Genomic DNA, 72089 nt, shown 5'->3' with positions numbered 1-72089 from the left:
TAAGCTGCTGATTTAAGGGTTGATTTGTTATTTTCCATAATGTCCTGTACAATTCTTTTTGATTTCAATGCAAAGTTTAAGTTGGGGAAAAGCCTGGGATAATTCTGACAGTGGCAGGTTTGGATAAGATTAAATTTATCTATCGCTTTGAATTGCTCTATATGGTTTTAGGCATTTTAAAAGATTTAAATAAGTGTTTTATGGTAAGTGGTCCTTTTCTCTTTCGAGACTATTATGCGCTAAGTGAACAAAACAAATGACCTCAGATATCTTTAGCACAAGTTAAAGGAAATCTTTCTTATCACTGAAAATTGGTGACTCAAACATGTCTATAATGAGAAGGAAAAGCATTTATTCACCATATCCTGAAATAGTTATGGTCCCATTATGTCTAACAAGGCCTCCTGAAGGCAAATTCGTTATAATTTGTATCTTTTCTTATTATTTTTCACAGTGGACAGTGATGACTCTGACTTAAAACCTAATCACCAGTGCCTATTAAATTTGGGTTTATACGTTGCTGAAGGTAGAACTGATTATCATAGCGAATGAAATACTTGTTTGGCCTATTCCCAGAGGGCAAAAAGTCATTCTTCAAGGTGATGCGTCTCATTTGAGGAATACATTAACAATTGAAGGCAGTTAAAAATACATGTGAACTCCCAGTGAGGCAAATCTGAGGTTGACCACATATATTTACTGGCTGACTCTTGCCTCATTCAGGGAGGAAAACTGTGATATGGAAGGCTGATTTCTGCAACACACCATGCTTTACTTTACAACTCTCATACAGCACGTGGATCATGTATGCTAAGAAAATATTTAGATTCTTAGCATTCTGCATAGGTTTGGTATGCTTGGGCATGTCATTCAAGTGATAGAAACAATGATGAAAAGAGAGAAGTCCCGACAGCATTAGAAGTCAAAAATTTTAATTAAAACAAACCTCTCATTTCAAAAACGTACTGTGACTCAAATGATGTCAAAGCAAATGTATAGGCAGGGATCCAAAAGCTTACCAGAAGTTGCACGAGGTCTAAATTATTTAAAGGACAGAAATTATTGGTAACATAGAACAGGTTAGATAATGATTTTCAAAATTAGATTGGCATCGCAGTCAAACAGATAAGACACGGTATGATTAAAAGCTACCAACGTCAGTTAACATGCTTCTGCATTTTTCAATGCGCTATTTTTTTTTTTTTTGGTACAAAAAATACGAGAATTTAAAAGTGAAATTATAACTCATTGAAAATGAAGAGGTAAAGCAGCCCTAACCATATACTTTTCAGTCTTTATCACTCCTAAAATATAAGAAGTCTAAAGAGATCTAAGAGTCTTCAACACATGTATTGCTTTATATGGCAACAAACCACACAGAAATACCAGCAGTGAACTAATTTACCAGTAAGTAAATTTATGAAAAGCTAAAATTTGCATTAAAAAATGTAAAACTATACATTTATTTGTAGAGTTTTGAGCCTCCCCTTGCAAACACAAAAATCTTTTATGTACAGCAATGTATTAGAATGCTTTCTCATGAATTAGCTCAATTAGTTCCCACAAGGACTCTGGGGTGTGGACAGACATGTCCCATTGGTGTGCAAACTGAATATCAGAGAGGATATGCAACTCACCCAACATCCGGAGTCCGGAAAGTGGCCGGGCTGGGACTCAAGATCTAATCTTTGGACTTCTGGTTCAGTGCTCATTCTTCTAAACCACACTGCTTCTTTTTTCGTCAAGTAAAGAGACTGCGAACATATTTCACTCTGTGTGATGTATAGGTTTATTGGGAGAGTGACACAACAGAGCAGTGAAGTGCAAACCATAGAAATGAAGTCATGCATAAAGCTGTATAAGAAATATGTGTATTGAAGTCCCATTTCATGAAGGTACTAGGGCCATGTGGTTTTCTATGTTATTTATGAGCATATTGCTATTCCTGTATTGTTATTATTATTGTTATTACCATTATTATTATTAGCCTTATCTGATATGCCATATTGTTTTAAATAAATTGTGCCTCAGGCAGTATGTATGGAACACAAATGGTGCACTTTGATTAAAAAAATGAGAAAAGAACGTTACCCAGGTCCAAGTGCTAAGCTCCTCCCTTGCCACAACCTGAGGGCATTCCAAGTTCATCATGGCCGGAATGCATTTCTGTCTCTAAGGAGGGCATCCTTTTCAGCTGTGCTGTAAAAGCTCAGACCAGAAATGGCAGTGATTGAGGATATGAAGAAGTGAGGGAGATAGAGGAAACAACCAAAGGAGCCCCCATTGCCCTAAATGAAACCTACTGGTTTGACATTCTGTTTGGATTGATTTTGAAAAGCCTGACATTTCCTAATTCATTTCCATGTCATTAAAAAGGAATATAAAAATTTTTAAATGAAAGGAAAACTAGAAAGGATATGTAAAATACCTTCAAAAAATATGATAGTATTGGCCATTTCTACTTTTCAGTGTGCATTCAAATCTGATTCTTACAATATTTCAGTTTCCTTTTAATAACCAGATGCTTGATGTCTGACCACTTTGCCTCTGTTAATTTATAAGATTAAAGTATTTTATTTAATCATTAATTTTTAGTTTAAAATGCTATTAGGAGATTGAGCATACCATTTTACTTCCTAAATTAGCTTAAAATGCAATATTATATTAAAGACATGACTCTTATTTTTAAAAATAAAATCAGAAGTACTCAAGAAGGATTATGTATGAAACAAGGCAGCCAAAGATAATCTTTAAAGATAAAGAAAGGCAGGGGCACCTGGGTGGCTCAGTCAGTTAAGCGTCCGACTTCCGCTCAGGCCATGATCTCATGGTCCGTGAGTTTGAGCCCCGCATCCGGCTCTGTGCTGACAGCTCTAAGCCTGGGGCCTGTTTTAGATTCTGCCTCCCTCTCGCTGCCCCTCCCCCACTCGTGCTTTCTCTCTCTCTCTCTCTCTCTCTCTCTCTCTCTCTCTCTCTCTCAAAAATAAATAAACATTTTAAAAAAAGATAAAGAAAGGCAGCTTAGCACATTTGTAAAGAAAATGGCCTCTGGAGTCAAATGCCTAGATTCCAATCCTCGCATCAGACGACGCTCCCTTTGCGTCAGTTTTCTGATCTGTAAAATAGAGGAAAGTACAAAATCCCATGTCGTAGTGTTGTTGTGAATACTTAAGACCGTGCCTGGAAAATTTCAAATACTCGGTAGGTGTTAACTGTTTTTTCAAAACAGACAGAGGCACACCTCATTTTATTGCGCTTCTCTTCGTTGTACTTCCCAGGTACTGTGGTTTTTACAGATTGAAGGTTTGTGGCAAGCCTGTATCTCACAGGTCGATTGGTGCCATTTTTCCAACAGTGTCTGCTCACTTTCGTGTCTCTGTGTCACATTTTGGTAATTCTCACAATCTTCCAGAATTTTTCACTACTATTATTTTTTTTGGTGGTGATCTGCGATCAGTGATCTTGGATGTTGCTATTCTAATTGTTTCGGGGGCACGATGTACTGCACCCATGTAAGATGAGGAACTTAACTGATAAATGTTGCTCCATCAACCAGCCATCTCCCATCTCTGTCCCTCTCTTCGGCCTGTGTCTGTCTATTCCCTGAGACATGACGTATTGAAACTAGGCCAGTTAACAATCCCATGATGGCCTCTAAGAGTTCAAGTGAAAGAAAGAGTTGTATGTCTTTCACCTTAAATCAAAAGCTAGAAATGGCTATGCTTAGCGAGGAAGGCATGTCAAAAGTGGAGATAGGCCCAAAGGTAGCCAAGTTGTGAATGCAAAGGAAATGTTCTTGAAGGAAATTGAGTGTGTTACTCTGTTGAACACACAAATGAGAAGAAAGTGAGACAGCCTCATTGCTGATATGGAGAAAGTTTGAATGGTCTGGATAGAAGGTCAAACCAGCCCCAACCTTCCCTGAAGCCAAGTCCAGAGGAAGGCCCTCACTCTCTTCAATTATATGAGGGCTAAGAGAAGTGAGGAAGCTGCAGAAGAAAAGTTTGAAGCCAGGAGAAGCTGATTCATGAGGTTTAAGGAAAGCAGCCGTCTCCATAACATCAAAGTGCCAGGTGAAGCAGCAAGCGCTGATGTAGAGGCTGCAGCAAGTTATCCAGAAGATCCAGCTAAGCTAATGAATGAAAGTGACTACCCTAAGCAATAGACTTGCAGTGGAGCTGGAACAGCCTTCTGTTGGAAGAAGATGCCATCTAGGACTGTCACAGCTAGTGAGGAGCAGTCAGCACCCGGCTTCAGAGCTTCAACCGGCAGGCTGATTCTCTTGTCAGGGGTTAATGCAGCTAGCTACTTTCAGTTGAAACCAGTGCTCGCATACCATTTCAAAAGCCCTAGGGCCCTTCAGAATTATGCTAAGTCTACTCTGCCTGTGCTCCAAAAAGTAGAACGACAAGGACTGTAGGTTAGTACCTCTGTTTACAACATGGTTTATTGAATATTTTAAGCCCACCTTTGAGATCTACTGCTCATAAAAAAGATTTCTTTCAAAATATGACTGTTCATTGACAATGCACCTGGTTACCCAAGAGCTCTGAAGGGGACGTACAACAAGGTTAATGCTATTTTCATGCCTGCTAATACAACATCTATTCTGCAACCCATGGACCAAAGAGTAAGTCTGGCTTTCAAGACTTATTATTTGAGAAATACATTTTGTAAGGCTATAGCTTCTATATATCTATATCTATCTATCTATCTCTGTATAGTTACATGTATATAGATATGTATATCTATACAGAGATAGATACATAGATAGATAGATAGATTTCCTCTGATGGATCTGGGCAAGGTGAACTGAAAATCTTCTAGAAAGGATTCACCATTCTAGATGACATTAAAAGCATCTGTGGTTCAAGGGAAGTGGCCAAAATAACAACATTAACAGGAGTGTGGAAGAAGTTGATTCTAGCCCTCATGGATAACTTTGATTGGGTTTGAGACTTCATTGGAGGAAGTCACTGTAGATGTGGTGGAAACAGCAAAAACTTAGAAGTGGAGCTTGAAAATGTGACTGAATTATGGCAATCTTATGATAAAACTTGAACAGATGAGGAGTTGCTTCTTATAGATGAGCAGACAAAGTGGTTTCTTGAGATGGAAGATGCTATGAAGATACTGTGATGATTGTTGAAATGCCAACAAAAGATTTAGAACATTACATAGACTCAGTTGATGAAGCAGTAACAGGGTTGGTGACATTTGACTTCAATTTTGAAAAAAAATAAATCGTACATGCAAAGAAAAGTCAATTGATGCAGCAAACTTGACTGTTGTCCTATTTTCAGAAATTGTCACAGCCACCCCAAACTTCAGCAACCACGGCCCTAATCAGTCAGTGACCATCAACAGTGAGGCAAGACCCTCCACCAGCCAAGTTTATAATGCACTGAAACCTCAGATGATGGGTAGCATTTTGGCCATAAAGTATTTTAGTTTTATATATATATATATATATATATATATATATATATATATATATATGAGCTAATGAGATCTATCTATCTATCTATCTATATTAGATCTAATGAGATCTATCTATATATATATATTAGATCTAATGAGATCTATATGTATATATATATGTATGTATGTATACATCTCATTAGATCTAATGCTATTTTACACTTAATAGACTATGGTATACTGCAAACATAACTTTTATATGCACTGGGAAACCAAAAATTTATTTGATTCACTTTATTGTAATATTTGCTTTATTGTGTGGTGTGGAAGGAGACCTGCAATATCTATGAGGTACGCCTGCACATTTAAATGGTATTATAATACAATTGAGCCCAAGGAAGTCTTGTCCCAAAAAAGGCTAGGAGTTTCAAAGATTCCAGAAAGAAGTGCTGTTCAAGCAGTTTATAGTGAAAGAAGTAGGAAATTGGTTATAGCTTTGAAGTCAGGCAAACATACTGTGAAGCCTTGCCTCTTATTAGACATGTAACTTTGAGTTTATGTATTCTTAAGCCTGCTGCTTCATCTGTAAAATGAATACTACTATATAGGGCTTTTCTCTTACTTTCTCTTTTTTTTTTTCTTGCCGATAAGGAGAAAGACATCAATATCAATAATTAGCAAGTACCTGGAGACAGTAGACTTTTGAGACATGATTGTTGTCATATTGGTGGTGGTGGTGGTGCTCAGAGAGAGATGTGGTACAAATGAGGCAGGAGGAAGAGCAATACTAGAGATACAGAGCACAGAACACAGCACAGTCACTTGCAGAACTGAAGCTAGGGGGTTGGTCAGATCCAGCCACGTGAACAGTTGAGACTCAATCTATCTCTACTCATTAGGGAAGTTTTCCTGGGGCCAAACAGCCCAAAGTCAGTGTTAGAGAGATTGATTCTGGGGCAGCACCAGGGATAGCTCCCAGTAGTCCTCTAAAAGGCCACTTGTGTTTCTTCTCCCAGTTTCTGCTTGGACTTTCAAAGGTTCGTTTCCTTTTAAGACCATTTCCAACTTCTTGATAAAAACCAAGTAAGCTTCTGTCTGTCATGATGAGAGTTGTTGCATAAGCCTTTTCGTAATTCTTTTGGTTGTCTTATTCCTTTAGGATGGTGGATTCTTAAGGCCAACGTCATACATCACACAGGACATAGTTTTGTTAGGATCTGTTTTGAGGTTATTTTGCAAGTATTATGTGACCAATAATAAAGTCAGCCAATGCTGTAGTTTGCCAATGATCTACATTTTGAAATAAACAAATAAAATATTTTTGAATTAGAATTTTGAAATCAGGAAGAAAATCATAGAAAACCATTTATATTATGATTGAATTTCATAAGAGATTCCAAAAAAGAAAAGAAAATAACATGTTGCTTAGGAACATTTACCTATGTGGTGTTGAGGGGAAAAAAATAGGCAAGAGAATGATAAGCACAAAATTCAAGATTGAGACATCTCTGTCTGATGGCCAGGTGGGTCAAATCAGGGAGGAATTTACTGGTAGCTTTCTTTGTGCTGGTAATATTTTACTTTTTAGGCTAGATTATAAATTTATTAGATGGGGAAATTTCTAGAATTACTGAAATTATTTCATGTAACTTGCCTTTTTCTCTGCCTAATCCTAAATTCAGACTTTTTCTTATCCCTATTACTCTATATAAGACAATAAAGAGCCATTGTGACTGTGCACCAGTTATGACAGTAGACATCTACCCATCTAAATTCCATCAGGCTGGTTCCAGATGCATCACTTTGCTCCCATATCATTTATTGTTCCAAAAATACTTATGAAAAATTGTGCTAATGATAAAAAGACTTATAACGCTTAGCATTATTTACTGTATAAAGAATTCATTGGCACATATGCCTGGGGCTAAAGCTTTGGATAAATGGACTTCGAACTCACTGCCTTAAAAGCAGGATTAATTTCTATTGTTGTCATTGCACAACTCTGGTGACATGTAACATTTAAGGATGACTTAACCATGTCCAATTATGATTCTTTCTAGAGTTGATTATGGTACAGAAGGGTTCTCTGTTTTTCTTTTTTCTATTTTGTTTTCCTCTCAATTTTGAATGCTGGGTGGCTTGTGACCTTGCATTTCCTTGCTTTGATGTTCCTGCCAAATTGATTGGGCTCATTGCCCAGAGAGATTAGAATTGAGAGGTGAGTAGATAAATTAACACCTAGTTGTGATCCAAGGGCCTTCTCAGGGACTAGTTTCTCAGAAAAGGGCAGATTGGTGGGTTTTCAATAGAAAGTATCCTGAACTTGAAAAAAAGAATTCTTGAGTTCAAGTACAAACTCCAAAATTACCAGTTGCTTAAGACCCTAGTTAAGTCACTTAGCCTCTCAGTCTGTTTACTCTTCTTTAAAATTGAGAGTGATCACAATTGTCATTTCTTCTATAGTGTCAGAATTGAGTGAAATAAACATAACGAGTTTTGTGTGCAGCAAATAATCATGCTATTGTAGGATATTATTATTATCTTCCACTCGTCCTTATTTCTGTTCTCCTGTCTAATCTCTCACAAAGTCCTACTGGTTTTATTTTCTAGGTATCTCTAGTATGTGCCCACTTCTCTGCTTTCACTGCAGTCTGACTGAAGGTACCCTTTTGTCCCTACTAGGTTATGGTTGTAGCTTCTTTTCTGTCCTTCCTCTCCTTATTGTCAAGCAATTCATTTTCCTAACTGGAGCCAGAGAGATCTTTTAAGAAATGCAAATCCGATTATAACACTCTTCTGCTTAAAACCCTTCACTGGCATCCCATCATTACCAGGATAATGATACCAAATCTTAAGTTGGTCTAATAACTCTGCATGGTCTGCTCCAAATAACTACTCCTGCTCTATCTCACTCCATATTCCTCAAGTTTTTAGTCACAATGGTATGACTATGTAGACGAGTTTCTTTCTTTTTATTTTTCTTTTTCCTTTTCCCCCTACTTGCTTGGGTATTACATAGTTCGATGCATTAATCACAGCCTATTCATCACACACCCTAATTCAGGAAGGCAAGATTTAAAAATGAAACAAAAGATGCAGGAAGAGAGAAATGAGATTATATGTGCTGGGAACATTGATGGGTCTCTGAATGTTGTTATTTTACCATTGCCTTATTCTTGAATTTGGAGCATTCTGAAGATAATTCACAAGGTAATATATTTTGGGGAAGTATTTGATAGTGAGGTAGAAGGCACCTTGATGGATAGGGCTGGGAAACCTTCATAAGCTCACGGATATTGACAGAATGACATTTTACTCTTCCGAGTAGTACTTACTTCCAGGTAATAGGTAGGGAAATTTAGTATGTTGCCTGTCTTTTCTAAAACATTTTTTTATGCTTTGACATGTTGAGTTGGATTGATTCACCTGTGTAATTGAAAAGTATAATTTGGTCTTAGTGTAATTGGTCTTCTCTTGGAATGCTTATCTGACAGGACAGATCAATTATTAGGTTAGTTCTCTGCCTTCTGCCTACACACAGATCAGAACATATGTAAATTTCTCCTGGAAATTAACTTATTAATGATATCTATATATAAACACACCTGTGAAGCTTCCATTATATCTACCTACTAGTCACTCTTCTCTTTCTGTCTCTGCTTCTCTCTTTACACACATATGCGGACATGTACAAGTATATACACATAAATTAAGTTTTCATTCATATTGATGACTTCTGTTAACAATAATTTCACCATATTTCCTAGGGTTCCACTAATATTTTTAATATGTAAATGCAGAAAAAGCAAGAAGGGTGGTTAATATTGATTACCTTATAAGTTCTGAATAATTAATAGGCTAATGTGAAAAATGCATATGTCTTCTTATTCAAGTTACCGACTATCCATGAAGTTGAAATTAGTCTTGCTTTTATATGTCTTCCTGTTCCAACCCATCTACCTTTAAAATTGCCATCAGAGTTAACTTCCTAAGAAACAAATCTGATGGTGTCACTCTCCTGTCTATTATGAATCTTGCAGACTCCCCATGACCTAAAGGAAAAAGGCCAAACTTATTTGCCTTCAAAATCGCACCCTGCCTAACTAACATACGTTGCCATTCTTCCTTATACACCTAAAATGTCAGTCACAATGAACTTTTCAGTATTTTCAATGCAATACGTATCTTGTCACGACTTGGGAATTTTTACATTCTAGGAATATCCTTATGTTCTTTTATATCTAGAAAAAATATTATTTATCCTTGAAGACCCAGCCAAATGTCTCTCTCTCTCTCTCTTTTTTTTTTTTTCTTTGAACATTTCTTTGATTTCCTTAAGCAGAGTCAGCTGATACTTTTTTCCTGGAATACTCCTTGTAGACCATTTTTTAAAGTGCTTGCTAATTAATGTTGCAATCATTTGCTAGCATGTTTCTTTCTTTTCCCATCGTGACTTCCTCTGTTGCAAGAACCTGACACTAGCTACAAGACAACAACGGAGTTGCTGTAACTAAAAAAACAAATAAACAAAAATAAAGTGGCTTAAAAAAAGATAGTTTTTTTCTGTATCCATCTGATCATAAACCGTTCAGTTGACATGGCAACTCCATAATGTCAAGACAAATGTTCCTTTTGTCTTTACCTCTTTTATCTTCCAAGTATTGCTCCATCCTGTCATCTAAGGTGGTTGCTCTAACTTCTGCCATTACATCTACATTTCAGTCTGTGAAGAAAAGAGGAAAGGTAAGGGGAGGTACAAGACCCGGAATTTGACCATCTACATCGCTTCCAGTAACACTGGTTTGGAAGTGGAGAGGTAGAGTCAGATTGGCTAGCAATCTTTGCCTACTCAGGGGCACCTGGGTGGCTCAGTCGTTAAGTGTCCGACTTGGCTCAGGTCATGATTTCACGGTTTGTGGGTCAAGCCCCGCTTCGGGCTCTGTGCTAACAGCTCAGAGCCTACTTTGGATTCTGTCTCCCTCTCTCTGCCCCTCCCCTGCTCATATTCTGTATCTCTCTCTCTCTCAAAAATAAACACTAAAAAAACCCCCCAAAACTGTAATAAAAAAATCTTTGCCTAATAAAAATACTACAACTGTTCAAAAAGTGGAGACAAAATAGTGGTCAAATATATACCACTCTGTGACATAGAACACATCTTTGATTTCCCAGTGCCTAGTGTAGCGTTGGTTCAAATTAGGAATCAACAAATACTTGATGAATGAAAGGATGAATTGCAAAAATCGTAGCAATTTAGAACCACAATGGGCATGTAAATCATCTAGCTCTATCCTCCCATTTCACAGGTGAGACAGCTGAAGACCTTGTGATTTTACTCATTTTATTATACAATTGGTGTGTTCAAAACTTATTGGTAAAAAATAGTTTGCAAAGCACTAAAATTACTCTGATAACTTCAAGGGATCTTTAATAGAAAAGTACTCTTTTTTTTATAAAGAATTTCTTTTTTTTAAATGTTTATTTTTGAGACAGAAAGAGAGCACGAGCGAGGGAGGGACAGAGGGTGAGGGAGACACAGAATCTGAAATAGACTCCTGGCTCCGAACCATTAGCACAGAACCTGACTTGGGGCTCAAACTCACAGACTGTGAGATCATGACCTGAGCGAAAGTCGGCCGCTTAACGGACTGAGCCCCCCAGGCCCCCCAAGAATTTCGTTTTTTTTAAGTTTATTTATTTTTGAGAGAGAGAGCAAAAGAGAGAGAGACAGAGACAGAGAGAGAAAGAGACAGAGAGAGAGAGAGAGAGAGAGAGAGAGAGAGAGAGAGAGAGAAGGTGAGTGGGGGAGGGGCTGAGCGCGTGGGCAGAGAGAGGGAGACAGAGGATCAGAAGAGGGCTCCGGGTTGACCACAGGGAGCTGGATGCCGGGGCTGGAACTCCCAAACCATGAGTGAGATCATGACCTGAGCTGAAGTCGGTCACTCAACTGACTGAGCCACCCAGGTGGCTCAGAATACATTTTTTAAAGGGGAGATTATATCTCTATTGTATTTCATCGAAAGCCTCTGTTATATAGTCTTTATTTTCAGAGACAAATGGGAACTCAGAACCAAATTAGGCACGTTTGGACCGAATCTCCATAATGAAACATTGAGAAACAGTTAATATTTCGAACTTAAAAATGATTAATTTTTTTCTTCAGTGTAACACAAGCACATAACAAAATTGACAAGGTGAGAGTGTGAACAGTAGACGAGCTTCCATTCCTCCCACAGCCACCCGACTTCCCTCCTCAGGGCAATCACTGTTATCAGTTTCTCATATATCATTCCAGGATATTCTATGCATATAAAGACAGATGATGGCATGCAGTTTTGCGTCTTGCTTTTTTTCACTTCATTTGTTTTGGAGATCTGATAAGGCATATTTTAAATCAAGAAAGGCACAACTATGGAAATGTGGGCTTACTTTTTGTAATGAACCCTTTGTTATATTCAAAAGGTAATCTTGAAAATATACTTTATATTCTCCAAACAGCCCTGAGCTTTGTCCTTCCACCTGTAGTGATCACCTCATTTTTTTCAGTTTGTGATCTTGAGACACTAGCTTTCTGCCAGTTTCAGGAACAGGCTGGACCCTTCCCAGCATTTGATGCGGTTTTCGGGTTGCAGCTTGAATATGCATTTTTCAGAAAGATTTCCCAAGCTATTCCCCCTTTGGTTCGAAGCTCCCCTCAGCCCTTACCACTATTTCTGAGAGCATGCCTTGAATTTACTTCATAGTGCTCACCAAATCTATACTTGTGCTGCTTATTTATTTGTTTACTTGTTTACTGCCTTAGTGCGCCACTGAAGTATGATCTCTGCTGAGGCAGGCGAAGCGTGTGTCTCGTCCATCTTATATATCCAGCATCGTGCTTGGTACACAGACAGGATTCATGTGTATTTGGTAAATGGAAACAAACAAACACCAAAAAAAAAAACAACGCACGAGTAATAAACAAATTCCTCTTTGAAACCTGTTCCTTAACTAATCTACACCCCCATGTTCATTTAGCTGACCTGTTTTTTAATCCCTTACACCCAAAGATATATAGAATATAAAACATGTCAAAAAAAAGTTGTGAGGAAAGATATAATGGCCCTTCCCTTTGGTCTCAATAAATAACTTTACAGACACATTTGATCTGCTGAATCCCTTCATACAGGTTTTCACATAGCATCAGAAATTTTTAAAAAGGCAATATTTTCTCAATGATCTCTTCTCATCCCATATTTACATGTGCTGTTTTTGAACTTCTCTGACACTAAATAGGTTAACTACTACCTAGGAAACCTTGACAAATATGGGTAGCAAAGCATTACCAAGATTCTTTTTTTTTTCTTTTTGAGTTTATTTATTTTGAGGGAGAGAGAGAGTGTGAGAGAGAGAGGAGGCAGGGGAGGGAGAGAGAGAGAGAGAGAGAGAGAGAGAGAGAATCCCAAGAAGGCTTGTGCTGTCTGCGCAGAGCCTAATGCGAGGCTTGGCTGGATCTCACAAACCATGAGATCATGACCTGAACAAAAATCAAGAGTCAGATGCCAAACCAAATGAGCCACCCAGGTGCATCAAGATTCTTTTAAAATAAAGCTAGATAATCATTTCAATGATCAACAAAATTAATCCTAGTTCAGGATGAAGTAAAGTTAATAATAGCGAGGCAGCAGTTGAATGATAATAGAATTTGATGTGTGCCTATTAATTATTCTTACATCAGTATTCTTCACAATGTCATAACACAAGAGCCTAGGTGCTTATGATCAAAATGCATAAGCAAATACTAAGCCATATGTGACTGTATAGGAGTCAGTACCACACAAATGTTAAAATAGGAATATCTATAGTTACCATTTTTTTTAACCAATGTCTTTGTTTTGTATGTAAGTATATTAGCCTTTTATTCCCTATTACAAATATTTCCCCTAGTTCATTGCTTTAACATTTTTTGGCTATGCTTTATCTAAAGTTTGATTATATTTTATTCATGATTGCTCTTTCTTTCTTTTCATTCTCCAACAAACATTAATTAGACACTTGTACTGTATGAGGCACTGCGAGGACACAGGGATGTGGGATGTGCTAAGAATACCTGAGAGTAAAATCTCTTTTTTTCTACTGCTAAGATCTATGAATAGATTTTCAAATCTTTATTTTTCTGCCAAATTGAATCAAAGACATTCCTTGCCACAAAGTGACTTGTAAAAGGTGTGTGTTTGAATTATCATTTTAAAGTTAGATATAGTATTATAGGTTCATGGTAGAAAAATTAAAAGTGCATACAGAAAAAAAAAGAAACATACACAAAATGTGACTAATTAGAAATCTATGTCTCTATCCTTTTAATCATTTTTCTCAGTATAGGTCCATGGATATATGTGACTATACTACTTATTTACGAAATGATTTTATATCATACATGCAACTATTTTAGGCAACTTTTTCTTTTACATAACCATCTACTGTGAACATATTTGAAAAATAAATGAACATATTTATTAGGAACATATATGATCACCCCATTTATTTCCATCATTTGTTTAACCAACCCTTATTGTGCATTATTATTCTGTTTTCCAATCTATTATATAAATCACCATGGTGAATATGTGTATGTATACATATTTCTTTAATTATTTCTTAAGCTAAGTTTTCTGAAGGTATAATTGTGGAATGATAATAATAAAGTCTTACTAAATGCTTTAAAAATATTTGCCCAGTTCTTGCTTCATATATTTTCACTCATCTAATCCTCAGAATGACCCTATAAGCTAGTTTCTAAGATACTGATACATAAAGAAGACCACATTGATAGAATGAAAAGGTCATCAATCGTAAGCAATGCATGACATGTGTTTTAAAAAGAAAGCAAATACTGCCTGTTAATTTCAGACTGAATTCACAGACTCAGACATTATGGATACCTACTCAGGTAATCATACTCGAGGGATAGGGGAAATATTCATTTTTTTTCAAGGGTTGTTAGATTCTGGGTCCAAATTGTCTCAAGTACCTAGGTACTCAAAGTGCCAGTGTAGATCCTTATTAGAGTAGGTCCACATGTGAATAAGATAACAAAGGGAGTTCTTATTCAGGTAAAACCCACAGTGGGAAATTTGTCAGTCATTTCCAATTTTCCAAATATATGTTGCAATAGACATGCTGAACAGTTGGCAAAATTCTCACACTGGATCCTTGACTTAGCAAGAAGAGACATTATAAAAAAATAAAAGCTATTATGGTAGAAAAGGCCATGTGAAAGCTCTAACCCTCCCAGCCAAAATGGTGAGTCAAAGACAGTATTATACCCTGGGGGAGATGACAGTTGAATGCTACTCTCAAAAATGAAGGCTTGGTGTTCCCCCATCATATCCTATTTAATTTACCAGTTTGGCTCCTGCAAAAGTAAGATAGGCCATTCCAATTGACAATGTACTACTATAAACTTTATGAGTGATAGTCCCAGTTTCAGCTACTGCGCTGTATGTGGTATCTCTACTAGAGTAGATTAACACAGTAATCTAATTAACCATGGTATATTGTATGTGAGTAGCCACCAAGTGAGTGAGTGGTTTTATTATTTTTTTTAAATACCCATCAAAAATTTATCAGAAACAGTACATATTCAGAGAATTTATTCATGGTCGTATCCAAAGGGACTCAAACAATATTTCAACATTTTACGGAACACATTGGTGCCACATATTAACTGGAGCAGATTAGCAAGAAGTGGCAGGCATTCTAGATGTCATCCCACTTGAGTGGCTGGGGGAGAAATGGCTGGGAGAGAGGTGGCTGGGATAGAAGTGGTGAGTAGAAATCTTGTCAAAGCATCTGGGGTGCCTGGGTGGCTCAGTAGGTTAAGCATCCCTTTCTTGAGTTCAGCTCAAGTCATGATCTCATGATGTGCAGGATCCTCTGTCAATGCACAGCCTGCTTGGGATTCTCTCTCTCCCTCTCCCTCTGCCCCTCCCCGCCCCCTGGAACATATGCAGTAGTGCTCTCTCGCTCTCTCTCTCTCTCTCGCTCGCTCTTTAAAATAAATAAAATGAAAAAAAAATCTTGTCAATGCATCAAGCTGCAGACAGGGCAGCTGGTCATCTATTCTGTAGAAAGAGAAAACTGGACTGAGATAAAGACATTTATAGATTCATGGGTAATGGTGAAGAGCATAGTTAGTTAGTTGGGGGCTTGAATGAAGATGAGGCAAGGAAATCCGGAAAAGTGGCATCTAAGTAGACTTTTGGGGAGGAACAAAATGTCTTTATTTCCTTTTTTTTTTTTTTTTTTAAATCACACCAGAGAGAATCCACCATGGAAAAGACACCAAACAGCCAAGTGATCAGGATGAAATGAACAGTTGATGTCAATCTACCAGCTATCCACATACATCAACAGAAGTTCTTGCTGAAGGGAAGGGAGCCTTTAAGTGCTGGGTTAAGAAAGACCAAATGACTATCAGTTTGGCCTCAAGACCAACCAACTACAGCAATGGTGCTTGGAGTTCACCCAAGTAACCCACCTCTCACAAATTCCCCTCAACTTTTGCCTAAGCAGAAATTATCATCACATATTTTAAATGCTATAAATGTATAAAATGTGTCAGAAAAATACTGCGGTATACTCTGAAACATTATTACATGTTCTTTCAGGTCATATGTGAAATACAATAAACATTACATGATTAATCAATCATTTTGTTTACCTTCTTGAATTTCGCAAACACTTGGGGGGATAATTTACATGACTATTTTTTTTTTAAATCACATTTCCCCAAATTTCAAATACAATAAGAGAAGGCGTTATATAATAAGCAACATACATTGAAGAAAATATTTAAAATAAAGATAAGAGAGGTCTTGGAAATAATAAGGAATAATAGAACTAGTTGTGTCAGGAATTTGAAACATTTATTGCATGGGCCACTGTATTTCTTTCCAAAAGGGGAATTTCTGACAACTAGGGTGTAAAGGGAAATAAAATGATGAGAAAAGTTTTATGTGATACCAGCTATCATGTAGTCACATAAAATTTTTTAAATATATTTTTAAACATATTCTTTAGGAAGAGATCTTTATGATAATTACATAGTGAACTTTGAGCAAACATCATAGACACTGTCTTAAGTTGCAGATTTAGGGGGAAGGAAATAGAATTAGGTTTTATTGAATGATTTATATTTGTTAGGCATGTTTTATAAGTGATTTTGGCGTGCTTGGGTGGCTCAGTCGGTAAGCGTCTGACTTTGGCTCAGGTCGTGATCTCACGGTTGGTGAGTTCGAGCCCCGCCTTGGGTTCTGTGCTGACAGCTCAGAGCCTGGATGTCACTTCAAATTCTGTGCCTCCCTCTCTCTCTGTTCCTCCCCCACTCACACTCTGTCTCACTGTCTCTCTCTCTCTCTCTCAAAAATAAATAAAGAATAAAAAAAAATTATAAGTGATCTTAGGGAGATTTAGAGGTATTGTACAATTTATCCAAGGTTATATAAGTAATATGTTGTGATCTGAGCTTGAACTCAGTCTTCCAAAGCCTAAATGTGTTCTTTCTACTATATTAGGCTGTAGAATACAGATCATGTTCTTGATATGACCCTTCTGTATATCGATTCTTTATTAAAAATAGCATCCATAATTTACATTTTGTAATATAACAAAGACATACCTGGTGTATTTTAAGATATTGTAGACTAAGTATAACATCCTCTTGATCTACGTTAATGTAGGTTAAACCATATGAAACTGTCTATGTTGATCATTTTTGATTCACATAAATAGTTATACAATATTTCAAGCTAATAGGAGAATAGAGTTCTGAGAAGGGGCAAAGCAATCCCTAATAGCTGAGCCTAACGTACATGCCTTGAGGTTGCCAGGAGCTGGCCCGTCACCTACGGGTTGGTTGGAGCCTACTTGTGTAACATAAACCACCTTGAGAGATGGTCAGACAATGTTGTTTTGTGAACATGGTTGTGAGACAAAAACAAGCCTACTCTCATATTATTTTGAGCACAAACAAGTAGAAGGTCATTGTGCAAACCTTAAAAATGACCAAATATCCTCATCTATCAGCTAACAGGACAGAATGCTGCTTCTTCACCAATTGCAGCTTCAGCGCTGCTTTAACCCTCCCTCTTTCTTTATGAACATTATTAAGATATTTAATCATAGGATTACCCCCCTTTTCTAAGAGCACCCAATCTAGAGCAAATCCTGCCTCCTTGAACTCTCCCTCAAAATCACCTTCGGCCCAAATCCTGGAGGTCCTTTCCAATTCCTGCTTGATGAAGTAGCAGAAGTTCCCTAGGTGTGCAAGTTCCCCCGTGACAATGAATGAATAAACCCAACTTTGTCTGATTTTCAGGCGTGTTGCTAGTAGGCTCTAACTGCAGGGCATGGGGAGAAGTGGAGGCTCCCAAAATTCATCTGAGATTTGCTCCCCCAGACCAGGATCCATTACAGAGTAACAGCGTACATGTCTGAGTCTGCTTAGATGTCTAGCTGTTTGAAGCACCTCTCTGCTCCTGATGATTTGGTCTGGATTGCTCATAGTCATTAGCTCAGAGAACCTGGAAATATGTACTCCCCCCAGTAAACTATTTCCATCACGCTGCTGCTGCATACTGGTTAGGTCAAAGGGGACCTCTTTGACAAATGCCTCAATCATGATATGTTTCAGAGTTGATTACAGAAAGATACTGTGGAGAGATGGGTAAAATAGATAAAGGGGATTAAGAGTAAAAAAAATAAAAGCTACTATACTTCAAAACCAACGGAAACAGATGCCAAGATGACATTGGGCATTAAGATTAAGGAGTCTAAGACATCAGGCTGAGGCGGAGGGTCATCCTACCTCTGTAGGAATATGGGCTATAAGTATATATGTAGACAAAGTCCAAACTGAGGAGGTATAATTTTCTTACCTACTGGGACTCAAATGTAAATGAAATGCTGGTGTACTGCCTTAAAAAAGCATGGAAGACTTTATTTTGACCTAAAAATAATTCAAAAGTGAATATTATCAACTAGACACTTGGACCATAAGGTGATTTGATTATGAAATATATAAAACATTTGATTTTCAATATATGTCCCCAATAGCTGAGGAAGCAGTGATTTATTATGACTGCTTTAGCATTTGACAATAATTCTAAATATTGAAAATTGAGGGCTTTATTTTTATAATATGTTATCATAAAAATATTCCAAACAAAATACTTGTATATTGAACCCAAAGGGAGTGGTACATATCACTCAACTTCAGCATTTTGCCATCTTGTTTTATCTGTTGTACCATCCTCTCCTCCTCCCTGGTGGATCAGTTTAAGACAAATCCAAGGCGTGGTCTAAGTTCAACACTTTATTTCTGGGATGGATTATATGAAGATATCTCTGGAGATAATTAGTCCGGTGTCTCCACGTATTTGGGAAATGTCTATTATCGTGTATTGGTGAAACAGTTTCATTTGTCTAGAAAAGGCTTGTACCTTCTTCACATGCTTATCTGCTAGGGCAGATGGGAAACAGTCACATTATTTAGATATAAACTGTAGAAGAAAGTAGCAATGTCAGTGTTTTGATTTAGACTATTTATTCCTTCACTTATAAAAGACATGTAAGTAGCAATATTCTACAGGATCTGTAAAATAAAAATCTTTTGTTGATTTTCTAATTCATAGCTTGGTTCCATAGATACTGTCTGACAGAATAAAGACTGATGATACATCAATAAACAGTGAGTCACAACCTTTTATTCCCTGTCTCTAAAAGTAGTACATGTTTATTCTAAACCATTTGGTAAGTAAATAAGAAAAAAAATACAGTTTTTACACAAGCATTTTGGTGTGTTTCCATTCATGATAAAACCTACTTTGGGCAACTCCTTCAAAATTCCACTACACATATCCTGTCATCTTCTCCACCTCTTGGTGATATTGCTAATTTTCCTGACCCTTCTCTTTTATTCTATAGCATTTATCACTTTTAATTTACTATATATAAAATCTTATATATAAAATCTTTATTTCAACATCTTTTTTATAACTCTATCAATCCATCATCTATCTATCATCTATCTTTCTATGTATTTATCAACTCTCCATTATCTTTATTTTCTCACCTAGTCACTTCCTGCTCTAGATTTTAAGCTGCATGAGAGCAAGGAATTTTGCCAATTTTTTTTTTTAATTTTTTTTTCAACGTTTATTTATTTTGGGGACAGAGAGAGACAGAACATGAACGGGGGAGGGGCAGAGAGAGAGGGAGACACAGAATCGGAAACAGGCTCCAGGCTCTGAGCCATCAGCCCAGAGCCTGACGCGGGGCTCGAACTCACGGACCGCGAGATCGTGACCTGGCTGAAGTCGGACGCTTAACCGACTGCGCCACCCAGGCGCCCCGGAATTTTGCCAATTTTAATTAACATATTTGAAACCCTGAGAAGAGTGCTCAGCATCAAGTAGGCATTCAGTAAATATTTTTAAACGACTTTCTGGGCACCTGGGTGGCTCAGCGGATTAAGAATTCAATTCTCAATTTCAGATCAGGTCATGATCTTACAGTTTGTGAGATCAAGCCCTGTGCAGGGCTCTGTGCTGATAGCATGGAGCCTGCTTGGGATTCTCTCTTTCCCTCTCTCACTGCTCCTACCCCTCCCCTCAAATAAATAAATAAACTTTAAAACAATAAAATAAAAGACTTTCCCTAGATTCTTTTCTTCCAAGAAAACACATACAAATCATTTCAAATAATTTTTTAATTTTCCTGTTTTTGTCTAGTTATGCTTTATCTTGTCATTAACTATTCTACAAAAGGCATAATTTTAATGGATGCACAATAATACAAATCATGCATTTATTATAATTTATTTTGATATTTTATGATCACGAACAATTTCTCTTTTTTTTTTTTTTTTTTTACATTAATTTATTTTTGAGAGAGACAGAGCACAAGTGGGAGGGGCAGAGAGAGAAGGAGACACAGAATCCGAAGCAGGCTCCAGGCTCTGAGCTGTCAACACAGAGCCCCACGTGGGGCTCAAACTCACAAACTGTGAGATCATGACTTGAGCTGAAGTCGGACTCTCAACCGACTGTGCCACCCAGGCGTCCTGATCATGAACAATTTCTACTTCAACATCTTTTTATAGAAGTGAAAATGCATCTTTTATATTAATTCTGCAAATGGCCACATGGGTCATTCAGCTGTTCTGCATTATAATCATAATAAATCTCGATATCTTTTGCAAGGCACACAGGCCTGTAATAATTAGCCCCTTCTCCCTCTCGGCTTATCTCTCCCTTTCCCCATGTGATCCACCTTCAACTCATATCAGGTTGTTCCTCCCTTCTTCTCCTGACTCACGGTGTTACATATTTGCTGAATATCTACTACGTGGCATGCATTTTGCTATGTACTGGCAATCAATGGTAAATAAGTACAGTTTTGAAAGCTTTCTTTAACAATGTACTCAAATCCCACCTCAGGGCACACAGGGCACCCTTTTTGTGGGCATTTACAGCACTGCCTGTTACTTGATTTTGCCATAAATTGTGAATTCTCAGAGATTAGTGACTTTGCCCATGAGGGCTGTGGTCACAAAAATACCATACACTGGGTGGCTTCTAAACCACAGAAACTTGTTTTTTTCAGTTTGGAAGGCTGGGAAATCCAAGATTAATGTGCCGGCAGATTTGGTGTCTATTGAGAGCCTGCTTCCTGGTTCACAGACAGCTGTTTTGTGCTGTGCCCTCACATAATGGGAGGGGCAAGGGAGCTCTCTGGGGTCTCTTTTATAAGGTCTCTAATCCCATTCATGAGAGCTGAACCCTCATGTCCTAATCACCTCCCAAAGACCCCATCTCCTAATACCACCACACTGAGGATTAGATTTCAGCATATGGATTTTGGGGAGACATGTTCAGTTGGTGGCAAGCAGTGATTGAGTTTTGTCCACTTGTGGGTCCCCATCACAACACATAGTGCCTATCATATGATGGAACTCAATTCATATTCACTGAATTGTTGAATTAATGGGTGAATGAATGAATTTATTAATTCATGAATAAAAGAATAAATGGTTCTCAAGAATACATGTTCATAACTTACTCTGTGTGTTAATGCTTAACAGAGATGCATCTCTTGTCCTTTCTGTGTTCCTCTTTTACCCCCCAACTAGAGTCTCATTCTCTCCTGTCCCCTTATACTTAGAGAGCACATAGAACATTCTCAGCAGCATGTGTAGTGCCTTTGACACAGAAGAAGATCATTTTTAACCCCTTTTCAGTTATTTCATGCTTAGAACGGATTATTTTTATCCCGTTCTATTATTTTCAGCAATAATCATGAAGTGAAATCAATAATAATAATCAGAAAACAAAACAAAACAAAACAGAAAAAAGTAGCAGAGCAGTATTTCCCAAAGAATAAATTCTCTAAGGTACAGAGACTAATTTGCACACAAAATGACAAAATTGAAGTAATTCAAGTGCCATTTTTTTAGTTTTAGCATCACTATGTGATCACTTCACTTCAAATCTAATGCTTAAATGCAAGGATATGCAATGCCACAGGGGTTGGAGACCCAAAGAGCGTCTGAAGAGAGGTTGAATTAATCCAAAACAGTTACAAATTTCATCACAAAATGTGCATGTGTGGCAGGGGTGATCTGTGTAACTGGACTTTGGGTTAACTTGGACACAGAATACAATGTTCATGAAAGGATAAATAAATTTTTCTAATGGAAAACTTGTATATGCATACTACAAAAATTCAATAGGAACCACAGCAGCAATTGTTTTGAATTTAGACCTATAAAAGATGTTTTTTAGGAAAGGGAATTTTATCTTTCACATTGTTTAGAATTGCTAGAACATGGTGATAATAAAATGGCAGACTAACTTGCAGTCAATTTGCTACTGTTATTAGCTTCTCTATAGAAATTATACCCTCTTGTTGGCTATACTCAGGGCAGATTGTTCCCATTGCTTACTCTCTATATACCATGTATTTATTTTTATCTATCACTTTTACCTTGTTTCAGTTTGAAAGTTCCAAGAGAGAGAGGGTGTACTGGATACCTTCTTGTTCCCTCCCCTATACTCTCTTGGTTTATCTTTCATCCTAGCCCAGATGGTTAATTTTCTGTATCTACTTGACTAGGCTATGGGGTGTCCAGATATTTGGTCAAAGGTCATTCTGGGTGTTTCTTCAAGGGTATTTATGGATAAGACTAACATTTTAATCGGGAAAGTAAAACATATTGCCCTCCATAATGTGGCTGGGCCTCATCCAATTAGTTGAAGACCTGACTAGAACGAAATTATAATCTTCTCCTGAGCAAGAGAATTTTCCAGTAGACTGCCTCCAGAATTAATCTGCACCATTGGCCATTTTGAGTCTCATTGCAGATTTGGAATTGACAGACTCCATTATCATGTGAGCCAATTCCTTATAATAAATCTCTTATAATCAAGAGATATATGATAAAAAATAATAGATATAAAATGTACATATATATGTATATATACATAACAGAATATATGTATACATATATTCTGTTACTCTGGAGAACACTAATACACTAGCCATTGCTGTGACAATCAGCTTCATGCAGGTGCACCCATATAGGACTTTGACACACAGACCTTGTTCCACATAGATAGTATTTTCTTCTTAGAGACAATGTTATATCTTTCAGTCTCTGTGGTGATAAAGACCACAGAGATCTTTACCATCTTGATATTTCACATAACAACAGGCCAGTCCACTATTGAATGGTCACTCTTAGTGACATCAGACTAATTGCAACATTGAAAAGAAGCTGGTAATTATTTTTGGATAGTCTAATGAAGAAGGCAAATAACAGTAGATGAGACATAACCCCATACAATTAAAGGCTTGTCATATGGGTGAATTTCTTTAGGTGTCTGATGTTCTGAACCACACTGAGATATCCCCCATAAAATTAATGGGAAGCTTTGAACTTTGCACCTCCTACAACTATGAAAGTCATGGAGTTCTTGATGGACCTCATTGGAATTTGGAGGTGACACACTATATTTGGGGATTCTGCTCCAGTTCATATGTTGAGGTTTTGGAAAACCTCCAGTTTTGAGTGGAGTCCAGAGTAATGAGGTAAGTCTATACTGAAGTTCAAGCTTCCGATAACTTATGTTGTATTACTCAGCATATCAGATATTGCTGGAGGTATCTGTCATAGATTAGGATGCTGTACAGACCCAGTAGAAGGGTCACAGGACAGACTGTTATGGTCTGGAGCAAGGCCATGCTGTCTAAAGAAGAGGGCTACTTACCATTTGGCATGCCTACAGGCATGGCATTAGACCCCAGTAGAAACTGAATACCCGATCCTGGGACAATGAGCTGTCCGTCATGAATGGACTACCATCACATTCTCTGAATCATAATTGAGGATGGGCACAGAAATAAGATGGTACAAAGTAGTTAAATGAACAAGTTGACAGGTTGCCATAGAACCTACCTCTGCTGCACTGATGCCGCTCTCTCTTCAGAGTTACAAATTCATGGGGTAGGCAGTATATGGAATTGGCAGTATCATAGTTAAATATAATGTACTGAAGATTACCATATAGGAGATGAGTTCTCTATGATGGAAGTACCCAGGAGATTAACTGGCATGATTCTTGGTGTTTTCATGCTTAGTGATAACTATAGGAAGGTGACTGCAGCAAACATGGTCTAACAAGGTAAAAGAACTAAGGGTTCTGACTTCTTTGGAGATCAAGGTCCAAGCAAGCAATTTCCTGCTAAATGCTGGTCAAGAGTAAGAAAAATCTAGGATACATGGTGAAGGATGGAGATTATGGACATCAGTTTTGACCTCAAAGCCAATTACAACAGCGAAGACTATACCTCATTTCACCAACCACTCCACACTAAGTCTTCTGTAGATATTGAGGCTACCCACTGCCGTGATGTTTCTATCACAGTTTAGACTTAATAAACGCTATGGATGACCTCAGATCTATGAATTGTTAACTATATTAGAGAAGCCTAACACTCAACTTGTATGCTACACTAGCCCAGAGGTTCTCAAAACGTGATTCCTGGAGCATCAGCATCAGCCTCACTGTCCTTTCTCACAATGTAATTCTAATGCACTCTAAAGTTTGAGAACTGCTACTCTAGTCATTGCTGTGGCTATAAGCATCAAGCAAGTATAATCTGCCAGCACGCTACCCGAGTAACTGTGCATTTATTTGGGATCCCCTACAAGCTGTTCCTGTACGCTGATTCATTGGAAGTCTCCATGGCAGCCTCCACCTTTTCTGGGGTTCCTTAATGACGTAAAGACAAGTAAAATGATTGGGGTTAGGGTGATACTTCCAAAGCTTAACTAACTAGCTGCAATAGTGTCAGGCATTTGGGGGATACGAAGGAAAGATTTTTTTGTTTGCTTTTTTGGTGGAAGCTAGAGTCTAGAGTTGTTTTGGGATAGAGAGTTGGGCATCAAACACTCCCGCCAGGCATTTAATACCATTTGGCATTCTACCTAAACCTTTATTCTCTTGGGAATGAAAAACAGCACAGCGTCTGATCATCTACCCCATTTGAAAAGTGATAATTTCTCTAGATAACCAGGTCCCTTGTTTCATGTATGACTACTTTCTGTTAATAATTAGCATCAGAGTTTTACTGTAACGCTTAAGATGGAGACAAGATGGAGACAGCAACTTTGCTACAAAATAGTGTTCAGGACAACAAAAAAATATAACAAGACAGAGAAGTATTAAAAACATTTGACACATATTTTAATGAAACTCAAGTCTAGACACTAATAATAGAATTCTTCCTTTCCTCACTCAATTCTCAAGTCACACAGTAGGTACTTTCCATTCCGGGCAGCCCCTCTCCCCACAGAAAGCGATGGTGACCCAGAGGATGTGTTGTTCCTCTTGAGCAGATCCCTTCAGGACAGCACCGTGGGTAACCTGAGGCTTCTCAGTATGTCCTACACTAGGGAATGTCATTTATTATGTTAGTTAATATGACATGTAAAGAACAAGCTTACCTAATTAGGTTAACTGTATTCCAAGGTCTACTTTCACTAAAGAAAAGGTTTCACCTGGGTTCTCCACAAAGTTATTTGATCCCCCCACTTAATTTGTTTAGTTTAGGTATGTAGAGAGAAAAACAAGATTTGTGGTGACGTGTGCATCCCTTTTTAAAGCACAAAAATATTATTAAACGTTGCTTTTGGCTTGTACTTCCATTGGTCAAAATGGGTATATGCACTGATTATTTGTGAACATTTTCTTTCCCATAAATCAATCACTTATGTTTATATGCAGGGAGGTCAGTGATCATGTCCTTTAAAGTTACTTATATTAGTTACATTCCTTATGGTTTCTTTTTTTTAATTTTTTTTCCAACGTTTTATTTTATTTTTTTTTTGGGACAGAGAGAGACAGAGCATGAACGGGGGAGGGGCAGAGAGAGAGGGAGACACAGAATCGGAAACAGGCTCCAGGCTCTGAGCCATCAGCCCAGAGCCTGACTCGGGGCTCGAACTCACGGACTGCGAGATCGTGACCTGGCCGAAGTCGGAGGCTTAACCGACTGCGCCACCCAGGCGCCCCTAGATTCCTTATGGTTTCTAATGAAAGCATATGCCTAGGTTAAGGAAAGAATTTTGGAAGTATTAGGGTTAGGTTAGGATCCTCACTTTTAAGAGAAATATAAAATTGCAAAGGTTAACCTTTTAAGAGGTTTGAATCACAGAATTACTTCTTTTTACAAGAAAAAAAAAGAATGGAATTATAACATCAGGGAACATTTTTATCTATTTTGAGTCCATACATGAAGGTTATAGTAAATAATCTCAGTTAAAATTGAGGAAATGAGTTTATAGCATAGTATAATAAAAGATGGTTAGAGATAAAGACCAGTCTTTATAGTCTTTATCTCTAACCATCATATATATATATGTATATGTATATATATATATATATACGTATATATATATATATATATATATATATACACACACACACACATCATACATGTGTTTATTGACCACCTGCTAAGTAAAGCTATGTGGAACAAGGAAATATGGAATGTGATTTAGCCTGTGTAGTAGTCAGGGTTCTCCAAAGAAACACAATCAATGTGAGACAATATAATAGATATGGAGGTAGAGATAGAGAAGAGAAAGAGAGAGAGCGAGTGAGATTCCATGGAAGCTAAGTCCTCTGATCTGCTGGATGCAAGTTGGAGACCCAGGTGTAGCGGAGTCTGAGACCAAAGGCCTTGGAACCAAAGGAGCCAATAGTAGCATTAGTCCCAGTTTGAAGGCAGGAGGAGATCAGTATCTCAGCTCAAGCTTTCAGGCATAGAGAACAAATCCTTCCGTCCTCTGCCTTCTTGTTTTTGGATTGGATGAAGCCCACCCACACTGGGGAGGTGAATCTGCTTTACTCAGTCTGCTGATCCAAACGCTAATCTCATCCAGAAACACCCTCACAGACATACCTACAAATCATGGTTAACTAAATATCAGGGTACTCACGATCCATTTAAGTTGACACATAAAATTAAACATCACAGCCTGCAAATAGCTTATGTTTTCAAATGGAAAAAGGGAAATTGGCAAATAATGAAATTTTGAGTATTAAGAGAGGAATACGTGATCTATTAGAGGTATCGAGAAAAGATGTTCCTAATACTAGGACGCATATTTTTTTTTTCAATGCTATAAATCCATGCCTCTCAAAATACTTGGGAAGGGGCAGGTCGCAGCAGATGTTCAACTGATATTTATTTTGATAATGAATGAATGAGCTACAGATTTCATCTGAAAAAGGAAATATAAAATAACCTATGCATTTGTTAAGAACTTCTTCAGGATTCGAGCTGGTTAATATGTGTAATATTTTGTGTGTTCAATAAAATGTAATTTATCATTAGTACGAGTTTTAGAAATATTGCATTAAGGAAATTGCAATCCAGTGGAAATCTTTCTTTTTTTTTTCTTAACACTTTACCTCTGTGATTTCCTTAGCCCACATTTTTTTCTGTCCACATCTAAAAAAAATTCTTTCTTTAAAAAATCATTTAAGAAAGGGCTGTTACCGCTCTGCTCTTACTATCTTCTATCTCAGTTCACAAAGTCATATATATATATATTTTAAAGTGCCACATGGACGTAGCTGCCGGGTGAGTTCCCATAGATTCACATCTTCTCTGCTTTTGATAGGTTTGAAAATTTTAATAATACATTTTTAAGAGATACGTTAGAGGAGGTGAGACAAACTGCCTAAATACTGTGCATATGTGTTAGTAACAAATGTTTAAAGTCATTATTTAGTTCACCTTTCTGCTAGTTTGCAGATTTGCATGCATATATTAGTGGGTTGGGACCACCATGGGCATGCAACCCTCTTTTATTTATTCAATGTTCACTTCTGTCTGTCTGGTATTTGTCACCTACCCTTGGAACAGTTTCTCATAAAACATTTGTTGGGAAAAAGTTAAAATCATGCATTTGTTGATATTTTAAAATAATAAATATAAGTGTAAAACTCATGCAAGAAAGGAATTTTTGACAACTCACCTTTAATTAAGAAGTACACCAAGTATGATAAAGAAGGGGGAAACACACTTTTTTTTTAACTTAATGTAACCCGACACTCTAGATTTTATCAGTAAATACAGATCAAGATTGGAAGAAGCAATGTTTATATTTTTATTGTGGGAGCATACTACTAATATAAACATACTACCATTCTATTTCTTTTTAAAAAAAAATTCACATTCTATAAAATTGCCGATTGACTTGCTGACTGGTAAGGAAAGAATGCATGGCCTCAAAAATAAGAACTTGTTTCTGTAACATACATTTATCTCTTTATAAAGCAGGAAGATGATCCAAGTAGCAAGTGTATCAGCCTGAAGAGGTATTTATTTTGCCACCTACATAGGACTAAGTAATTTTTTTTAGTAATATATGTTCAAAGTTCTAGAATTTAATTTTCTTCATGCTGGAAGAGTGCTGATTTTGGAAGATCCTTAAGCTTAATATCTTTGACACATTAAAGCAATTTTGTTTATAACTTTAAGCTTCAGGTCCTATTGACTGATAGTCTCCCATAGATCAAAGATGCATGATTTCCAGGCTTGAGAACATATAAAATTTCTCTCTTTTTTTTCTTCTGCCTTGCCAATTTGGGGGGCAAACCTCTTAACATTTGGCCGGTTCCCAGTAAAAAAATCAAAAGGAGACAGAATCTGGGGCAGGTGGCCACATGATCATTGTGAGGAACTGAAAAGGGTCTGAGGTTTTACTCCACTTGCAAACTAATGAGCACACCTACCACAGTTTCTTGCCTGCTGGTGGAATACTGCAGACTCCTGTGTCAGAGACAAATGATTTTATGATTAGCGGCAATAGCAGTAGCCAGAGTCAGTCTGTGCCAGTTCTCTGGGCCCAATTTCCTGGAAGGTAAAGTAGAGTCAGGTGGTACCAGGGCATGCAAATGCAGTGGGTTGTGTTACAGGAGAGGAAGGAATCTGAGCTCATGGAGCCCACATCCTTTATGATGAGCAGTAAACCAGCCTAATCTTTGCCCTAAAGGGAGACATGGTCTGTTCTAGAATGGATAGTCAGCAGAGCTGCCTTTTGCTCCTGATAGAGATGTGATCCCTAACTTTCATCTGTCTGTTATACAAGCATTCTTGAAAAGGTAGTCCAGAGCAAAGGCAGTCCGTGCCTCTGTTCATAAGATGTGCAGAAATGCGAGAGACCCGTTGCAAGTTGTCACTTCACAGGCACGGAAAGAATAACATGAGGATAAGTTTTTTTCTTTCTAGAATAGCAATCAGTGGTGTGCCATAGGCCAGGCAGTGGGCTAGAATAGGAGGTAAGAAAGTCCAAGAAGGGGAAGAATGGCTTTGGATGGGAGCTGGAAATAGAAGAGTTGATTATGTTTACTGCTTGAGAAAAGGAACCAATAGAGAGGGAGACAGAGAGCTGAGGAAAAGCCTACAGGGATATCTTTGTAGGAGCAAATGCTATAATCGTGTAGACAATACTGCTTTTCCCCTTGTTTGAAGTCTCCTCACACCAAGGATGCACATCTCTCCAACTGGGCTTCAATAAGCTCTCACCTGAAATTCCTTAACTCCTGGACTTCCTTTGTTGTTACAAGGCCAGTCAACTCTAACCTGTTCTCTTTCTCTCTGTCCTTAGGCTTTTCTCCAAAGATATAAGGTCAATTTAATTCAATTTAACTGATTTGACCTGTTGGTGTTTATTGATTGCTCTGCCACTGATTAAGCATCCTACCTGCTCTACTTCCTAATCATCCACAATTTCTTCTTTTCCCGGAGTTGGAAAGAATGGTTCTCAGGCTGTTCAGGCCTCCAGGTCATTTGGGAGAGCCCTCCTTTGATGGAACTATGGATGAAGCCACAGTTGCTAGATTGCCTTTATGAAGGGATTCCCATTTCACTATTTTCCACGTATGAATTTTGCAGACAAAGGCATCATGGCTATGGTAAGAAGTCAGGACTAATTTCCATTTCTTACCTATTTGCTGATGAAAGAAAAATATTTTGTTAAAGGCAATAAATGACAGTCTCAATTTTATCTTGGCGGGGGCAGATCTAAATATCTTGGTGAAACATAGCATCATATATATGCTTTTAAATTAGATGAGGATATTTGCCCATCTTCTACCTGAGACAATACACATTTATAGAAATTCAGTGGCATTGTCTTTTTCTCCAGCATCTGTGGAACGGAAGTGCACATTTCATCTCCAACAGCTGGTGGAAATGAATGGGGAGATTCCTTCCCGGGTGCACAAGAGACAGCCGTTTGGACCCTGTGCTAATCAATCTCTGCTCTCACACTTACTGTGACCGAAGCATGTCACTGAACTGCAATTTTTTTTTTAAATTATTTTTGAGAGAAATAGAGAAAGGCAGAGGGAGAGGGGAGAGAGAGAGAGAGAGAGAGACAGAGACAGAGACAGAGAGAGAGAATCTTAAGTAGGCTGCACGCACAGTGGGCTTGATCATGCCCTGAGACACATCATGACTGAGCCACCCAGGTGCCCCTGAACTGCAATTTTTAAACTACATCTCCAACGAAGTGGCAAATACCTATCCTGTAGTTATTAATATATGCAGAACACTGAGTCCAGTGTTCGTGTTCTAAAGAAAAAATAATTCATTTTGCTAATATTAATTATTAGAGAGCTGCTGAGGTTGGAGCACTTCAGGAGAGGGGGAAGCAGATTTCCCATGATCTCCATCATCTACCCCAAACCTGCATTCCTACTTTGTTTGCTCAGAGGGTTAAACAAAAATTCACACTGCCCTCCCCGATTAGATCGAAACTCAATTCCCTTATTCATTCACTTGTCCGTCGAGGAAACACTCTCATTTAGGCTTGTTACAGGCTAGCTGAGCCTGAGGGAGGTTGGAAGCCTTTCAGGGGTCAGGGAGCTTTGAGAACATTGGGTTAATCTTGAACAGTCAGCTCAAAAGTTTCCAACTCCTTAGTGGATATTTCCCCAAATCTCCACCCCAACCTTCCAGTTCAATGTTTCTCATTGTTACTTCTACACTTTGTTCTTCTACTGTCCCGCTGTGTTATGTTAATTATTTAGATGCCTGTCTATCCACTTACATAATGAGCCCTCAGACCATGTCCTTGACCTCTAGCACTGGGAAGATGCTCAATACTTGTGTGAATGAACTCATAAATAAATAGCAATCTGAATAAATTGATTAATGACAATAGGGAAGTCCAGAATGGGAATGAAACCGTAGCCAAGTTTCATTACGGCAGGGAACCTGACATCTTTACCTGCACAGGGACAGCATGAAGGCAGGCATGCATGCTTCTAGGTGTTATTTGGAACAACCTTTTCACAGGGGACTGAGAACAAAAGGATGGGCCTTGCAGGGGATTGGGCTGCTTTAAGATCTTTTCTTTCTCCTGGGATTCACTTCCCCACGCAATCCCCTACCCCTCTTCACACAGAATTATCCTCTTGAAGGGAGTGTGACTGATGAGCATTCTTGCTCAGTCCTAGTGAGTGACCTGGTGGCTGTAGCAGAGGCCAACAGGGCTGCAAAGCAAAGCAGACACAGTGTCGGATGGGGAGCAAAAGAATCCTAGCCTGTTAAAGCAACCCTGCCCCAGGGGATGTAGTCAGTGAAAAGGGAATCAGATCCCTCAAAACTCCAGGTACAAAATAATCTCTTTCTTGAATTATTATACCAACCCTTTAGGATGAAACTGGGGGTTAGCGAAGTCAAGAAAGAGATAGCAGCTCTGAGACATTTTGGAGAATTAATTAATAGTAACAGAGTTACGTTTTATGGAGCATCTCCTATGCCCCAGGATTAAGAGTTGTGCATGTTTTTTCAGTTTTCATCTTAAATTTAAACTCTATGACGTGGGTGGCCTTGTGCCCATTTTATAGGTGGAAATCAGGATAGCTGAGGAGTTAAACAGCCTGCCTCTGCTCCCAGAGTTTATAAGCCACAGAGACTAGGTTCAAACTGCTGTCATTCTGACACCAAGTCCTTTCTCTACAAAAACTTTTGACACTGTCTCTCTAGGTGGGGGGTAGGAGGCTGCAAGTAAGGATTATGCCATGGTTTGAGTCATTGTACCTAAAAATGGTGATATTTTCAGAGCTCTGGTAGAACAATTGGAAAGGATATTTTGAGTAAAGATGATTTGGATTTGTACATATTTTAATATAGTTCTCCAGTATATGATCAGTAGACCTTTGGGAATGAGCTATGGTTTAGTTCATTAATCTTGTAATGGATGTATTTGTATTAGATTCCTCATAAGCTTGTTGTGAGGTTGAACTCAATATCATTATCATTTTTCATTTATTATTTCTCATTGTAAGTATTTGGTTAAAAAACAACACCATGCTTACTTCTGGTAATGAATATGCTTTTCTTTTCAGCTGTTCGAATAAACTTTCTGCATTTGGCCGGCAATGATTTCCTTCTACCCTTATAGAAAAATAGTGTGTTAATGATAATAGTGTGTTATTCTTATTGAGCCCTATAAGTCAAACTCAGTGTAAACATGTTAATTACATTATTTCATTAACCTAATTCTAAAATTACATATATATCAATTAATGCTGGAGATGGATTTAAAAAGTACTTTGTATGGGACACCTGGGTGGCTTCGTCGGTTAAGCATCTGACTCTTGGTTTTGGCTCAGGTCATGGTCTTTCAGTTCATGGGCTTGAGCCTCTTGTTAGGCTATTCACTGCTTGGGATTCTCTCTCTCTTCCTCTCTCTCTGCCCCTCCCCTGCTCGTGCTGTCTCTGTCAAAATAAATAAACTTAAAAAAATAAATTAAAAAAATAAAAAATAAATACTTTTTATCATTAATACATAATTCATGTCTGAGTTTCAGAAAATAATGAATTAAAAAAAATTCTAGATAGTGTGTATGCCAGTGTCTATTTTATTTCTCAATGGAGCCTTATTACCCACTCTCTCTCACCCAAGCAATTAAAAATTGTTCTTCTATATGCACTGATTCAAATCCTTTTTGGATAGGAGCAGTGTTCATTAAATGCACTAAAATGAAATAATTGCACAAAGAGTGCTTCACCCTCATGCAAATTTGTAGCTTGTTTAAGGGGCTTGGGGAACAGTAGTGACAAGATCCTTCTTCCATATTTATGCCAGACCTAAGTCATTAACAAATTCCCAGTGGAACGTTTATAACACATATTTAATCATGATAGAATTCTAAAGCCAATCCAGGGGATGAAAAGGTTCTGTTCTTTTTCCAAAGTCCAAACAAAAATTCTTGGTGTTCTAAAACAAGGGAGCATGTACAGAACTTTGAGGCTGTCAATATGAAGCAGGTGGTTCATGGCTTCTTGTCATTTTGTGTATATCATTTATGTTAATCTTATAATAGGTTTTTTTTCCTTTTAAACCAAGTATAGGGCCCAGTTTAAGATTTAGAACTTACCAATGATGCACAAAGGAAAGGACTCGGTGTTATTTGGTGTTAGTTCTAGCTAGAAGACAGGATCTAGACAGGAAAGAATTGGATAAAGGACTTTTAATACTTCTTTATCTAAGATTTTTGCTCTAATAAGTAGTTAACACATGTCAAAATTTTCTGTATATTTTCATTAAAAAAGTCAATTGTGATTTCTGTCTTTATCAGTATTTTCACAGCATGTAAAACAATGTGTCTAGTTTTTAAAGTAATTTTATGTCATTTGCCTCATTGTCTGACCCATTCAATCTGGTTGGGAGAAAGTCTGAGCTATGCATTATCTCAAAGTCGTAGTGATGATCCCGTTAGGTCTTCAGGTGTTTTCTTGAATTTCAGTGATATGTTAAAGATGACCTTGAAGATTCCTTTGAGCACTGAGATTAGGTGATTCTTTAAGCATCGGTTGTTGACTAGAATCAGAGTTTTAAAACTTAAAAGTATTTAAAAATCATCCATTTCATAAGCACCAGAAGGTAACTTCTTGACCATTATCACCGTGTTAAAGGAGGCAGCAGTCTCTACATTAGGTCTCAATATTTAATCAGGTAAATCTTCCCTGGCATGAAAGAACCTGGATTTTGTCTCTGTGTCCCATATGTGAAATTCACATCCAAGGGTTATGTCATGAGGCCTCAGAAAATGTTCCTCTCAGAATTGTGTTTTGGTTATGCACGAAAATATCTCCAGTTAGCTTGGTGTGTGTGTGTGTGTGTGTGTGTGTGTGTGTGGCAAAAAAAAAAAAAAAAAAAAAATATATATATATATATATATATATATATATATATATATATATGTTTAGATTTAGCCCATTGGACTCAGTTTAGATGATCTCAATTTTGTTGGCAATATCCAAAGCACCCTCGGCAGGAACCAGTCAAACATATGCCTTCTTCTCATCATCAGGCTTGATCAGGGTGCTGACCTTGACCACATCAATGTCATAGAGCTTCTTCACAGACTGTTTGATCTGGTGCTTGTTGGCTTTGACAATCACAATTAACCCAAGTGTGTCGTTGTCTTCTATTTTCTTCATGGCTGACTCAGTAGTCAGGGGGAACTTGATGGCCTAGTGGTCAGACCTGCTTCCTCTGGGGGCGCTCTTTCCAGGATATAGTATTTGGGTTGCCTTCAGAGGTGCGGTATCTCAGGCTTTGGGAACGTAGGTGACACACGAATCTTTTTTTCTGACTGCGGATGCCTTTTGACACTGCTTTTTCCCCCTTCAAAGTTTTTGCTTTGGCTTGGGTTTTGGGAGGGCCAGAGGCTTCCTTCTTCACCTTTGGCACCATCTTCATGAAAGCACTCTTTTATGAAAACGAGGATTGGGTTATGATTTTCAAGAGGTGAGAAGTATAAGAAAGGAGAAAAGTGGTGGTTACAATAGAAATAATTGGATTTTTGCATTGTTGTTATCTGTCCGCAGGGCTCTATAAAGTCTCTTCACTGTATATTTCTTTGAAATGTCTTTTTTACTTACATTTCTATAGTGCAACTTATTTTTTCTGAATTAGGATCACCCACACCTTTTAACAAACCTATTCACTACCACTTTTACAGAAATCGCCTCCTTAGTGTAGAGAGATATTGGAGCACTGATCTGGGCGTAGGGTAGGGATAGGATGAGGAGAGAACGATGCTGGAAAGATAGATGCTAGGAGAGAGAGTTGTGAAATTTAAGGTTACTAATGTAAATAACTTCTTAAAGAAGCTCCCATAAATTGGAAAAATAAAATAAAATAATCATTATTGAAATCCTTTTTTTCCCAGTTATCTTGAGGTTAAACATGAAAAATATGTTTGTTTTTTAATGAGAGCAATCTATGACTTAGGAACATAAATGAGAAATTTTAACTTTGAAATATCTTTAAAAATTCGAACTAATTTGTTCTGGGAGCTTTTCGTTTACTCAATGATCTCATATTCTTTAACTTAAATATCATTTCAAGGAATGTTTCCCCATCTACTCATGGGTCATCTTCTTTCTCTGAAATGTGTGACACAAAAAGTATAATTTGTAAAATAAGTTTGTACGGAATGGAGACAGAGATAAATGACCTCACAAAAAAGGAAAGAAAAATGCAGGAACCCTTTAGGAATGGGGAGACATTCCTTGAATATGACATTTGAGGGAAAATGGTCCTAGTCATTCATTTTTATATGAATGAAGGGGGTTTGTTTGGTTGGTTTTTGATAGTAAATTTTCAAAAAAAATTAAAACTACATCCTAGTCTCCTCAAGGGCTAGATGTAGCATTCATCCTTCACGGGCAGGCTTTGAAATATTCCCATTCATAAAGTTCTCATAGATTCCTTTTTCCAAAAAGATGTACTTTTTCACAAATAACATTTAGGAATCCTTGCCAAACTTTGGAAGTGGTACAGCTGTTGGCGGGGGTGGGGGAGGGGTGGGGAGAAAGCAATGTATCAAAGCCGCTGATCAAGAGTAAATCTCCCTTCTGCAGATTGGACACATTGAAGTGTAAGAATAAATGGGCAGGGCCATAAATACGTAAGAAACCGGGGTCCACAGAATGTGTACTTCTAGTTGTGCTGTTTCTCCATTGACAGCCACCCCATATGTCTCAGATTTAGCTGATTTTATTTTCAGAAGATAAAAGGCGCCAAATCATCCACCACACTGGCACCTTTAATGAGCTGGGGTTATTTTGCCTCTTAGCTTCCATGTGAAAATCAATAGGAAAGCACACCCTTTTGCTTTCAGTCAAGTCTGGACACACTGGGAATAGGGATGCAAAGTTTATTTGTGGTCCTATCATATACAATAAAGATCCTGTAATGGTTATTTTTCTGTCACCTTTGCTTGACCTGAAAAATTTTAATAGGATCTAAAATATCTCATGCTTGACCTATTACTGTCAAATAGCAATCAAGATGCTATGTTTAAAACTGACTTTAAAGCGGAATAACATCACATTTGCTAAGCAATATTGAATGAAAGGCAGACTTCTCAGTAATTTCTAGTAAAATCATTGTTAGGCTGTGTAAATACAAGCTTAAAGAATAGAGAATAAGCATAACACTGAGGAGGAAGCTTGACTCTTTTTACTTTTCATGCAAAGTGATTCAAATCTTTGAAAACTAGTTACCTTCAGACATGTGTTCTTAAATAAATAAATAAATAAATACACGTGTATCTATAATATTAACTTCAAATTATATGTTCAAAAATAAAATAAATAAAATAAAATCAAATAGGGGCACTTGGGTGGCTTAGTAGGTTAAGCGTTTGATTCTGGCTCAAGTCATGATCTCTCAGTTCTCGAGTTTGAGCCCGGCATTGGGCTGTGTTCTGACAGCTCAGAGGCTGGAGCCTCTTTTGATTCTGTGTTTCCCTCTCTCTCTGCCCCTCCTACCACTTGCACTCTCTCTCTCTCTCAAAAATAAATAAACATTAAAAAAATAAAATAAAATAAAATAAAATAAAATAAAATAAAATAAAATAAATAAAATAAAATCAAATAACGTGTTCACTAATTATCATGTTCAGAGTAAATTCTGAGCTATTTTCTGGTACCAAGTAGTTATTTGTAACATTTATAAAACGCCTATCTGAGGAAGATAGTTAATAGCAATAAATGATCTAACCAATAGCAAATATCAATATATTTAAAAATAAATTTGGAGAATTTATATCATGCCATATTTGGTAGGAAGACAGAACATATAGATTTTAAATGCTTAAACCTATTATATTTTATCATTCAAACATTGTCTATGTGACCTATAGTGCACAGACCCTTGATTTTCAGATGCTTTTTGGCTTTTTTCCTTTAATTTGACTGAGGTTATGTAATGCTCGATATTTTGATCGCTCATCTTGTGGAAGACTATGGTTAGCTATAGGTTAATAGAAATAGTGTACCACGAGTGCATACAGTAAGTTTTGAATCTGCTTATAACGACATGTAAAAGTGCACCCTGCTAGGAACTCTACTATTCACGCTGAGGTTTAAACACTGGAATTGGGTTCCCAGTGGATTTTCACCTTCACAAGTACTTAATGCAGCTTTAGGTGTCTCAGGGGCAAACTGAACTGGCCACTGAATATCCTTTTTAAGGGGAGTTAACAATGGCTTAGTTCTACCTCTCTTGAAATACAGGATTCATGTTTTTCTCTCTTAAAATTTAGTGTTCCTAGAGGCAGTCGGGAACATTAGAGAATGAGACTGTATTTATCCATCCCAAGCTAGGTACAATGCAGGTGAGGGCAATCCAATGTTCCCTGCGGTGCTTTGTCAAAGCTTTTTAACCCTACGCTGAAAGGAGAACCACTTCAGAGTGAGGTTACAATTGAAACTCCAAACCTATTAAAAACCTGGGCCTTTACATTGGTGCAGGCTTTTGATTATAAAAAATTCTGTGTACTTTTGAGGATGTACACTTCTGTGCTAGAGGTGATATTGTGAACCCTGGACTTATTACGGGTGCAGCCAATTCTAGGATTAGAACCCAGACCTTAGATCCTTTCTTTTTGAAAGAGATTCTGATTTTATTTTGGGCTAGAAGAGTTATGAGGCAGACCAACTCAAGTGAAAGTCATAAAGTACACAGATAAGTGGTGCTAGGGACCTAGCTGTCAGAGAAAATAGAAAAGTCACACATCGCATCCAAAATATCCCATGCTAAAAAAATCATAGATGCATATACACATACACATAAATAGATCATACCAAAGAAGTCATGACAGTATTGTGTTTTGATAGTTTGGAAATAAAAAAAAAACGCTTAGAATATACTAGTCAGGATAAGTTAGGCAATGCTGTGGTAACAAATAACTCCAAGGTCTCAGTGAATTTGAACAAATATTAAATATTTCTCTTTCACAGGAGTCATGGAGACCCTATAGGCATCTGCCTTCCATTCGTAGTGATCCAAATTCCCCAACATCTCAGTAGAGGCTTTTGCCTTCATTTTTTTTTTTTTTCATGGCAAGGGAAGAGACAGCCTGAAATCTCACTGGCGTAAATAAATTCATTCATCTGGAAATGGCACATTACCTCCACTTATGTTTCATTGGCCAAAGATTAAGGGGGGGGGCAGGGAAGTTAAAAGACCACTAAACTAAAGGACGAGAACTGGAAATACCAGTGAGTAACCCAAATATCCATCAAATAAGAGGTGATAGAATTATAGGTGGGAAATCCATTAGCTTTTTTAACTATCTCAAACAGGTATTGCTGAATTAACAAATATAACTGATTTTGAAAAAAGGGGATTTTAATATTATTCCTAATGATGTCTCTGTAAAAATCAATAACATAATTTTTATAAAAACCACACAAATATGCATATTTATAAAGTACTGTGTTTCATTAAATATTCAAATGGCATTTCAATATTTAAACAAAATCCATAGACTAATTTCATTATTGTCACAGGCAGAATATTATATTACTTGAAAAGTGCTCAATAAGATTGATTTGTGTTCTCTGTAAAATGTAGTCTCCACTGACCACTTGCCAGGTTGGGTTACAAGAGCCTTTCAAAACCACAAACTGTGCTGCGGTCTTTACAATGCAGTGCCTGGAATGCTTACACTAAGCTTTGAAACACTACAAAATATCAATGGCCAGTTCACAGCCAATACCCATCCAGGCGGAGGCACTTTGCTGCAGATCGTTTGAAGTAGCTATTACTGTAAATCAAAGGTTTAGTGTGTTCTTATTTTTTTCGCCTTTGCCCTTCTAGAATATTCATAAACAAATTGTCTAGCTCTGCACCCAGAAAAATACGGCCATCTAATCAACCTTTAGCTATCATAATTTAATCCCTCCCCCGACTTTTAAATAAACCCCATCAATACTATTCATTATTAATGAAAGGTAGGATGATTCCTGGATGAAGTTTTAGTTCAGGCGGCAAATCGATACTTCTGACCATGTCTGTTTCATTATTGACAACGTCCACCCACATTTACTCTTATAATTAAGTTTTAGTTCAACTCCTAACTTTTCTCAAGTGTTTGAAATGGCTATATGGTGTTCTTAATTTCAGCTGCTGTTTCATCTTTCTCAGTAGGTGCCTATTTTATTGTTAAAGGTCATACTCATTTGTCTGCTCCAACAAAGGCAGCCCTTAAAGTTGGCTGTGGTTTTGACAGACAGTGGTCCCTATAAGTGATGGCCTTAAGGACAGAGCTGGCACTGGGAGTCAGTCACCACAGCAAGGGGAATAACAGATAACAAATCATGCCACTATTTTTCCTCCTGGCGTGATTGACGACAGCACAGCGGGTGTAACTTTTCAATGTCCTCAGATTAAAAACCCCTCAAACAAATGAGTTCTGAAAATACTGCCCAGGGGCATTAAAGGGAGCTGTTGGCCTCAAAATACTTTTAAAAAATAGTTTTTTTTTTTTTTTTAATGTACAATTTATGGCCACTCAATGCAATTATCTAATTTTCAGTGATACTTTCCATTTTATACACACAAAGCTCAGCTATAGATTTGAGGGGCTGTTGCCATCTAGGATGTGAAGCTTTTCAGAGAGAGTACGCAGTGCTCTGCAAGGCAGAGCAAACGGCGTTCTCGAGGGGAATTTGGTATTTGTGAAAGCATCATGGGCATTTCAGGGTACCACAGGTTATTTTTAAAAGTACTGTTTACGTGATCTATTAATTATATTCTAGCTGAATGGTAGAAATAAAGATAATCAAATGACCAAGCTCTGGCTACATGTTAAATCACCTCTGTATTTTCCTGGCCCATTGTCAGCCCATCCAACAGCAGTGCAAAATAAAATACACACATTTCCACATGAAAATATCAATTCCACTTTCCCTGACATATTATATTGTCGAATATTTTTTTTATTCACTGAAAAATATGGAATGTACAAATTCTATATTTCTAGTTTAAAAAATACAGCCAGGTATTTGTTCTATACCTGTAATTCTAATTACTGTATATGTGTAGGTAAATAGAACATAAAATAGTCATAGTTTTATGTGTGTATAAAAATGTTGTGTGTATATATCATTAATGTATATAAATCACGAGGAAAGGATACCATTTGTCTGGAAGTTTTAGCCATTTTAATAGTTTATGCCTGAGCAGCTTGCTGTAAACAGTGATTATGGGCCTCTCTCCCAGGAAGATTGATTCAGCAGTTTTGAAATGAGGCTTGAAATCTGTATTAATGTGGGTCTTAGGTGATCTAGATATAACTTGATCTAGCTGTAATTGGGGAACCAGGGTAGGCATGTTGACGTTGGATTAGTACTCTTAGGTCACAGTGTTTTGTACAGAAGTGCTGGCTTTGGAGTCAGGTGGACGAAGGTTTGAATCTTGGTCCTGTCTTACTAGCTATGTGATCTTTGGCACGTTACTTAACTTCTCTGAACCTCAGTTTTATGGATAGTTCCGTGGCAATAACAAATCGTGTCTTGAAGGAGTATCGGGAGATTAATGAAGCTGCTGAATAAACGCAAGTTGCAAGTGGTCTTTCCTTGCTAATAATACAACTGAAATGCTTACACAATCAGGAGCTTGAATTAAAACACTTCCTTGGAAGATAAACGGACTCTCCCACCTCTCCCCGCCCCACAGCCCCAGGGCTGTTCTAAGGCACCTTAAGAGCTGCCTGTATATAAAAGGGAAGTTATCTGGTCTCAGTTCCAAACTCTAAACCTAAGACCTAAATAAATCTAGTTGTTCAGATATTAGTCACTCTGTCCATCTTGTATTTTCCGTGGGCTTCAGAGTGAACCTGGGTCTTTGGTAATCACTCATTCAACACACTTATTGAATTCCAACCATACACCAAGGCTCAGAATTTCCTCCTCAGAGGATGATGGGAGCCACACTTTCCACGGACCAGGAACCATTCTAGGTGAGAAGGGGACTTGCTTTCCTTGTCTCACATCTCCAACTTTTTAATAGTGTGCGGCAGGATGCTTCGATTTCTGGTAGTGCCTCTATTTCCTCATCTTTGGCAATAATAACAAGCTTACCCATTGGAATAAGAATTCAATGAATCAATATATATGAAATGGCACCCAGGAAGTGACTTGCCCACGGTCACACTGGCTGAGCCATGTTTGTTGGATTTTGAACTCGGGTGCTGGAGTCCAGACATTGCAACTCTGCTTTTGCTTGGGTTGCTTACAACTCCTTGCTCTTACCTGACAGTGTAAATCCAACCAGAAGGGAGAGTAGGTAGTAAGATATCTGAAGTTACGTAACTAGACTTACATAAACAAAGGGAGATAAAGAAATGTATTTAAAAAAAATGAAAAACTGTACACCAGTTAAAATGTTTACTTATTTACATTCTGTATAAAAATATATGCAAAGAATCACATGTTCTCTTCTGTTTTCTAGTCTCCCTCTTTTTCCAACACAATGGGAGCACTGTTACAGATTCCTAGGTCCCCTCAAGAGGTGTCCACAACTTTGCAGAGTATATGTGTGTAGATATGATCCTATGAAGTTGGATGTACCATACTATACTCACTCTTCTGTCCTCCTTCTTGCATTTGATTCTATATTTATTGTTATAAAATTGTTAACAGATTTTTTTAAATGTAGACGTATATAGAATAAAAAAAGGTCTTTTAACAACATCTGAAATTGTCTTTATAGGAAAAAAGGGTTGATGCGATACCCTTGTTCTGTACCTTGCTTATATTTAATATTATTAACAGTTCCCAAAGTAGTATATAGGAAGCTAACTTACTTTTTTAATGACTGCTTAGAATTACCATGTTACGCTGAAATGTATGTATTCCCACATCTTTTGGTAGGCATTTGTTTCTAAGTTCTTAAAGCCATTTTCATAGCATTTCATTAAGTATGTTTGCAGATATACCTTTAAACTCTAATGATTGCATTTTTGTAGGAGAAATCTCTGAAAATTGGATTGCTGTCATAGAGTGTATGGATTTATTATTTTGATTCTCCTGTCAGATTTCTTTCCAAAATCAGTACCAAGTTATGATACCACAAGTATTGTAGGAGAATGTCTATTCTCTATACCCTTGGAAATATTTAACCATATACATTTTACATGCATAGATTTCATTGGTTCTTAGATATACTTTTTCCCCATTTTTAGTAGCTCTGAAATTTGAATATGTTTTATAATCGACATGTAATAATGAAATCAGTAGCACTTTCACTTTCTCCATGATACATAAAATCATGATTATGTTTTACAATTGATGACTTAGTTTCAGGGAAATATGCCATTTTCCGATTTTACAGGTGGTGAAAATCAGATTTTAATGCTGTTTATGTTTTGCTGTATTAATTTCTAGTGAAGCTGTGCATCTTTTCAGTTTTATATGTAGTTTTTCTTTTATAAATTGTTCATAACTCAACCCAGTTTGTAATAGTAAATATAAGGAAATTACGCCAAGGATTTTGGCTCTTGAAGAGCATTTTTTGGTGGACAGCCTTTACAAAACTAGGTACATCAAAAACTTTCCATGACCCAGTCAGTGTCTTGCTAGGGCAAGACTGTTTTCAATATGGTATTGTGTGGGGTCTGTTCCCACACAAAACATTATATACATCTTCACAATGACTATCTTGTTGGGAAAAAAGATTTAAATTTTTTTTTTCTTTTTTACTGGACAAAGAGCACATTCTTCACGGGAAAGTGGGCACTCCTCTTCTACATGAGAGACAACCTTTGTGTCCTCGAATTAGCACTTTCCTCTCTAAGTTAGCGTAGAACTGAGGCAACCATGCTTCCTTGCTTTTTTCCAATACCGACAAAATCCATCGCTACTGGTGGAGAGAACCCTTTGTTCCTGAATCTGATATCCCAATAATTATCTAGCTCTCTAACTCTGGTAGTATATATTTTATTAAGATTTCTCTTGCTTGGTTCAAATCCACATTCCTTCCCCTTTTTATATCTCATACATTTTTAGCTTAGTAGAACTTAATGGGCATGATGCACACTAAGGGGGGTACTTTGGCAATGCAAGAGCAGGGGATTTTTTTTTTTTTATTGTATTGACTGGGTGGAAAGAAGGGTGGGTAGCTACTGGCATCTAGTGGGTAGAAGACTGGGATGCTGTGAATTATCCTACACCACATAGGACAGCCCCCACAACAAAGAATTATTCGTCTAAAGTGTCAGGAGTGCCACAGTTGAGGAACTCTGCTTTAAAGTCTCATTTTAAAATGGTCTTAACCTGCAAATCACAGTGTTTGGAATTTCAGTATCATCTCTGGGGATTCTCAATTCCCAAACCACCCTCTCCCGCCCACACCCCCACGCATACACACCAAACACCTGAGTGATGTAACATACCTTTTATTAATAATAGTTTCTCACAGGAATGGTGTAGGAAGGCGGGGACAATGATGCCATGCCTATAATTTGAAAAGAGCTCCCAGGTGATTTTGATACTGCTTCCTCCTCCCAACAGTAGAGTTAGCACTGTAATTTACAAGGTCTGAAGACAGTGATTGTCAAAGTCCTCTGATTTACATCCCTTCCCACCTCTTCCCGTCCTAAGGCTTACCACTTGTTTGTCTATGGTTGCTTTTGAAAGAGATAAAATGTCTTAAGTCAGGATTTTCTATTCATAAAAGAGAGCGTCTTTTGCTTGGTAGTGAATTTGGCCAAAATAGGATGTAAATTTTCTGAGAAATTAAAAAAATGCGTGCACACACACACACACTTAATTCTATGATATTACTTCAAAACTTGGATAAATAATCCTTCCTTTATAAAAGTGGATGACTCTCAGGGAGTTGATTTTACTTGGTATTAAGTACTTTTACTTAAGCACTTACTTTGAGATCCCTAATCTACGATTACATGGGATAAACCACACTTTTGACTTCTAAAATTTGGGGCTTTGTTCATATAGCATTAATATATCCATTCCTATAGTTCTTCCAGAGAGAGAGTATCCATTTCTGTGATTATGTCCTGCATGCGCTCAAACCCCTACATCAAAGCAGTCATGCTATAGCCAGCCCTGTGGGGACTTGGAATCTGAGGATAGCAGAGTCCACACGGACGGAGCTCAGAGGGTAGCGCTGACTGATCCCCATGGAACACCGCCACTGTCCTCGCCTCTCTGCCACTGTTGTCTGTCTCATCTGCCAGCATTTGCCCTTCAGGTCTCAAATATGGCAAAACAAACAAACAAAAAGTCAGATTGTGGCGCTGGGGAGGAAGGACAGGATGAGAGGGGGAGATATCTCCACTGGTTACTCCTAATCTCTACCTTCCTTGGAAACCTTTCTGCACTCATAAGCATGTAGCACTGCGTTGGTTTTTCCAGCAGCTATTTTTGGTGGTCATTCTTACCTATTTAAGTATAGTGGTGCCAACAGTTTCGAACCAGTTATCAGAAATAACCAGTTTAGAACACCCTGGAGTCATTTGAAAATGTCCTGCCTCTTGAGCAAGGGTCACATAATATGTAAATATCAATTGCCTTGCTAATCATTGTATTCATGTATCTGTTCTGGTATCTGATCACCGGAACAGCAATAAAAAAGATGACATTATGCACAAATACGATAAGAAAAACCAAAGACCGCTGTTAGTGTATTGCAACGAAGGCTGAAATATTTTGCAAAATTGTCTCCTAAGAAGTATCTCAATGTGGCTTTTCAAACGTGACATGTTCATCAGAACGGTAGCTTGAGTTCATCACAAAACAATTAACATGCTTTCCATTGAACAAGAAGGGAAAAAGTGGATCCTAAAATGTAACCTCAACTTTGAGGCTTTCTCCTCCTTTTCATAATCAATTACAATTTGCTATGGGTTTTCTTGTATTTTACTTTAACTATACATAAATTAAATAATTTTTTATATTCATATCGTTAGCCAGAACTGAGATATAAATATAAGGACTCTTCTGATTTAAGGCATTTGTTTTTATTTATTCTCAAGCATGCCATCTGTCAGAGAGGAAAGAAAACACAAGAACATATGGATGAATTCTTTTTGTTTACCTAGATATTTTGGAATCAATATGTTCCAAAATATGTTGCCAGACTACATGATGTTCTTGATTGCCAGTGCTTACATTTGGGCCTCTGAATTAACTTGCAGAGGGTACAATTTTAACCATGCAAGATGTGTATCTATGTATCAATACTAAAAGACATGTACAATAAAGTAAATTTCCACTTTCCAAAATCAAGACAGCATTAGAATAACTAGAAATGTTGGATTGCTTGCTTACAATAGTTTTAATAACAGACATTTTGGGAAAGAGGTATATGAAGCTCCCATAAAATCTTCATATGCTTTTTGAATTACTAAAGAAAGATCAAATTATATAATTTAGCATAACATGATGCTTTGTATTATAAGCTGATAATCCAAGTATGGTGTAAAAGCTGACACTCAGTTGCATATTAGGCTGAACCACGTGAAACTGCCATTTTTCTAGGTAAAAAAATAGGATGGACAAAACTGTAAGTAAACTAGAAATATGAGGGTAGCCAAAATGCAAGTTATGAATTTTCCTTTCTTTTTTTTTGCCCAGTTGTGGCATATTTATACAAAACTATATTATGATTATTATGATTTAATTTGGGTGAGCAAGCATAGGACCTATGTGGCTGAATTTCAGCACACAGTGGTTAACACTGCTTATTCTTCTTTTTAGAATTAGAACATTGAAAAAGAGTCCATCTTGAATATATGTGTGAACAGTAGGCATTGGTGAGTCAGTTCAGTTCAGCAAATATTTACTAAGCATCTACTGGTTTTTAAACAATGCTGCAGCTTTTGTGGTCGCACAAATGAATAAGAACACTAGTAACTTTAAGGTGCTTACTTTCAAGGGAGAGAGAAGCACATGAACATGTTCCAATGTAATGTGGTAGTCTTCATTATTTAGGGCACAGACTTTGGCACAGTGTCGCAATTTGTCTGGTTTGGGTACCTACGAGCTGAGTAACTTGGGCAATTTCCTAAACAATTTGTGCTTCATTTTTATCGTCCATGATAAACTGGGGGGGGGGGGTCGTGATAGCACACATCTGTTAGTATTGTTATAAGGATTCAGTAAGCTGATGAAAGCAAAGCACTTAGTACCAGGAACAATGTAATCACTCTAAGTGTTAGCTGTTACTATTATTAATAATAAAATAGTGTAGTAATAGAGGATATTTGCTTTTCCCATATCTAAAATCTTTTTGTTAGGAAATGACTTATTTTGGGGCCTTGTCAATATAACTGGAAAGTCACAGGCATTGTAGACAATCTATTCTGGGTTCAAATCTTTACTAGTCATGTGATTCTCTATTTTCTTATTTGTAGAAATAGGGATAATACTACCACATTTTCATGGGTATCATGGAAATTTAATGAGATAATGTTTATAAAGGCCGTCAATAAGTACTAGCTATTAATATTTATTAGATTAAAAAATACATTCACACCTATGTATTATGCCCAAAGAAAATAAGAAACACTATGAAAAATGAGTTGTTATCAATTAAAATAACTATATTATACTTTTTAAAAATATATAATTTAGAGATTACGTCATTCTCAACATTAAATCTCACTTTACATTTGGTTCCTACCAGGTTCACTCTTTTCAATCCTTATAGAAATAGTTTTTCTTATTTGTATAGTACTATATAAAAATTCTTACAAACATAAGATACTCTCTTGTTTTTGCACTTTAGAATGGAATCTGTCCACACATATTCGTAATGTGATAGAGTTTATGCTAATTTTGCCATAAGATTCATGGGTATATTGGAGGCTTGTTAATAATTAAAAAATTTTACTTCTTCAAGTTACAAATAAGTATTACAGTAAATACTTTCCAATCTTTATCTGACATGACATCTTACCAATACAGGCATCACAAAATAAATAATTTATGAAAAATATTTATTTAAAGAGCTGTAATTTACCTTGCATTTACCATATGCCATTCATCCAAGTAGCAATATAAAATATTCATTAGAGAAACTCATTAAAACAAACTTCTATACAATGAGGTGACGGGCCAACAAAAAACATCAATCATAGCAAGGCTTTAAGTTTTTATTAGTGCATATGGGCACACTAATATTTCAAAGTAGAAAATTATGAATATTTTGTCCTGGTTCTGGAATGACCATGCTGCTGCAGAGACAAATTTGATAAGAGTGTAACAAGGACAGGAACCGGTTTTTCTTCATTTGTTTTCATTTTAGTCAAGAAATCAGTGACAGTTCACTGAGATTTATTTTATTAATGATGAATCAACCTGATGCTGTAATTAATGGGAAATCTATAGCTAATCTTAGAGGAAAAATAACTAGGCACATAATGATGTTTAAGCCTGGCAGAGCTGAGCTCCGCGCCTCTGTCTCTTGAGGACAGGAGTGGAAGGCAGGGCAGTCCTTGTGAATATCAGCAACTCCCCGCTGCACTTCCAGCCACACGGGAGAAAAGTAAGTCCACTCTCGTCTAAGGAGCAGCGTTTACAAAACACCACAAACGTTGGACTGCAACCGATTGTACTCACACCAAGTGGCTGCAGAATGATCGCAGCTACACGCGCGCGCGCGCATGCGCGCCCCCACAAACTTTACAATTCTAGTGAAACTTCTGCGTGTAACAGTGTTAGAGCACATGAAAAATAAGCCCAAACCAGTACATTTACAGGATTCACATAAGCAGCATTGTATTTCTCTAGATTTCCCTATATAAACTAATTCACAATTCATTAGGAAGTTCTGTTAAGTCTCTGCTTCACATTCGCTGCCCTTCTATTACACTGTTGATCTGTGATTAAATGTTCTAATAAAATTAACTGGCTTTGCTACAAACAGAACATCTGGAGCTATGTTTAATTTCATGTCAAACATACACAGGAAACACCTGTCTAGGTGAAGTAATTTAAAAAAAAATGACATTAATCCATCTGTTTTGGAAAATGGTGTCATGGTTGTCACATTAAAAGGTAATATCAACAAACACAGAAACCCTAAATTGCTTGGGAGCATACGTTTTCTAAAATTAACAAAAAAATGGCTTATCCAAATGTTATTGTGTCAGTCTTATTTTGTGCCGAACAGCGAGAGGCCTTCTTTAACTCAGCAACTTCCAATACCTGCCCTGTAAAACTTCCAGATGTTAAGGCAGTCTCTACTTAAAAGATTAAAACCACTGGTGTGATTCTTTATCTAAATATCTGTACCGAGATCAAACTAACAAAGTTCGCTGAATTCCTTGTACTGATAGGTAGACTCTACATGCATTTTAAAGTATACAAAAGTATGAATAAGTTATTTTTATGTGATGTCAATGAATAAGTACATGTTTTTTTAGAACTTAGATCTTCACATGTATATATAGTTAGCAGTGGCTTCTCATGGAAAGATAGGAGTACATCATGTAAGCCTGATAGAGAAATTGGCAATATGTTATTTATGATCTTTTTTCCCCTTGCATTCCGTTTCTTTTGATATTCTCAGCTTATTGGGTTCCAAAGGGCTTTCTCTGTATCTTCCTTCTAATTTCTATTTCTTTGTAGAACACGAGGGGGCTGTCAAGATGGTAAGTTGTGCTTTCTTTCTACATGCTTTTCAATAATGGTTTAGTGATTTACTTATTTTGTGAGTCATACCATATTCTCATTTATGAAATGAGGCAGCTGAAGAGTAAACAGGCGAGGTAACTTGACCAGGATCACCAGACCTAAAATGTCTTTAATACAGATGTTCTTTGCAAACTTTTACATTGAAGTGCATCCTGAGGCAAAGCGGAAATTCTTCCTAGGGGGAGGGGGAGGGGTTGGTGAGAAAGTGAAAGGTTTAAAGGCGTAATCCATGAAGCCTGTCATTATCTTGTGTATTTTTAAAAAGTAATATGAATTTCTAATTCTGCTCCCCGTGTTGTTATAAACATAAAAGGGTGCTACTTTGTTTAATGTTGTTTTTCTAAGATACTTTTTAAATAAATTTAATGTTCCAAGAAGATATGCCTTACACCTCCCACCTCTCCCGCACCAGGAACTTCATCTATCCGCAACGCCCAGTTTTGTGTCCTCAGGGTATAGTCACTGGAGGAAATCAAGGGAAACCATTTTTTTAAAGGCCATCCTGCCAGCCTGGAAAGTGTTCTGGAAAATTACAATAGGGTTTTATTTTAAAAATATGGTTAGTAGAATGAAATGATACAGATTTGTTAACTACAAGAATAGATTTGGCACAGGTAACAATCTTAGAATGATTTTAAACTTAATTTGAAATGTTAGTGTTTAACTCTTGGTCAATAAATTATTGGTGCTATGGATGTTCCTAGTTGTAAGTGACAGATTTTTATCCTGTTTACTTTTGGAATGGCTGAGAGACATAGCAGAGAGGTGAAGGCTTTGGCTGACTCTTGGCTGAATTCGAACAGAAGTAGTTAGAAATGTTAAAAAAAAAAAAAAAGGGAGGCTGAGCATATCTTTTATTTGTAAATTATGTATATTAAAGCAGACTGGAGATCTACAGGTAGGGAGAGAGTGGCCAAGTGGAGGCAGTAAGAGTAGAGGCATTGTAGAGAATGACAGTCAAATTAATAAACTATTTCTGGTTGTGTAGTGACAAGAATTCTTAGGACAAATTGACAGTAAATTCCTGTAATGGTGAGTATCATGTCACGGTACCTAGAGCCCTGCATTCCACTGCCATATGTCAAAACTTGTCCCTGGGGATGGGAGGAGGGTGGGCAGGTAAGTCTTAGAATTGCCACCACATGTGTCCACTAGAGCAGCTCTGTCTCTGTCTCTCTTTCCTCTCTCCTTTCTCTCTCTCTCTCTCTCTCTCTCTATATATATATATATATATATATACACTGAGTTTCTTTATGAGCTGTTTTTTTGTAAGTGGTATTCAGCTACTAAAAATTTTTGTTTTGGGGTGCCTGGGTGGCTCAGTTGATTAAGCCTCTGACTTAGGCTCAGGTCATGATGTCTTGGTCCATGGGTTCGAGCCCCACATCAGGCTCTGTGCTGACAGCTCAGAGCCTGAAGCCTGCTTCGGATTCTGTGTCTCCCTCTCTTTCTCTTCCCCTCCTCCACTTGTATTCTGTCTCTCACTCAAAAATGAACATTAAAAAAATTATAAAAATAAAAAAATTTTGTTTTAACTATTGGTTTGCCCAAACATACATACATTTTTTATTTATTTGTTTATTTAAATTTTCAGATTTATTTATTTATTTTTGAGAGAGATAGAGACAGCTTGAATGGTGGAGGGGCAGAGAGAGAATCCCAAGGAAGCTCCACCTGTCAGCACATAGCCTGACTCGGGCTTGAAGTCACGAAATATTGAAATCATGACCTGAGCCGAAGTCAAGAGTCAAATGCTTAAGTGACTGAGTCACCCAGGTGCCCCATTCATTTATTTTTAAAGTTTATTTATTTAATTTGAGAGAGACAGTGACAGTGTGAGTGGGGGAAGGACAGAGAGAAAGGGAGACAGAGAATCTCAAAGCCAGGAAATCTCAAGACCATGACCTGAGCAGAAACCAAGAGTCCAATGATTAACTGACTGAGCCACTCAGACACCCCTACCCCAAACATTTATTTACTTCTTAAAAAAATTTTGTTACGGTTTATTTTTGAGAGAGAGACAGAGAGACAGAGAGAGAGAACACAAGTAGGGGAGGGGCACAGAGAGAGGTAGACACAGAATCCAAAGCAGGCTCCAGGCTCTGAGCTGTCAGCACAGAGCCTGACATAGGGCTTGAACTGACAAACCAGGAGATCATGACCTCAGCAAAACTCGGAGGCTTAATTGACTGAGCCACCTGGGTGCCCCTATTTTAATTCATTATGTAAGATGCTTTCAATTTTCAGTCACAGCAACTCTGACTCCATAAAAGGTAGTGTTTTTACTGATTACTTAGTGTTTTAGTGGTGAAGCACTTTACTGAGGTTGAAATTAATGCCTACAAAAATTATCCAAAGGTAATATTTGTATCCATCAAGATATAATGATCAGTATTAATTTCTTACACCAGAGCTTGGCACACTTTTACTGTAAAAGGCCAGTTTATGGATATTTTCACCTTTGTGGTATTTGTCACAACTACTCAACTCTGCCATTGTAGTGAGAAAGATTAAGATATTAAACAAAAGAGGACATGGCTGTGTCTCCATAAAACTTTATTTACAAAAGAGGCAATGGTCTGGGTTTGGCCAGCAGACTGTGGCTTTCCACTCCTTGACTTAACCTATGGAAATCTATGAAAATCTTAGACCATAAAATCAATAATCCTCATATAAATTAAAACACGTGGATCTTAAAATGTAGAAACATTGCAATGTTGTCTCAATTATATGCATGTGATATTATTCTTATACCATGAAAATATTATTTCAAAATTTTACACCTAAAAAAGTTGGGCATCCTTGGAAGGTGCTCCAAACCTAAGTGGTAGAACGAAAGTAAACACGGCCTTGGTTGGATGAATTGTTGGAGCAATGCAAAGAAAATATAAGTAAGTATAAAATATCATAAATAACTGTAATACATTTCACAGAATTGATGCAGAGTGTAAATTTGTGCAAAACAAATTCACTAAATTCTCATGAATTCTAGGATAATTTGCTCATTATAAAAGCAAAAACTGATTAATCACTGTAAATATTTAATTTTCTAAAGGAGACTGTTAGATTATTTTGAAGTCTGAGAAAAGGTAACCTAGCTGGGTCATTATAGGAGCAAACAAAAACAAAAACAAAACGACAGAGAAACAAACCCAAAAACCAACACCTTCATAGAGCAAATGGTTATGGAAGTGTCAAGCATTGTGGCAAATCCTAAAACCTCTAGATCTTGTTTCTGTCAGCTGTTGATGGTGGTCTTGGCAATAGTGTGATGTCTCTTCTATCTCTAATTTTCTATGATTCGGTTATGTTATGATTTCCAGGAGGGGGGAAATCAAAACAAAGCTTTCCAGAACAATACAAGCAAATTTACTTAGAAACTACAATAATGGAAAATTGATGTCTGAATTTATTTCAGGAAACTTGTTTAATGTCTTGATATGGAACATTATATTCTTTCAATTATCTACGTCTCTTCCATCTGTTACTGTGCAATACCAAAAGACTGGCAGTCACTTCCTGCGTACTATTCTCTGTCTCTGTCAGTTTTTGCTATATGTCCTCTGTTTGAAACACCTTTCTTCTGGTTTCATGTATATACACAGCCTGTTTGTCCTCTAGGACTGCTTAAACCATGCCTTCTTGTTGAAACCTTTCCTAGGACCTTGGTCCTCTTCAAGGTTAATGTTGATCAGTCTCTCCTCTCTGAATCTTTTACATAAGTTTACTATTGGGGCACCTGGATGGCCCAGTTGGTTAAGTGTCTAACTTCGGCTCAGGTCATGATCTCACAGTTTGTGAGTTTGAGCCCTGCATCGGGCTCTGTGCTGACAGCTCAGAGCCTGGAGCCTGCTTCAGGTTCTGTCTACCTGTCTCTGTCTCTCTCTCTCTCTCTCTCTCTGCCCCTCCCTCATTCATGCTTTGTCTCTCTCTGTCTCAAAAATAAATAAAACATTAAAATGTTAAAAAAAATTTACTCTTAATTTATTTTACATATGAAGAAACTGAGCCTAAGAGAGGTTAGATAACTGGTAAGGAATGGAGCTAGTATTCCACACCAGGTCTGTGCAAGCCAAACCTTACGTTATTTCCACCATCTTGTGAGAGACAAGGCAAGTAGATAATGAACCTTCAGATTATAATCTGAGCAGAAATCAAGAGTCAGATGCTTAACCGACTGAACCACCCAGGCGTCCTTCAAGTCCTCCAATTGTTTTGAAGATTTCCCTTACGGTTATCATTATTAATTTCTGAATAGAGAAGAAAATGATGTATGAAATTTATTATTCCAATCCTATAATTTTTCCCTTTATAATACTTCTCTGCTTACAGATGTAACATATAAGAGAGATACAGATGTAACTGGAATATTATGAAATTCATTGCCTAGCATTGCTGGATGTTTTTAGTAAAATTTTAGTAACTTTGAAACATATTTATAATGTTTAATTTTCTGTATTAACTTAAAGACAAAAATAGTTGGACACTTTTTGTTATTATTTTTGAATTATATACATAACATTCAAAAGTTGTTTTGACTGCTAATAACAGCAGATGAACTAAAACCATCCTGTTTAAAATTATACTCTGAAATTAACTCAGGGATCTTAATTTCAATTTGCCATGGTTAAATCTGAGAAATCATCAATATTCAGTAGTTGATTATAAATAGCCTCATGTTCTTTGATTACCAATGTGTTATTTGAATTTGCATATGGTTAAGGTATTTAGCTTTGTTTATTACTCTTTTATTATTTTTTCAAATGCACTTTTCTCTCTAGGGGTTAGGAGTCTTAATATAATTGGTGTTTATAAGATTTCTTTTGATCAAGACAGGATTTGTTGAAAATAACATGTGAAATAACTCTAGTCTGCTTTTCTCAAGTGCAGATGTCACTCTACCTCAGACCCAATAATTCTACAGCTAGTACATGGCCAATTTACTCCCGACAAATATCTGTGCTCTCGAGCTTTATTTATATCAGTTAGTTTTCTACAGTTGGGCTTACAAATTTATACCCCAACAAATTTGATTCCATGCTAATCCATGACATATTTTGATCATTCCTATGTAATAAAGTTCTTCTTTTTTATGTGGGAGGAAAAAAATCTCCTGTCTAATACAAACAACATTATCTCTAAAACTGTGATACATCATCATACATGCAAAACCAAAGCTGCGCTGGGCTAGACTGGCAGATTAGATGAACCACTTCAATTTTCCATCAATCAAATTATGGTTTATTGTTCAGCTGAACTACCTCAGGCCACACAAATCTAAAAAACTGTCATTTTGGAAACATTACATTTTTTTTCTTGTCACATTATAACCCAAGCTATAGCCATAAAAAAGAATGTCATAGCTTTACTGACTCATAATATTCCTTAATTTAAGGACAGCTAATTCATCTGTAGATTGGGCTTGGTGTCTACATATAAAGATGATAGCAGTGTTGGGTTATAATATTTTCCAGCCACATTGCTACGTTGATTATTTCCTAAATGATGGTGACTTAGGAACTTTTTAGTTAAACAAAGGGCGGTTGCTTACAATGGCAGCCTAATGATCAGAGGAGAGGAGAGTAATGACAATTTTGAGTCCATCTAATATTTCAATTGTTTTGTTTGTGTGCAACAGTTAAGATTTGATCTCTGAAGATACGATAATAACTTACTTTTATTTTTCTTTATTTTTGGAACAGGGAAAAAGTGACTCACCAGATTGAAAGTGTAACAAAAACAAGCAACAACCAAACTCGAATATCCAGAATATTAACCGTTTGATTACATTCTGTCTCCCACAAGTATATCAATACATTTTCCGACATTTATTCTGTAAAGTTCCTCTCAGGTTGAGGAATTATCACTGATGCTGTTGCATTTATAAAGCTTTTCTCAGTTCATCTTAGATGTACGAAACAAGCTGATGGCATTTCTATAGCTAGAAATACTTAGTCGAATGCATGCAACAGCGATGATTGCTTTTCTTTGTAGCATCGGTATTACAATTTGGAAAGTGAGGAGGGAAAATGACAAAATAAATTTTATTCTCAAAATACAATTCCTTCAAAATTGAATGAGATATCTGTGCAATAATGAACCTTGTTAAAACCACGGTGGTTTCCAGTTGCTATAGACTCATATTTATACTTAAAATGTGTTCATGATTACTTGAAGGCATAAACCTGCGGAAGAAATAATACTCATAAATAATACATGCTAAAACCCAAAGATAATCAGACAAGTTATAAGAATATACCTCCCTCCACAAATGTATGTCATTGCTACATTTCATGAAAGGCCACTTAATTGACTACCAGATAAAGGAATAAACCTGCTAAAAGAATAGATTTACTGTGCACTGAGGCAATGCATTTAAGAGGTCTCCACTGAATAAAAAACTAGTTCCATTGGCTGAGCTAAGATATGTTCTTGAACGCGTTGGGACTTATTAACTGAACTTTTATGTGCCTTTTATGCATCATTTATTTTTGAAAAATCAGGAATTTTCATGATAGCAATTACTTACGTACCAAAGTCATGCGGAATTCCTGTGGTTGGTACCACAAAATCCACCCCAAGGAGGGACCTTACCCTCTTTTTAACACCTCTGGAGTTTAGGACAGAAAAAAAGGAAGGGAAATAACACCAAAGGAGGTGTATATGGCTCCACTGAATGCTGTGGCTTTTCTGTAAAAAAGTAGCCTGAAGACCTTATGCTAACCCTTCTGTAGATTTTATTTTATAAGCATGGAAGCCAAAAAAAATATTGAATCATTTTTTTGCAAATATGATGATGATAATAACACCTAACCTTTATTGAGAGCTTACTATTTGCCTAAGCAAATTTGTAACATCTGGTTATTTGTACCATCTTTTTGTGCAAATATGTCTATGTTCGGCATGACTGTAAACATCTTCATTCTGTCTCATTTAGCCAAGATTTGTGTTTGCCTGCTCTGGAATTCGTTCCTCACGACAGAAGTACAAAAACTACTGGCAATAAAGCTCTGTCTTTGGTTTAGCTTCACTGTAAAATCCAGTGTTTCTCAACACTGTGTAATTAAATGCAAATGCTAGGTTATAATTATATTATGGGTGTGACTAAAACAGACCGAGGGAAGGAAATTCTTAGTTAAATCTGTTTCTACCTTGTTGTTTCTAGGTTTCCTGTGGTTTCTTCGCTCAACTTTTAAACTGTGTTTGATCCAAAGAATCTAACTCAACTCTTCAAGACTTCATTAAAGGTTACACTGAATGTGCAGATTTTCAGTCTCCCCAGTAACTCCAGGACTATATGGATGGAATAGCATTGTTCTGTTGATAACTTCTGCTCTGCTTCCGCTCACTTTTTCTTACTTAGGGACACACAAAGGGTCGAATGTACCAGCAGTGACTGTTTGAGGTTGGTGACCCTTCATGAAGACCAGTGCCTGCTGCGGCTTGCTTTTAAATAAGGTTCATGTGGGGGCACCTGGGTGGCTCAGTCGGTTAAGTGTCTGACTTTGGCTCAGGTCATGATCTCCCAGTTCACAAGTTCAAGCGCCACACTGGGCTCTGTGCTGACAGCTCAGAGCCCGGAGCCCGCTTTGGATTCTGTGTTTCCCTCTCCGGCTCTCCCCCGCTGACACTCTGTCTCTCAAAAAATAAATAAATGTTAAAAAAAATTTTTAAATAAGGTCATGTGGTCAGACTCATCTTTCCCCCTCCTTGCACTACACCTATGTCTGCTCCCCACACTACTTTCCCCTTCCTTCTGTTTCTTCTTCTCTACAAAGATAGTAGCAACAGTGACATCAGGAATGACAGTTACTATAAAAATGTGATGCTTAATAATTTAGAACTAAATAGTCCTGGAACATTTTTTTTTTCTCATGAAAGGCAATTTAAAACCTCCTAACAGATATATGTGAAATGTCCAATGCCAGGTAGAGCAGCTTTAGGCTAACAAACAGTCCTCACATGCTGGCATTTTCTCCTGATGCTTGAGCGGATGAGACCTGAGAAAGAGACTTTCTGAAAGACTGAGGTTCCCAGGGGCATTTGTAGAGCTGGTCAGATTCAGGTTCCAATTGTTCTTAGAATACTAGCATTTGCAGAGCTCCTCAGGTCTCATTTTCTGAAGGAGAAGTCTGAGATCCAGAGCTGTGGAATGACTTGGGCCATACCACACAGTCTTTGAGTGATAGATTAAGACCAATTTTGGCCTTCAGGTTATTTTTTTTTAAATTTTCTTAAGTGTTTATTCATTTTTGAGAGAGACAGACAGACAGAGTGTGAGCAGGGCAGGGGCAGAGAGAGAGGGAAACAAAGAATCCAAAACAGGCTCTGGGCTCTGAGCTGTCAGCACAGAGCTTGACGTGGGGCTCGAACTCACAAACCGTAAGATCATGACCTCAGCTGAAGTCGGACATTTAACTGACTGAACCAACCAGGCACCCCATGACTCTCAGGTTGGAGGGCTTATTTCCACATTTTGGTAGTTCTCCAGTATTGGCCATCACCCTGGGGCTAACCCATGAGATATGCATTCGTCCTCAACTAAATGGAGAAAAACCACAATAAGGTGAAGTTTTCCTACAGTTGACTTTATTTCATCAAAAAAAAGTATCTTAAACTTTGGTGTGGCAGTGTCTGTTCGTGTGTGAAATAGTGGTGAAAGTAGTTTATACTTGTTTTGCCTTTGTTTGTTTTTCAATGTCTCTTCTTGGCAAAATTAAAATGTTGGCAACCCGGTGATGGAACTTATATATTTATTTGAAATTTCATTGCTCCATGAAATCTAAAAGTCTGGGAAGCACGGCAGCGGACTGTTTCCCTCTCCTTCCCCAGTCCCAGATGGGCACTGCTGTGAATCCCTCCTTCTTTCAATTTCCGTCTTGGCAGAATATGTCCTATGATTTTTGGCTGCAGGCTATGGAAACCTCCATGGGTGGAAGGTTAGCAGGCTGAGGGTTTAGACTCAGTTGTGCCATCTATTAGGGGACCGCATTTGTCAAGCCATTAGCCTGGATTTTGTTTTTCTTATTACAAAAATGAAAGGGTTGGTCAAGTTAATTTGAGTTCTCTTTTTCTCCTTGTGTGTGTTTAGAAGTTTCAAGTTCTATTTGTGAAGCAGGGCTTACTAGAATAACATTTCATCAATTTGGACTAAAGAGACTTGGTGTAAGAAAGTGGGCATGGGGAGAAGTAAAGAGATAGAAGAATCAATTTTATTTCCACAAAGAGAGGATGTTCCAATGACCAATGTACAGACCTCTGAATTGTTTGCTCCGTTTATTAAAGTACGTGTGTCTCTTTTTGGTCCTTCCTTTACTCACATTTTGGTGCAATGAGTGTTTGGCAGTTGCTTATATAATTAAATTTGAATTCACATTTTCCTTAATGTATTTTCTTTGTGTACGTATGGTTGCTTTGATAGAAAGAAACTGGAATTTGGGCCTAGGAGCTGAATTGAGAACCCAGCTCTTTTGTTTAGCTATTAGGTGACTCCACGTGAATTCTCTGACTTGCAAGTGTACCTGGAGAGAGTGCCTTCTTTTACAGAAACTCTAACAAATAAATGAGATTGTAATTATGAACTCAGATTATAAATTATGAAGATATATATATATATACATATATACATATATATACATATATACGTATATACATATATATGTATATACATATATACATATACATATATACATATATACATATATATACATATATACATATATATATATCAGGCATTGATATTATGCATCTATTCTATATTTTACACATGGTACACATGATGGATTGATACTATCTACACATCTAGGTATTCTACAATTTTTATGTAATAACTACATGATCTAGGGGTTGATTGACTCTCTCTCCCTTTCTTTTATTATGAAAAGTAATAAATAAATATCTCTCTTTTCTTTATTATGAGAAGTCTTTGCAATGTAACGTCTGTAGGGTTTATCTACATATTGCTCATCTTTTGGCTTTTTCTCCTAGACTCAGGAATCACTGAATATCCTTAACTCATTTAAGCTATTATGGGCCACTTTGTTGTCTGCAAAATAAAAACGCAAGTTTCTTAGCAAGATATATCAAACCTTTCATGCTTTTACTCCAAAATATATTTCCAATCTTCTCTTCTCTTTCCCTCTTGTTCCCAAACTGCCCTTCTGAACCATTTTTAGGCTGAAATGCCTACGCTTCCACTCATCTGGCAAATTCCTACTCATCCTACTCCATTCTTCTTCTCCTAAGTCTCCTAGGAAATGTTAGTCTCTTTTGTGAGCCCCTTGTATCCCCCTCCCCATATCTTTATATTGCAACATACCTATATTATACTGTAAACTTATAGTATTATGCCTTATAAGCTATGAATAGTGTCTTATGAGACTTTAGTTGCAACCCAAACTGAAGCCCGAGTCAGAAAGAAAATAACGTCTTTGAATATCTTTGACCTAATTTATTCTTTCAGATTTTTTTACTGCTGTGATTTCTCACTGCTATACAGGTGTGTGTGTGTGTGTGTGTGTGTGTGTGTGTGTGTGTGTGTGTATGTGTGTGTGTGTGTGTGTGTGTGAGAGAGAGAGAGAGAGAGAGAGAGGATACATATGTGTGTCAGTACAAAGGTAAAGTCAGTGATTGAAGGATTTTGAACTGGGCCCCTCTAGCAGTTTCCAAACCTCAAAATCAATGCCTTTAATTTGGTTGTTTTCCAACGTCTCCCAACTGCTTCAAATCTTTTAAGGAATGTGTGTGTGAACAAATAAGAAAACTGAATATCTTAATTATTTATTTGTTTATTCTTCTATCAGAGAACAACTCTGTCATAGTTCAGATTCCTTGAGAAACATACTCTGGAAAATGCATGCATATTTATTGACAAATGACTTGAGGAACAAGTCTTGTGAAGGAGTTAAGGAAGCAGGAATGGTCAGAGGGGGAAGTTGAATTGTAACGCAGTTACAAGAAAGTCCATATTAGCTCTGGAATGGAGATGGCCCTTCAGAGATGTTTCAAACAGGGAAAGGTAGCCATTATTTTGTCTACTACATCATCCAGTCATTAGTTATGGATTCTTCCCCCTCCACAGGACTTCCCCCTTCTCCGGATGAAATAACTAAAGTAGTTACCCTTGGCCAAGAACCATTTCTAGCGGGGGACTAAGTATTATGTCACAGACCAGCAACATTGCCAGCACCTGGGGAGATGAGTGCTTTGGTCCCCAGGGGAGAGATCCAGTTCATGCCCCACAGCATCCACTGCAGTCTCCAAGTTGAGTGTCATCCTTGACTAGGTAGGATCAGTAAACATAAAAGGCTATTTCTGGCTAATCTTTTTTGATTGTTCCTACTCTAGAGATAGCCAGTGTATCCTTTCTCTCCATTAGATTGTCTCTGAGTTAATTTGGGGTGCTATAACAAAATATCATAGATGAGGTGGCCTATAAACAACAAACATTTATTTCTCACAATTCAGGAGGTTGGGAAATTCAAGATCAAGAAGCCAGCAGATTCTGTGTCTGGTGAGAGAATGCTTCTTGGTTCATCAATGACTACTTCTCTGTGTCCTTGCATGGCAGAAGAGGCAAGGGAGCTCTCTGGGGACTTTTTTTATAAGGCACAAATTCCATTCATTAAAGCTCCACTACCATGACTTAATCACCTCCGAAAGGCACTGTCTCCAAACACCATCACACTGAAGAACGGATTTTAACACATGGATTTTGAGAGGCATACAAACATTCGGTCTATCGTAGATAATAAAGACCTTAAAGCCTGAGTTTGATGTATTATTTTCTTATTTCTTTGGAAGGCTATAGCTTCAGGAGATACAGGAGGGCACTAGGGAATATCTTCAGTGCTCTTCAGTTAAGGCACATTTTTCTTTCTTTTTCTTTTTCTTTCTCCTCTATTAAAGCTATCATCTTTCCTGTAACATGATTATGCTCTAGTGTGTTTCTCCCTCAGAAAATTAATACATGATAAATATGGTAGGTAGAATAATGGCTCTCCAAGGATGTCCATGTTGTAATCATCAGAACTGGTGAATATGTTACCTTACCTGGCAAAAGAGACTGCAGGTGTGACTAAGGTAAGTGTCTTGAGATAAGAGATGACTGCATTATCCAAGAGGATCCAAGGTTAACCATAAGGATCCTTATACAACAGAAGAGGGACACAGAAGGTTAAAGTCAGAGAGAGATCTGAAGATGCTACATTGATGGATGGAAAGGGCAAAGAAATGGCTTCTGGCATAAAGCTTCTAGGAGGAATGCAACCCTCCGGACACTTTGATTTTGGCTCACTGAAACAGATTTTGGACTTTTGACCTCTAACACTGTAAGGTGATGAATATGTGTTGTTTGAAACCCCTACGTTTGCCACAAATTGTTATAGCCACAATAAACAAAATGGGTTTTGTCTATTTGAAGGCATGTGCTGTATGTTTCTATGCTTCTGTTAACAGTAATTTCTTGTAATGTTTTTCCAAGTCCAAATAAGGAACAAGACTTATTAGTCAATGAATCCATAAAAAATGCAGCAGAGTTGGAAATATGAAAGACCAGCGATCCTTTTTAGTTTAATATGTACCCTATGTTTATCATTCTTGATGTTTTCAAAACTTGAACCAAACTTTTAAAATGATCACATTTCACATATTAATGTGGATTTCCAGCTTTCTGTTAAAAATAAAAAGTCAACACTGGGCCTAGATTTCCAGATAGCATCATCATTTTAGAGCTGAGTCATAGCTGTGCTTATGAGACACAACATGACCTCCCCAGATAGCCATACTCTACTCTCACAGAGGTGTGCTTAGCACTTATGCCTGGACCACTGACTCAGCCTGGTTTAATGCAGGGGTTATACTTTCCTTCTGTTTAGTTGACAATGTTATATAAAGTGCCATATTGACTTAGCAGTGTTGAGATTTTTAAAATCAGAAATAAAGGTGATATGAACTTTGTTTTATGTTAATTCCTGGAAACAATAATTATTATTTTTTTAAAAAATTCTCTTTGGCTTCTAGTTACATAGCTTCAATTTGAAACAGGAAGCAGTTTTCTGGTTCCTTATTATGGATTCGTGTTTCTGGTTAAAATGGTGCCTAGGATTTGAGGATTTAAGGGGGAGATGTCAAAGGTCGAATTTGCTATAATATTTTTTTTATTGAAGTATGGCTGATATACAGTGTTATATTAGTTTCAGTGTACAACACAGTGATTTGACAACTGTACACATTATACTATGCTAACTACAAGTGTACAGTACAAGTGTAGCTACAGTTTGTCACCATATGATACTATTACAATACCATTGAATATATTCCCTATGCTATGCCTTTGATTCCTGTGATTTATTCATTCCATAACTGGAAGCCTATATCTCCCAATCCCCTTCACCCATTTTCCCCATTCTCCTGAGCCCCCACCCCTCCAGCAACCATCAGTTTGTTTTCTGTCTTTATGGGTCTGTTTCTGCTTTTTGGTTTGTTCATTTGTTTTGTTTATTTTTTTGAAACAAATGGGCCATGAACTTTCTCTGAAAACCTTCGTTTTGAAAACCTTCACGAGTATCTGGTTTTGAGAGGCCGTCTCACTTAGTCAAGAACATGGACTCTCAAGGCAGCCTGCCTAAGTTCAAATCCAAGATCCACTACTTATTAGCTGTGTGTTCTTGCTCCAGTAACTTAATTTCCCTTTCAATTTCCTCATCTGCAAATGGGGGTAAGACTTGCCTCCATATTAGATATTAAATTACTTAATATATGTAGAACATTGAGAATAGTACATTATACAAAGCAAATATTTACATACCAAATACTAGTACTATATACCATCCTTTAATCTAAATTACTCATATTCTACCTGTGTCCTCCCTTGATTCTAACTAGCAACCCATACATCTAGCCCACAACTAAGATCTGGATTAACTACTAAACATGGCAGTTTATGCGTCCACCAGTCTGAGCTCACATTTAGTGGAAAGACCAAACAAATGATAAGGTGAAGATTAAGAAAAAAATGATGATCTCCAGGAGAATGTTGATGGACTTAGAAGCAGGAGACCGAGTGCTATTCTTGGGATAAAGTTGCTCACTGTTCCCAAATGGTATCTTTTTATTAAAATTACTGGTCACCGAAACCTCTGTCTGACAGCCCAATTAGGATTTTGTACAGTATAGGAGCTTAGTTTTTATGAAATAGATAAATGGTAATCCACAGCCAGTATGATGAACAGGCTATTTACATACATGTATTTGGTAAACTAATCACATATAAGGTGGAATGAATGCATAATTTATCCTATGTTTCAGATGGCAAAATAATGAGCCAAAAGACAGTTAAAGTAAAATATGCCATACTGTGAAATAGAAAGTATATGAATTTTCTCACAGATTTCTCCCTCTAAATTTTTAAGAAATCTCTACTAAACATAGTAACTTGGGTCAAATAAGTTTAAGTTTTCATACAAATAGAAACCATAATTATGCTAGAAATGCACGGGCCCATGATGACATTCTTAATTTTTAATTTATTTTATTTATTTTTTAAGTTTTCAAATTTATTTTGAGAGCTGGGGTGCAGAGAGAGGGAGAGGGAGAGAATCCCAAGCAGGTTGTGTGCTGTCAGCATGGAGCCTCATGCTGGGCTCGATCTCACAAACTGTGAGATCCTGATATGAGCCGAAATCAAGAATCAGTTGCTTAACCACTGAGCTACCCCAGGCACACCACATGATGACATTTTGTAAACTTTTTTTCCCCCTAATTTTTGCGTCTGAGGATTTCCCACCAAAAGTATAAAATCTGTAAATGAGATTAAACATATGCCACATGATCTACCACTTTCTTTAATCTTTTCTGAGACCTTCCGACATAACTGCAGGGCTTTAGCGATAGAACTTTTCAGTTTATATATTTATTTTGTAATTTACAAGAATATATCTGGAGTCAGGGGTCAGGTTAGTGTGGTAAGTGCACCTGGGTTTTATGTACTCTGGATTGGTGATTCTCTGAGCAGAGATTCACTCTGTGTGTTTGAGTTATAAAAATGTGGCAGGTTTTATATGTTCTACATTATGTATTTATATAATTTATTTATATTTATATATTACAAAAGGCTTTATATGTTATTCTCTTAGCTTCAAAACATTCACAGCCCAGGAAGCTGCATGGGCAATTATTTGGGGATTTTTTTTTTCTTTTAGCTTTGTACATGATAACTGAATTTGAGGTGAAAGTTTTCAGGAAATATCTACCTTTAGACATATTTTTAGTTATCTGTCATGTGGCTGAGATAATATCACACTATGTATAATTTGTTATCCTTAAAAATAGGTGATCTTGGCATAGAAGTCAAAGCTAATCTGAGGTAATTTACAAGTAAGAATCTGGAGTCCGCATGTCTCTTGGGTAAACAACTTTGAACAAGACTTTGTCTGTTAAGTGTTTGTTGTGTGATCTTTTATATCTGGAGGTTTTGCCTTTGGTTGTGAGCCTTAGCTTTGTTAAATAAAGCATAATATTTTATTAAAGAAAGATGCACAGAGAAATCATTACTTTTAGAACCATAACAGGTATGACTATTGTTAATTTCCCTTATATTTTTAAAAGTACGACTAACTCTTCCTGTCACCTATGGATTCATTTTAAAGAAAATAAAAGCTTCCATGTACATGGATTTCCATGTATAAAGAAAATAAAAGCTTCCAACTTACCTTTATGGAGGTTGTAAGACTTTATAATTTGTAGAAAAAACTTAAAAGTTCTGAAAAGTTTCCAATTCCCAGGCTAGCTATTTTATCGTGGGCAGTAGACATACAGAGACAGAGGAATAACCATTCTACTTTTTAGGAATCAGTGTCAGAAAAGGCAGAACAGAAATAACAAGTTTTAATAGTTCATGAATTTTGGAAAATTTATGCATCAAAAAATATTCTATTGTTAGATTATCTTGACCTTAGCAAATTAGAATTTTCATAAATAACCTGAAGAGTGATGTGCTTCTATCTGTGCTGAAATAACCTAAAAGAAGTTAGTGAATATGAGCCACATTAGTGACCATAAATTTTCAGTGGTTTTTCAACATTTTCTGAACTAATATTAAAATGTGTATAAATTATGATTGAATAATTTTAGGCAATATTTTTATCTTTGTCACATAAGTATAGTACAAGAGAGATCTTTACTTGCAGTGTTCCAGTCCTGTGGCTCCAGTAATACAGCAGAGAGAAACACAACTATAAAAATGTCAACTCAACTATGGCACTTCGACAAAGTGCATGAAAAGAAGGTGATTCAAAAAAAGGCTGAACTTTTCAGTGATTTATTTTTAACTGATTCAATCTCTACCAATGATTGAGTTAAGACTTCAAAACGAGGGGCACCTGGGTGGCTTAGTCAGTTAAGTGTCCGACTTTGGCTCAGGTCATGATCTCACGGTTTCTGAGTTCGAGCCCCGCGTCAGGCTCTGTGCTGACAGCTCAGAGCCTGGAGCCTGCTTCGGATTCTGTGTCTCCCTCTCTCTCTGCTCCTCCCCCACTTGTGCTCTGTCTCTCTCTATCAATAATAAATAAACATAAAAAATTTTTTTAAAAGAATTCAAAACTAAACCTGGCATCTTATGGGCATGGTATAAAGAAAACCAAGAGTTAAGAGAACTAATAAAAAAATATTTACAACTTAGAAGCCTCTTGAAGAATTTCTTGTCCATGGGAACTTATCACTAGATTCTAGATTTTGACATAGTATAAATTTTCAATAAAGATGCATGGAACTGACACACAATGTATCGATATTGCTTTGGATAGTGAGAAATAGAAAAAAAATCATCTGTTCTTCATAGAAAATGAGACACAGGCCAGTAAGTCTTACGTCCCCCTAAACACTCAATATATCTGAATGTGGATTTATTCTTATTTATACAACTCATGATTTGTAGGATTCTTATATCTGTTTCTTCAATTCTGTGAATGTTCAATCTTTAATTCTTGGATATTTCCTCTCCCATTTTCTGTACTCACATCTATTTATTTATTTAAAAATATTTTAAGTACTCTCTACACACAATGTGGCACTTGAACTTACTAGCCTGAAATCAAGAGTCACATGCTATACTGACTGAGCCAGCCAAGAAACTTGCACTCATTTCTTTTAGCTATAAACTGTATATTGCACCTACTTAATTCTGTTCTTCACACACTTTAAAACAATTTCAGTGTTTTTTTTTTCTTAGAAATTCTATCCTTTCCCATAGTGTGCTGATCTTCATTAGGGTTTCTAAGTCTCTTTTATCTCTTTAATTAATATTTATATACTATTATCTTTCAGATAATTTACTTCAAGATCTAAGAACACTAACATTGCATATTATAACTCTATTTTACTGTGTAGTTTGCAATTCTTTTTCCTTGAACTCGTTTTCTGGTCAAGTTGACTCACTTGTCCTTCCCCGCTCCATATTCCTTGGGATGAGATCTGGGTGGTTATTGCTAAGGGCACAGAGGTTTCACATTTAGAGATCAGTTTACTTTAATTTCTCAGGTTGGGTTATCTGTGTTTTGAGCAATATCGATCCAGCCTCCATATACTTGTGTAGAAGAGGTTAGGGATCTTAATTTATTTTGGAACTTTTTGCATCGTAAGTCCCAGGCAGAGATAAGCATCCTGTCTATGTCCCTGAGCTACTGAATTTTTTTTTTCTAGAGCCTATTGTGTGTCTGGATCAGGCCTACTAGAATTCTATGCCTTACTTAGACTCAAGGTTTTTCTTGTCTCTTGTCCCTACATGACCATCAAAATACTGATGTCTATATGTTAGAGTTTATATCCAATAGGCTCATCCTTGACCCTTAAGATAGGAGCTTGGTTATTTACCCCCCTGGCTATAAATTCCCTTTTTAAATTTCCTAGCACTGATTCTTCCTATTCAGCTTGCTCAACCTTTTTTTTCTTTCAATTACATATTTACTTTAAATGTTCATATTAGAGATGGATCTGCTTTGTCATCTTTGATGAAACATTTATACGCTCCTACTTTTTAAAATCTTTGCTAATGACACGGTAATCTTTTAAATTTCTTATTTTAAAAGCTTATGTGCTCAAATCTTAGAACCTTAGGAGATATTTCTAGTTTTCCTCAGACTAGTTGAATTTCTGGTGTTTTTGTTTGTTTGGTTTTTGTTTTTGTACAAAGAGAAAATTCTTGAAGGAATTATCTTAAAAATAAACATATAGTTCCATAAGAGAGAATTCTACATGACATCATGAGGTAAGCATGTGTATTAAAGATATGGATAGGAACCTAGTGTCTCTTTGGATACTATCCCACCTGAAAGATTTTAAAATATGAAAAAATACAGAAAAACATTATTACATGCCTATGTGGTAGAATTTTAAAAGTTTAGTAGCTCAATTTTAGAATCAAGCATAACAATTGATTTAAAATATAACCCTGGTTTCATTCTCTTGCAGCGATTAGGAGCATGACCTCTAGATGCCCTTTCCTAGGATAATTCATTGCGTGACTTTGGATGTATTTTTAAATCTCTCTCTGTTTCAATTTCCTAATCTCTAATGTTTGAACAATAGTAGCAAGTTCCTCGGAGAGTTGTCGCATTAAGTGAGTTAATAGATCTAAAGTTTTTAGAACAATTGTTTACATATAAGAAACTTCTAAATATTGGCTATTTTTAGTGCTACTTCTATGCCTATTTTTAGTGGTTCTCAAAGTTAGTATTCTACAGAATAAAAAAGAAGAAGAAAACAAAAGAAGGGCTTAGCATAAGGTGTCCGACATTTTAGTGACAGTAGAAAAATAACTACCATCTACTACTGCATATATGAGATAAATGTTTTAAGACATAAAAAGTGAGCAAAGGTGACTTTAAAAAAAAAACCTCATTACAATGTATTTATTATTCTATTTCACCATGGAACAGTGGAAACTTCACCGTGAAGCACCAGTCTGGGATTTGAGAATCATTGTCTTACACATCATTGACTGGAAGTTAGGATAAATCACATGACCAGGGTGTCCTACCCTAGCTTCAAAGTAATAGAAAAAAAGACTTTGTAGCTTAAGAATAGCAATCAAATGCCCTGGCCTAAAAAAGAGAATAAATTAGTCTGCAAGGATCAATTAGGGAAGATCACTTAAAAGAGAAATAGATTGTTTAAGTATAATATAGAAAAATACTATGTATTGGTCTGAAGAATAATTAATATCCCATTTTGTAAAAATTACACTGAGAAGACTCCAAAGGAATTTAATACGAAGAAGGAAATCATTCAGCACTGGTCTGATTCATTAGAATACAATGCTTAGCTCTGCACTCTCCAAACTAAAGGACAATTAAAGCGCCTGGGGGTTCGTACGAGCAATACAAGAACGATTAAGGGATAAGAAAGTAAAATAAAAATCTTAAGCAAAGGACATGGAATTTACATTATTTTTTTAGCCTGAAAAGAATATGGCTGAGGATCATTTTAGGAATCATTTTCAACTTTAAAGAGGGATTATGATGCCAAATGAGGGTAGGTTTGTTTTTTGTTCTTTGTTTTTTTTTTTAATGAGATTCCAAATTGGTTAGAGTTTAATCTTCAGAGGGACTGGACTATCTACTGCCATTCACTCACACAGTGAGTGGACTCTGTTGGATATACCCTTTGTGTAAAATACTATGCCAGGTTGATAGGGCACGTGTAGTGATCACAGATGAAAGATGTGGATGAAGTGATGGCTTCCGACTTTCATGGTGCTTATATATCTATTAAGGACATTGATGTATCTACACAACGTAAAAAAAAAAAAAGCTCTATGCAAATGAAATTAGGGAATGAAAAGAACCTCTCCATTGAAGCAGTTGGAAGACCTCATGAGGACATTTCAGATTCATGACAAGTAGGTAAAAAGAGGAAGTGTTGGGGTTCGTTGCAAAGTAGATAGGCTCATTTTCTTGTAATATAATGGCATTATAAGGAAGTATTGGAATATTCATGTGAAAGAATAGATTGGAGCCACATTACCTATCGGATGGATGGCGATACCTTTTCCTCTGGAGAATAATTTCTTATTTTGTGTGTGTTTTCAAAAATATTATTTAAAATTTCAATTAAAAAGTCAGTATGTTTTACCTAAATGATAATAGAAAATTGACTATCTGGAAAGTATTAGTGTTTGGCATTGAATATACATAGTATCATAAGCATTCAGAACACTTTTTTCTTTTCAATAATCGAAATGGCCAGATTTAGCAAATAAAACTATTATGTATTATCTGGCAATCTTACCAACAACATATTTTGGCTCAGTCTGTTCTGTGTTAATGGCTCTGTCTCCTTTGAATTAATGCCTTCATGAGTTGAAATATTTTAAAATAATCTTTCTTTGGCTTTACAGGATGCTAAGAAACAAATGATAAAACCAATCCTTCGTCAATATTTGTTTTTTGATGGAGGGCATGTTAATGACTTGCCTTACAAATTTATAAGTCATCTCTACTTTACATTAAAAATTAACTATTATTTATGTTGAAACTAGTGTACTCATGTTAACAAAGAAGGCAAACCATATCAAAGCATACTTAGTTAATACTGTCTCCCTCCAGAGCCAGCTGTCTTTATCAGCTTGGGGTCTTTCTGTCATTTGTATATTTAAATGTATATATGTACATATCCTTACACACACAGAAGCATATTACATATATTCTTCTACACCTTGCTTTTGTCATTTGACATATCTTGGAAATTGCTCCATGTGAACAAATTATAGCTTTATATTATTATTTTTAATTGCTACATAGTATTCTATTATATGATACACCTTTATTTATTTGAACAGTCCCCTGTTGATGGCCATTCAATGGCCTCCCCTGGCTGTTGATTTTGCTTTATATATAGAATTGGAATAATAGCTACAAAACTGTTACTTGCCACCTTTATTTAATGTTTCCCATAACCCTACTTTCATATTACCCCATATATGAAAATGCCACTCCCATTTTTAAACACTTTGCAATTTAGATCTAGAACACATGGGCACTCCAGGAAAACCAGCGCGCATCAATTACCTACTATGTACCAGCTCCTTTCTTGTGCTGTCGCTTCTCCTTATCCAGAGGTGGATTAAGCAAGTGTTGGAGGCATAGCAGTGACCTGGCCATGCATGCATATACTTTCCACATGGCCCAAAGTAGCCAGGAGACACCTGATTCATTTTCTTCTATGGTGATTTAGAAAGGACAAGTCACCTGACCACGTTCAGGTGGGTTGCAAGCTGCAAAACACAGGATCCAGAGCAGTTTATTTAAAACACACCCTCAGTGATACTAGGAGGTCTCTGATTTCAGGATTAGATACAAGGGGAAAAATGCTTTAAAGTAAATAAAAAAAGGTTAGAGCTATGCAAAGGAGGATTTGGGGGAAAGCCTTTATAAAAAGGGCTCCCAATACCAACAATTTGCTGTCCCTAGGCTGCAGAAATAAAAACCATTTTTACGGGTCAGATAATTGTGATTATATTTCTGTCTCTGGAAGACCTTTGCTTTCGTAATTTCAGTGATTGCAAACAAACATAACAGCTTTCTTCTCTCCCTTCCCTTCCTCAACATAGCTCGTATGGGTTTCGTATTAATATTTCAGGATGGATTATAATTAATCGTTAGGGGAGGAGATCAATCTTAATAAACCCCGCCCCACATTTATCATAACATAAATGCTATAAAAGCAATTTCATTTTTGTTTAGTGGAAGAAAACACAAAAGAGTTTGAGTAGATTTTATTAAATAACGTACTGATGGAGTCTAAATGACTGGTTAAATAAATAAATAAATAAATAGCTTCTAAAAACCTTTTATGTATAAATTAGAGCAATGAATTAGATTTTAGGGATTTTCAGCATACAGTGTGAAGACAAGCTGGCAGGGAAAGAGAATTTACAAATGAAGAAAATCATGACTGCCAAAAAGGGACATGCTTTTATTTCTATATAAAAATCATACAATGTTGATTATAAACAAAACAAGAGATCACATAATAATTTCTTCTCATTAAATGGACAAAAGAACCTAGGCATAGTGATGTTGAATATTTTCTTAAATCACAGAGCTAATTTGTTAGCATCAAGGCTGGGATCCAAGGCTTCTGTTGGTCTGACTTGAAAAATCTTACCCAAGAGCCCCTCATCAGTTTCAGGAAGTACTTTTAAACTGCTATTCCCCTGTGTTCCTGTTCCCCCTAAGATTTAGACAGGTTCTTTTTGGTCAGCACAGTTATCAATTATTTGTATGTAGTTGATTAGACCACAAGACTGATCTGATATGTTCATTTTGAAGATTGGAATAACTGGTCAGTGACCCACTGAAATGATCAGTGTTTATTTTTCCCAATATTGCTGACCAAATCAGCAATCAATCGTTTATAGCAGTTCAAGAAAACTAACTAGGTATGTGGAGGGGCATCATATAACTATTGTACAGTTTGGGATTATGATGAAATAGGTGTAAAGTTCGACTTCCCATGCCATGAAGGATTGGGAATAGGAATACAATTAACACGTATACGTGTAATGTTTAAATAGTGCTTAAATAGAGACTGGCTATTAAGCGGATGATATTTATTCACTATTCCTTAGCTTAGAGGATTTATTCACTATTCCTTAACTTAGAGGAGGCTGTAATAGAGTTATATTAAACAGCTATGATATAATGAGACACTGGACTTCATAAAACCTGGATATAAATCTGGATTCTGCCATTTACAGGTCTTGTGACTTGGAAAAGTCATTAAACAAAGCTGTAATTTTCTCTTTTAAAATATAATGATAGCTTATTGTCTTATTGAAAGGATTAAACAAGATAATATATGTATAATTATTTGCAAAGCAATTTGGAAATGGTAGGTATTGTTATTGTAGTTTGCAATGAATCCTAGTGAATCCTTAGGTGATACTGAGTATCAGATAATGATTATTGAACATCTGCAGCTATGTTTTAAGTTCTTTGAGCAGTGTTTTTTACAGCATGCCCCAAGCCTCTAGAAACCCTGAGCTACTTTCAGAACGTTCTTGAAATCAAAACCATTTT

Source organism: Felis catus, chromosome F2 (assembly GCF_018350175.1).
Source record: "Felis catus isolate Fca126 chromosome F2, F.catus_Fca126_mat1.0, whole genome shotgun sequence".
Taxonomy (NCBI): domain Eukaryota; kingdom Metazoa; phylum Chordata; class Mammalia; order Carnivora; family Felidae; genus Felis; species Felis catus.
The sequence above is the reverse complement of the archived record's forward strand: the minus strand, read 5'-3'. Positions refer to the sequence as shown.